Raw genomic sequence first — 72,089 nt, forward strand, 5'->3', positions numbered from 1 at the left:
GACTTCGTGTAGAGGTTTATCCATTAGCAATGATTTGTACACCCACGCAGGAACAATAGTTTGTCGTAGGCCACCAACGATACTGGGCTGTTGTGTGCAATGAGTTGAGATGAGATAATACAAAAGTTTATATCTTACAGACCCGGAGGCTCGAGAAAAAGCTCAATTATTTCGCTTGAACTAGTCTGAGCCTAGGTTACAGACCGCCGTGGGCGTGACAGCGCACATATTTTAACATAAAATCGCTGTAATGGCATCATTACAGAGAGTTATTCGGGAATAACTCTTTTGTAAAATAAACGGTTTTCGACAAAACATTGTTTGCATGATCCGAAATAATGTCATTGGCGCCGACGTGGTTTAACAAGGGAGGCAACGTGTGTAGAATCGACTGGTGGCAAAAAGGTTGAACACGAGAGCTGTACAGACAATATGTGTCGTGAAGGTGTTGGGTATTTCTATAATTTTGCTGTGCACTTCGCGATTTGAATTTATGACATTGTCACGGTGATGTAAGTGACATTTGTATTTTTCGCTTGGTTAAAATTGAACTGCAATCCAATTCAGTTGTATGAACAGGGAATATTGGGCTTCCAGAAGCCCTAGGAATTAAGGGTATCAGAGAGGAAGGTAACTTCAAGGCTGCCGAGGGGACGAAAAGAAGATTAGAATGCTGGTTGACGAAAAGCAGAGAGGGGAATATTGCCTAGGACAGTCACCACCTGTAACAGGAAAAAAAAAAGTATTTCGGGCCTAATAAGCTTTAGTGCCTGCCCTAAGCAGCGCTAGTATTAAACCAAGGGTGTAAAACATGGTTATATAGTCCTTTTTGGTAAGATGACATGTCATCACCCCGCTTCAAAGGGGAAACCAATAGCAATCATCATCATCATCATCAGGTTTGTTTTAATGTGCACTTGGCTATACGCCAGCTATTTTTCATATTACCATTTTTGTAACACCTGCATTCCAATCAGAGCGGTTTTAGTTGTTTCCTCACTTAAGAAAGCCGTAATTGAGCTGATACCTAAACAAGGAGTTATAGATATGAAATTCAACAGCAGACGGAAAAAATACTTAAACTTTGGTTAGAACCTAAAAGTTTATTTTATTTATTTTGACATACTGCAGCCCACAGAACTACAATGCGCCGCGCTACGCGCGTATAGATAATTGGCGTAGTTCCGAAATTCCAACGGCCATCATAAATTCTTTCATTTAACCTTTTAACCCACGGATCAACAATATTGTAGACCCAAGAAAAAACCGCCCCTGTTCAATACGCGCGCCTAACGTGAGCTTATTTCGCTAAGTTTAGCGGCAACCGGACACATGTTATTCATTACAGTTGGTAACTAAGATGACAGAGGGCGCCAGTTGAAGCTTTGTTGACAAAAATCTAGAGGTTTTCGGTTAGCTGACGTTCCCCACCACGACGGAATTCTGCCTCGTGTTCCAAGAGCTCCTACGAGGTAAGCAAATCGAGATTTTTTAAACATGTAGAAGCCGGTATGAGGAACCCGCTATATCAATATCGTGGTGTTCTTTAGCCGAGACGCCAAGAAAACAGCCTCTTACCGCGGTCCACAAAATTGTTGAGCTGCCAGGCAAGAGTTGAGGAACGCCGCACATGCCGTATGAAGGCTTTGGCAGCTGCATGCCTCGGTTCGCGCGCTTCTAGCATTGTAATTATTGGCGGCTGTAATATTTTTATCGCAAATAAAGCCGGATAAGCTATTGCGCGTGCAGTCAGAGCCATAAATACTCAGCAGATTTTCATTGTCAAATCTTTATGCAGCGAATATTGTATGTTTGCAAGTGGAACGACGTGAGTGGTTTTCGTAACTCAGCAATCTTTTTCTTTGCAGGAAGGAACAGACATCATTTATGGAGAGCGGGGAATGGAGAAGGGTGCTGCTCTTGTTCGGCTGCATTTAAGTCACACTGTTCTTGACTAGTGATGATGACACAAGTCATGACACCGTTCACGCTGATACCTCAGAAGCACCACCAAGACAGGACGATGGCGTGATCAGTAGCCCTGATTGCTCGACGAGAACCAGTCTAGAGCGCTTCAGCCTATCATTATCGGCTAGTAGCTCGTCCTCTCCATCAAAGATCATGCCTGTCAAGGATTTTTATCGCTGTAGGCAAATGGCTGAAATCAGCGAACCAAGTTCTCGTGCCGCACCCAGTTGGAAGACCCCACCATAGAAGCCCTGCAGCTTCCCCTCCCCGACAGGAAACACGCAATGCCTTCTGATGATGCCCGTTAAGGCGTCAGCCACTGGCCAGCTGCAGCTCTAGAACATGCCTTTGGTTCTAAGCAGCACGAAGGAAACCAGACAAGAGGTCGCTAGGCCTTGCGCCACTAGGGCGTCTCTAGATACAGGTGCGCTAAATGCGGCATTTCCCATTGCCTGAAGAGCAGAAACAACTGCTTTCTGACTTGTCACACCCGCTAACATTTTTGGAAAAGTGATAAGCGAATCACCAGTGTAAACGCATTAGAAAGGTCCATCAATAAAAAAAGTTGTTTGAGCACCGCCTTTTTACCGTTAACTGGCAGATCAACAAAATTTTTGACCTCCGCCATCTTGTTCAGTTTTTAATGAAACATCATGAAGCTTGTTTTGGTGCTTCTGCGGTTGTTCTAAAGAACAAATAAACCAGGAAAAACATTTTTCCGACGTTTTTTTCTTATCATGCCAGTTAAAGGGTTAACGTTTTTTAGCACAACGAACGCCTCCACTTTGGGATACAAAGACATCACGAAGTCTTTGACCTACGTCACTTGCAGAAACGTCTGTTTGATGAATAAAAATACAATAAAAATCGGGAAAACGAACCAACTGCGTAACGCTCTGCATTTTCTGTAAAATAGATAACTGGCGAACTTAACACACTTAAACGTTGCAATAGTCGAATTCCGCGTTATTAGAAAAATCAAACAGAGGAATACTATAAAACCAAAACAACCACATATGTCGGGGTACTAAATGCCAGATCTGTCTACACCAACTCACCATGAAGACGAGCGGGCGCCAAATGGATAAGCTAGACAACAACTCTAAGAATTTCTGCATATATGTCTCGGCCAATTCCCAACTTGGCTGAACGTGCTATTCTGTGGCTAGTTAACGCTTTTTTATATTAACAGTAGCAAACGTAGGGTATGCACCGGCCATACCTAATGGTTAGCATTCATATCTTAACCCGCAGACCACCATCCGCAGCTTGACGTACACTGAGTGCAATAAGTGCTCTTCTGAACATGGACAGCATAATGGCGTTATTCCCAAAGGTGTGCACATGACGTTAAGCCAAACTTTCTACGTCTTAGCGCAACCTTAGGTAGCGGATGAGTTAAGCTATAGAAAGCACCAAGCAATGCTATCCTATTTGTATGTGGAGCTGCGCGCAACAATTGATGACGTTGACCACAGACCTCACTTCACGCCAAACGTCCAGCCGTTACTTCAGAGCAGGCGAGTTATAAACCTAATAATATCTTGGGGGGCCCAATGAGTGAGGGCCAATTAAACAGAATTTAAAAATTTCCCGCGAAACTGGCAGAGGTTGTGTAATAGCATTTTCGCACCTAAATTTCCCAGAAATCCAATCACATATTGCATATTTGGCCATACTTTGTGACACTTTATTGTTGGCCACGGTGGACAGTGAGAGAATTTAGGAGCTAATAAATCAGCAGTATGTGCAAAAGACTAATCGAAAACCACTGTCCGAGAGCATAAGCGGAATATTCTGCGTGCAAACTGACAAAGCAAGGGCCTCGCGACATGTGAAGGCGAATTATGAATGGAAGCGAGTGGGATATGATAGTCAGAACTTGGCGTCCATTGCACAAACTGTGTCTCAATATCAGGTCATGCGTTCATTTTGCAACTTCACAACGACCTATAGTGTTACCGTGGTCATCATGCTTGCAGATATAAAGAAACCCCTAGCGATACTTTTTGCTTGCCAAGGGTAAAAAAGCCGATGAATATTTGAAGTTGAAAGCGTTTCATTCCAGTGAATACTGTTCCCGAGTTCTCTCCTGGGTGTTCTGATAACCGCGAATGCGCTCGTATACAGTACGGTCATTTCCTGTCACGAATGGCACCAACGTAATACTTTTTTCATCCGTCATACTAGTGCGCGCCATGAGCAAATCAGACAGAAAAACAAAGCCTGCTTGTCCTTGTAACTTCCCGGCAGAAATATTTGGAAATACGAGTAACGGAGAAGGTTCGTTTAAAACATCACTCCGAGCTTTAGCGAGAAAACATGCGGAAAAAAATGTTTGCACGGTGTTTTTGCCGTCTCTAGTGTGTTTTTCTGGCAGGTACATGTCCCCTCTTTAAAGTTCAGATTACACGTGGCATACTCTCTTGGTGTATTCGCTATTGTCCTTGTTTCCGGCTACAATGCTTATTAAGAGCAAAGCGAAATGGTAGTTTTCAGTATCCGCCGTTAAAAATACCAAGAAATTGCCGAGCGGACGCAAGTAAGCGCGGGCCTCGCAGCGACCGCCCGGCAGTTAACAAAACCAAGAAAATTCCGAGTGTTTGTGTTTGCGTGACTTGCGACGACCGGCCAGCGTGGCCGCCGCAAGTTTGCTTGTAGTGTTTGCACGCTTGCTTGAAGCAGCACTACAACATACCAAACATACCGTTGAGGGAGATTGGCCCAGAATTAGTCGACCGCACGGCAGTTAAGAAACCAAGAAAAGGCCGAGGGCTCATAAGTGCGTGCCTCGAAGGGACCGCCCAGCGGTCCCGCTGCACGTTTGTCAAGGAAAGAATTCCCACGCAGTGAGATTGGCCAAGATTGGTGCAAAAATACTCCAGCGTAGGCCGTAATCCTGCTAACACTTGCTCGGACGAGAAAGGCTTCAGAATTTGCCCTAACCGTGACAGCAATTGCTGGGAACGAGAAAGACATGCCATACCATGCGCCCCCCCCCCCCCCCCACCCACACCCACGGTGATGTTCAATGATTATCACTTCCAAAAAATGAAGGAAGCTCACACTTATAGCGACACTGATGGAGGAAATATCATTGCGTCAGCGTAGAAGAAGAAAATCGGGTGCAATCGTGGACTTCCTCCCCCGCGATGGTCGCGAAGGTTGCGTACATCTTCGCTGCCTTCAAGTCTTACTCCTTAGAGGGACCTTCTTTCATTTGTTTTTTTAAACACGCCTTATAAATAACACACATTCGCCTGGGCTTGATATCTGCGCCACAGGAACGTCACCTTGGATGAATTTGGTTGCGTAGTGAGGCAGGCACAAAGCAACAGTGTTCCAAGTGTTCTTTTCAATAAAACGTTCAATGACTTCCTTTATGCCACATTGCGGCAAATTTCGGAGTCCTCTGATATTTCATTGCGAATACCCTAACACAATGTTTGTAAACATTGGTCATTGTTTCTACTACAATTCCAGAACCAAGCATATATAGCATTTGCGTATACCCAAAATTGTAACTGCCGTAAACAATTCGTTCAGACAACGTTTCACAGCCCCACGAACGCCTGCACTTTCGGATAAAAAAACATCGCCTAGCTCTTGTCTAACGCCTTAGAGAAACGTTTCCTTTCAGCGGTACGTAAAACAAAAAAATAGCCGCAGCTTGCCCTAGAGACACTAGGCTGAAGAAATGACAGAGCTAACGGCCCCTCTCCCTTCGTCGGAGAATGGTTTTGCGCGCCACATGCATTTCCGAAGTGGCAGCTGAAAGTTCTCTTGATTGACAGGCCAAAATCGTTTTGCAAAGTCCGCAGGTTTTTATGTTTCACATTTTCCACATTTTCACGCACTGATAGGACCCAATGAACCGGCGTGGCGAAGTCGGCGTCTTTGGCGCGAACGCTGTGCCTGTGCTTCCCACTTCAAGCGCGCACATAAGTGAACTCGCGAGGACAACGGCACGCGATGGATCACGCCACAAACGCTGAACAGAGCTGGCCGACGCCGGGCGCTCCTCGGGCCGCGCACGCTCACTTGCACTCGGTATTTTCTGTGTTTTGGGGGAATTCTTCACGTGGAGGAAGCCCACGTGGAAGCCTTGCCGACGGCGCTCCTCACCTGCGCGCGTATGTGCTCTCGGACACAGCTCTGCCGTTAAACGCGTCGTTTTACTTCCTATATTGACCAGGAATGGAGAGCATTGAGGGGTTTATGTGTCTGCTGCAGGAAATGACTTGAAGGTAATAGTAACCTCCGTGCCGCTTAAATCCGAATGTGATGACACCTGAGTAAAACACGTCCCCACGAGCCACGCAGAACCTCCTGGGAGGCTCTGACGTGTGCCGGTCTGCTTGCTGACGTAATTCGTGGCTTCGAACAAAAAATAGAACGGGAATAAGGAGACCCACACGCAGTGTAGCAGAAAAGAAGCCTGCGAAACGATCCGCACTAAAAGACTAAGAAACGACACCGAAAAAACGACAGATATACTATAGAGCCGTAAATAAGTTGTTAATAAGTATCGCAGCGTATTTTTTTTTTTTCATTTGAACGGAGCAAGCAAACATAAATGCGGTAACTAGACTTTTTATGAGGCTCTTTTAGGATAAGGAAAAGTAGTGTTTAGGGCCGCAAAGAAGTAAGGAAAACCGTAATGCAGCGCGCTTATGCGCGAAGCGTTTTAGAAGAGGATCTTCCCCAACAGCTCGCAGCCGGCTTGGCTTAAGGGGATGTTGGGAACTTTAGGTTTGGCGACGCGGAAGATATTTAACAGGAACTATCGTCGCAGTACGAACGGCAATCCCTAAACCAACTTTTAATCACACTATTATCCCCTTTTACGCTTGTGAAACTTGGTTTTCCCGGTGATTTTCATTTTTGCAGTCGGTGAAAAAGACACCGTGTGCATCCTGTGTTCATTGTTGGCCCAGGTATAGTGCCATTCGTCGGCCGCTTGCCGCACCGCGTATGCACAAGCACGCGCAGTGCAGCCATCCGGGTCGCTCGCTAGACACCGCGGCCGGACGGCGTAGAGCACTGTTGTCTTATGATTGCGTCAGATCGCCGCTTTCAAAATCAGCGCTGACGACAAGCCCTACAATTTTCACCAGACTAACATCCCCCTTTTTTTGTGACCACATTGAATTTTAGGAGCGGCAACAAGGTTTTGATTCAGCGCCTTGCGCCTGTTCCAGCCGCTTGGTGAGCCCTGTGGGCAGGCACGGACGGCATGTGTGCGGAGACTTTCCGCGTGCACAACAGACTTTCTCATTTCCTGCTTTATTCATTTCTTGCTGATGGCGCATGAAATCTACAAAAATGGCTCAGCGCTCGTCATAGTCTACAATGTTGATCCGGTAAGCGAGCCGCAGCTTTCGCTTCAGCCGTGGCCACGCGAATATTGCTTCGGCGGGAGCTACGCAAGAAACGCAAGCTCCTCTTGGGGGCCAGTTGCTCGGGCTCCCGCTATTTCGGCAAAATAGCGTGCGCGCTCAACGCTATCCCAACATCCCAAGATCGACGTGGACTCTGAGCGTGCGCAGAATGGCACCCCAAGCCGCTTGGGGAACCCAGAGCTTCGGGCCCCCTAATCTAAAATTTCCTATTTAGTCTTGGCATCAGCGTCCATGTTCTGTGCCGTTAGAAACCGCAACCACAGATATTCGCACGGTGAGGCATTTAAGGCTTTCGCCTTAACAATGATGAAGCGACCGAGCTCGCTGGGCAGCGGGCTGCTTTTCACTACATCCTAAAGCAGCCACCCACTAAATGGGCTTTTTTCAGTGATTCCCTGTCTGCTCTAGTATACTTAAGATCACTGCCGAAAGATCAGATGACATGGGAGATACATCATCTGCACCTCCAAGCAACACAACAGCGACACAGCGTCGAATTGCAACGGGTTCCTGCTCACTGCGGAGTCGCCGGAAATGTTGCAGCTGATACTGCAGCCTCTTCGGCCCACAGCCTCTGTGTTCCATCGCTGCCCGTTCCTTTTACAAGAAAGGATGCGGCAATCCTCGCTCATTCCATTGCCTGGAGATCACAGCCGTGCATTTGGACCGACAAGAATCGTCAGTACACGCCTCTGCATACCATTGACCCTAAATGCAGCTTCAAGATGCCTCTTGGGCTCAGCAAGCGTGAGGAAGTGGTAGTGCACCGCCTTCGTGTCAACGTGGCGTACACACGGCATTTCCTCTGCAAAATTCAACAGGACATTTCACCACTCTGTCCAACATGTCATGTAACAGAAGACATCAAACATGTCATCTGTACCTGTCCAAACTTAACAGTGCCAAGGCAGACTCTCCAAACATATCTGTGTATACCACACCACGCAGGCCTTGAACTAAGGGCAGTTATGGGCCCTTGGTCGGACCCACGCCAGGCCGTACGGGCTACCAAAGCTCTGGTGTTCTTGCGTAGTACTGGCCTGGAACAAGTGCTGATTTCAGTTCACAGGCTCTCATGTTTTCGTTCTCTCATATGGCGTAGCATGCTAAGCGATATGGCTCGGCTAACCTCGCTTTTACCATTAAATGCATTCTCTCTCTCTCTCTCTCCTCTCATTTGGAGAGTGCACCATTACACGATACCCTTTAACTAGCGTAAGTGGAAGGATGACCGGGGACTGCCAACACCGTAACCATCATGCTTTGCCCCCGTATGTTTTAAATGCAGAGCATTTCTTAGCCTCGCCTCTTCCTGCGTCGGACGGCGTCCACAGCTCTGCGTCCGCAGCAGGTGCGCCTCTCCTCCCCTCCTCTCTCTCAACAGCAGCTGGCGCGCGCATGCGTCGTAGTCAGCCCGTTCGCTCCGTCGCGGTCTCGGTGTAACAGGTGCGTGATAGCAGCGCGGTGGGGCGTGGAAGGGCGCGCGCTGCTTCCGCATGCGCGCTCTCCCCCCCCCCCCCCCCGTACTGCTCTCCCTCTACTGCGCGCGCTGCAAATATAAAGCGGCTAGCGGTCGCTCGTGCTTCAGTCACGGCGTTGCTCCTTCCTTCCTTGGTTAACGCTCGCTCCACCCTAACGCGACTTTACTGTCCTCTCTCTACCCGAAACCAACACCAACGCAACTACGACCCAACTACCCACCCTAACGCGACTTTACGCGGCGTTAACGACCCCCAATGCTCTGCATTTACTCGTGTTCCCCTCGCGGGAAGGCGCGGGAATTTTTTCTAGCATCGACACTACAACACTCGCACAGTCTAGCTATAACGGTTGAAGCCGGAAGTAAATAAAAAAAAAACAAGTTTCACCCAGTGTGAAATCTGGTGAAACAGCAAACTGTGGTTTTATTTTGTCTACTCAAAAGTCAAAAGAACTGCAGCGCAGTCGCCGCACATATTTGGGGTTTTAATCAGCAGCTAAATGTCAGCGGCGGGAAGCTCCCTCCTCTCTTCCCCCGTTAGCGGGAATGAGAGGATCCCGCGCCTGCGAGAGCACTACTTTCTATATTGGTAAGTCTGGGAACTCGCAAGCTTACTCTTTGAAACCGGTTGCCAGACACATCGCCAGAGAGCGCAGTGGTTCACCACCTGCAAGTGGGAACCTGCTCCTGCAACTGCGTTACGCACGATGGACAGCAGACTTACGAAAATTGCCCATCTACCACATCTGCGCTGTTAAAAATCAGTGTCATTCCCCTCGTGAAGGTGCATGTCCAGCACAGGATCGTCGGGCCGGCAAAGCGTTCGGTGTGATTGTAGCCCCATCGACCTACTGGTTTTCCGTCGGGCACGAAGCATTCACTCGGCCGCTGTGGCTGTATCGTCATCAGTGGTCTCCTTTTGCCGCCCTCGATTGCGTTGCCGCCCAATTTTTTATAAATAGGTTTTCGTTTGGATCACACTGTTGGAAATACAGCCCGAAAAGGCCAAGCTTACACCGACCTCCCTAAACTCGGCTTCGCCACTATGCACGAATCGATTTCTGGGGAGACACATTTTCACGGGGAATATACGCCAGCTTGCATCAAAATATGAAGCGTCACATGTGAACAGGTGGCCGAAGGAAGAAAGTGTGTTGAACCGCGGAGCAAGCAGATTTTCTCTGTCCTACGGTCGCTAAACGGCGGCGAAGTAAGACTAAACCACTCCCCTGAAATCTCCGAAGTTAACCTTTGCAATGTCAGTGCAACATAATAAATTAGAGACCCACGAAAGACAGGCAGTTGCAATTTCGGTGCAACATAATACATTATGGACCCAAGACAGGCAGTTGCAATTTCAGTGCAACTGATCAAATAATTGACCCACTAGAGACAGTTTAACCATAAGCACTCTTTATTGGATTCGGAACTGCAGAAGTCGGTCTACTGCTTCTCCGCAGCGCGCAACTTTTTTTCGCGCTCGAAGGCATCGTTACACACATCAGCCAACCAATCATAAGCAGCGGCGTCCTGGACTATGGCCAGCAACGCTGCTATAAAAACACGTTGAAGGCTCTTGCAAGTGGTGAACCATAGTTAATGAAGCGAGAGCTCAGTTTTAGCGTTAAGAGCGCGCAGTGAACGTGCACCAATTGCATCGCACGAGAAAACACACACAATGCTCAGCACAGTCGGCCCGGTAAACGCGACTGCGCAGGGACCTGGGATGCATCCAGCGCCTACTTGTATCACTTTAAGATGGCACGTATAAGGTGGCGTACGCCACCTTATACTTCCGCCGTGGCCCCCCCTTTACTCCAGTCCCATTTAAACAAACGACTGATTAGACGCTTTCATTGCGGAGTCGAATGAGGCACTGACTTGACCTTGGCTGAGCTTGAAGGTCACATTGAGAATACTAGGAATGAGCTGTTTTCTGAACCTAGATTATTAGAGCTTTTGCTCTAAAACAAGGCGTTAGAAGATTGTTTCTGCCCGTGTGGCACTGCTGAATCCTCTGCCCCGTTTCGCACAGAAATACAGAGCACGGGGCTGAAAATAAGCTGGCGGAACTTTCCCGTCAATTAGCATCAATTTTCTAAAAAGAGATTTCTTATGATTTTCAGCGACTGCGCACGCTTTCCGTGCCTATATTGTAGACGACATTGCCGTTCGCGCGGATGCTTTGTCCGAGAGTTTCTGAACTCCGGAAACATTGCAGAGTGCGGAGTACGATTTGTGAAACTGCAGTGGTTTTATTGGAACATTTGAGGCAGAGCTTGTATTGGTAGGGTTCCCTGCAATTTTCATTTTCGGCGAAAAAAGCCACGCGTTTTTGAAGTGCGATACCGTTTCTATGGCGGCAGGCGATAGAAAAGCACGTCCTGGCGTTGGAGTTTTTAGGGCGCGGTTACATGAAAGTCACGGATGGCTTAAAACACAATTCGTACCTCAAGCTTTCAAGTCTTATCACGTGTACAGGGGTCTTGCGGAGTTCAGTGGTAATACCCACCATTTGCAACGCCAAACATGAGTTATACCCCGTTTGATATTCGTGAGTACGTATATAATCATTTTGAGTATATTAGTTATTATTAACGAGAGCTTCCAGAGTCCTAGAGTGAAAACTAGAAAGTGTACTTGTATATATGTCTGTCTTTCGTGGGAATAAATGCTTTCAATGCTCATTGAACTAGAATTAACTCATAGCTTTCCTCTAATTAAGTGTAACCGTAATGTCTTGTGCTAAAAAGCGTGCACCTTTACAGTACCGAACGCCTGATGTTTTTTTTTTCGCTTTACAGAACCGTCATGCGTACTAGAACTAACTAAAACAAATTTTTCAAGTGTGTTACCCAAATAGATATTTATCGTAAGTATCAGTGATAAGGATGCAGTGTTTGCCTTAATCATGTGCCGCCATCGATAAAATTGCAAACCTGGATGGCAATCTTGAAGGAACTACTGCTGGCATCAGAAGTGGGTCATCAAAAAAATCGAAGTTATGTGACTAAAAATTTTGAAATCTCGAAGCTAGCCTATGCCGCCTTTCGTCGTGCAGCGGTGCCCATGATACATCGATCATCAGGCCCCGACCATAATGAGTGGTACGTCATAACCCTGACGAAGCTTTTTCTGGCGGTACTTCCACCTCTGTGAACTTATATAAATTCACTTGAAATTGATGCAATTAATTGTCTGCCATGCGGTTTCGAATTCGTAGCGCTAATGATATCTGCTTTAGACACAGCGTCTTGCATACATATACGCGTGTGGTGAATGGGCCCGACAGGCTGTCGGGTTTTTCCGGATGCCTGAACTACGCTTCCATACAGTGAGAAATGTGCTGCAACGACGGAGCTGTGGGTAGTCTTTACGAATATTTTGTTTTGGTTCAGCTCCTTTCTTGTGCGTATTTTTACAGTCGTGTTAGCGGCTAATTGTCATATAATTTGTTTCCAGGTAGCTGCGGTAAAACAACAGTTATAACCGTTTTCTGAAACCATACTCTCTGTAGATGACCATGTTGTCACAGGAGACATAATCCCGTAACTTCTCAACTTCACTGGGAAATAAGACAACTAAATAAAAACTCGGCGTAGTGGTAGAATCGTCTACGCGGCTAATTGTCGTATAAATATTTTCTATACTTTCGATACCACAAGAAGTGGAGCAGTTTTCTGTAGTCGAACTCTCTCTGTAAATGGTCGCGGGTCACTGTACAACAGATAATGTGGAAAATCCTGCTTTCAAAGGCCAAGCTTACACCGACCCTCGTAAAGTAAGTTTGACCTCAAAACGTGAATGTTTTGCTGGGAAAACACTTTTCCAGGGGCAATATAAGGCGTCTTGTATCAAAATATAAGGCCCTATGACCTTTTCTTAATTTATTTTACTACTGCAACTGGTGTATTCCGATTCCCGCCACTAAAATACACCAACGCTGGTAAACGTGTTTTATTTTGTGCTGTTTGTAAGCTCAATTGTTAGCTTTTAATCTTTTAGGGGCGAATCCCCTTAGGCGCCCAGGCTGTTGGAGTCTCATGCCGTCATTGTAACCGTCGTCTCAGGTAATCGCGGTTCTAAAACAATAGTACACTCGATTACGCCGCGCGCTAGACTGTAACGCATACTAAAAAAACTCAACACCGGCACACTCGTTTACGTCTCGAGCTGAAACGCTTCGTTACGCGGACTAAAAAAACACGGGGACACTCGTTTCCGCCTCGCGCTAGAACGCTTCATGCTGCAAAGACACCAGACCTTTCCAGCAAAGCTGCATACCTCTGTCCCTTAACGGTTTTTCTTCATTTGGCAAAAACGCCAAGTCGCCAAGAATACGGCATGCCTCACCCCTGCCCAGGTTTCACGTTAGTTTAGATGGCCAGAATTTTTTTTCCCTTCCTCCGTTGTTGCTTTGCAAACGTTTTCTTTGCATTCATTGCACCTTTACCACCGGCGTGGTTAGCAACTGGGTTGCGCAATCTCTTTTTAATCGAAGAGGTTTACCCATGTTTTCGACTCAGGACATAGTTATGCAGCCCTCAGACCTAAATCTGGAAATGCGTAATTGGTGTTTAAATTAACATAATTTATGCACTTTTTATCTGGCTGCTGCCCTTGGTGCCCAACTCTTATCTGCTTGCGTCGCAGCAAGTGTCATCGCCAGTCACCTCATTCACAGACATCAGGAGCCCCTGCCACGCACGTCATTCTCCACATTCCACTCCCCCACCCCGCGCTACTGCCTTTCCCTTTGGTTTACCTTATGATGAAATCACTCTAGGTTTGTGTAATGCAATTTACTCCCCACCTTTATACTACACGCGATCCATCTGTTTGTACAGCGCACGTCTTTGTCGTTACCATTTCTTTCTTTTCCTGCTGAAACAGCACCCGGTCGAGCTCGGTTCTTTTTGTGTGTATTTTTATATCGCAGTTGCGCGCCATTTCACAAGCGTTGTTTTTTATTTGCTAGCAAAAAAACAACTCAACGCGTATTTCCATTCAAAAACAGGTACAGTCGGTTATGCACTTACATTTTTCCTGAGGTTTTTTTGGGCGTAAATTGTATGTGTATGAACGATCCATGCTGTTTAAGCAATAGTGGAAGGCACTGCCTAAACATACTTCAAGTATCATTTCACTTGTGCCTGCGGGCTGGATGGAGTGACAGACAACATTTTCGCGTTTAGGTATCCCAAAATAGGTAATGGTCTTCGCAAACCGGAAACGCGGTTTGTGTGAGGAATGATAACTGTTCCCGTCTCGCTCTAGGTTTGCGGAAAGCAGAAAGCAAAGCGGAGGAGATCACCGTTAGCACGTAAGTTTTGTTTCGCGAAAACTTTTTATTTTTTGCGGGCTCTCGTAACAATGTTCGATACTCTGCGCGAATAATTAACCGTATTCAGGAAAACGTTTTCATCAAAATCATGGCGTGCTTCTTAAACCAGACGGCACACAAATTTCGAATTTCTGCATGCGTGTTTTCTTAAAGGATCGTTAAGAACTTCTACTGATATTTCGATAATGTGTAAATGTTTGTTCCACAAATAGGTGCCGATGGGCCATTTTGGGTGACTACGGGAAAAATTCCGTAATAGTAGGCCTAAACCATCAAAGAGCCTGACCACTTCATTTTAAACGACCTGAACCCTTGGCCAGAACACAACAACATCGCTCTGTGATTACGGCGCAGATGCCACAGCTGTGTTCACATAAGTTCACTGTTTTGTTAAACCAGTGTTCACAGGACAAAAGTTCACAGTTCAAAGGATAAGTTCACAGGACAAAAAAAATTAGCACGATATGTGCACGAAACTAACAAAAGGTGCTTAAAAATTAACACGAAGGGATATTTAAAAAGGGCAGGTCATACCTAGGATGACAGCGGGAAAAGTAACAAACGGTATCGATCGGCAAAAACCATGGCAAAATTTTGTGTAAAAAAAAACAAAAGTAATACGCGCGTGAGTAATTGATCAAGTAAATGTTTCGTGAAATCTGGTGATAAAGAAATTCGCGGAAAGAACTCTTAGATAGGTGAATTGTAATGGCATTTAAGGCATTGCCAATGAAAAAATTGGCCGCGTATCTGCTCTCTTTGGTGCATATGTCGTCGAAAGACGATACTCTTTTGGCGCCCTTGGCAGATAAATACCTCCAGTCTCTCCTCCACACACCTCTCACGCTCGTGAAACCGCGTCTCCCTCCTCCCACGATAAACATGGTGGAGGTTTGCTGAAGTTAATTTACGTTTTCCGTGTTCCACGGCTCGCGCGCCATCTATTGATCCCTATCGTGCTGTTGGACGTGTAGTGCCGCCAGGAGTTGTAGGCACAGGAGAGCCCTTTTTCATGTTTTAAGCCAGCAACCTGTTTTCAATGCGTACTTCTTTCGCTCGCAAAAATCGAGCACACTTTCGTTTTAAATTGAAAGTAGACTGCAAGTAGCAGTTATGTATAATATTTTGCCCAATTGATGGATAATGTTTTTTTTTTTTTTGCTACATAATGTGAAATATGCCTCATGGTAAAAGATTTAGTAATTTCGAAACATTTTGCCTATTAAACTACTTGTTGAAGAATTCCTGTAGGTTTTCACCATGCGCCTGAACGGAGGGACAAGACAGACAGACAGACAGACAGACAGACAGACAGACAGACAGACAGACAGACAGACAGACAGACAGACAGACAGATTTACCAAAATATTCAGGTTTAAATCGCCCAAGAGTGACTACCTTCTTTTGTGGCTCCATGCTAGCTACACCGTGAGAGTTAAGCGTTATATCAGGCGTAACAGCTTATGTCTAGCCGCATGAACCATAGCAGTAACACCTCACACTGTAAGCGTAGTAATATACAGACGTATAGCGTTTAATGTGATTCAAATCTTCATGAAATGCGTGTTGTTTAGGTTGTAGACAACCGGATAAACTTCGCTGGCTTCGCTCTATAAATGTTTAATACCTCTGCTATCCAAAACCGGTCCTACACTCGCATTACACAGCGATTATATCGTACTTCATTCTTGTGCTGAATACTTGTGCCGGAATTGTTGTGCCGGAATTGGAAACACGCCACCATTTCACCAACAAACAGTCCCGGAAGAACATTACCGTGGCTGATTAGACGTTTCTTAGAAAGGGAAGGCGAATGCATGGTTGGACGTGTGTTTCAACTCAGTAGAACTTCAATTTCATTTCATTTATTTACTCTCAATGCCGTGAGGCGTCACAGAGGGGAGGGGTACAATATTGAATAACAAGTGAAAAGAAAACAGCAGGGTGGTTACAGAAAGTGATTGCTGACTGCGGATTTGAAGTGCGCAGTGTCACTGATGGAGACGATGGAGGCTGGAAGGTGATTCCACTGCAAGCTGGTCATTGGAACAAACGAGTTAGGTAGATGTTTGTTCGGGAGTATGGCACACGAACTTTTAACGGATGATCAATGCGTGATGACACGTATGGGGGAACTGAAAAAAGGGATTGCTTTAAGGTCTGATTGGTGTAAAATATTTTATGGAAAACACATAGGCGGGATATCATACGCGGGGTTGCAAGATCAGGCAGTTGTACTATTTGTTTCATGTTAGTGACACTGGATGACCGGGAATAATCAGAATGAATGAAACGAGTGGCCCGATTTTGGATAGCTTCAAGTGTGGAGACAAGATTGGCAGAATGTGGATCCCATACAGAAGAGGCGTATTCAATCTTTGGCCGTACAAGAGTTTTGTAAAGCAGCAGTTTTAATGAAGTTGGAGCTCGAGAGAAATTTCGTCGGAGGAAGCCGAGTATGCGGTTCGCATTATTGCTAATATATTCAATGTGCGGCTGCCACGAAAGGTTATCTGAAATCTGAACGCCAAGGTATTTGTAGGTGGTAACCGATGAAAGAGGGGAGCCGTTAAGGAAATATGTGTTTGCAGGGGCGTGCTTGATTGTTCGTGTTAACCTCATATATTTGCACTTGTCGACGTTTAGTTTCATTAGCCAGGTGTTGCACCAGGCAGAAATTGTGTTAAGGTCGGTTTGAAGTTTTGAGGGGTCAGAAGGTTCAGATATATTTCTATATATAACACAATCGTCAGCGAAAAAACGTATTGTTGAGGTTATGGCATCAGGGAGATCATTAATATAAATTAGGAAGAGAAGAGGCCCCAATACTGATCCCTGAGGGACACCAGATGTAACGGGACAGTGAGGAGATTCGTTATCATTGATAGTTACATATTGAAAGCGATTTTGCAAAAAAACATTCAATCCACCTTAAAATGTTAGCGTCAATGCTCAGTTTGCTAAGTTTATAAAGTAGTAGTGAATGGGAGACGCAGTCAAATGCCTTCGCGAAATCCATGAAAATGCAATCGACTACTGACTTAAGATCCAACAAAGAACATAGATCATTAGTAAAGGTGATCAGTTGAGTTTCACAAGAATGATTTTTGCGAAAACCGTGTTGGCAAACTGTAAAAAATGAATTAGATTCTAGAAAACTCATCAAGTTAGTGTAGATGATGTGTTCGAGTAGTTTGCATGGGATCGATGTAAGAGAAATGGGTCGATAGTTAAAAGGGGAGAACACTTCACCAGTCTTGTGTACTGGAATCACCTTTCCACCCTTCCAGTCGTCGGGTAGTAAGGAACACTGTAAAGACTGTGAAAATATATAAAAAAGGATCAATGATGAGTTCACATTGGTACTTTTCAAAAACTTATAATTAATCCCATCTATTCCAGAAGATGAAGACATTTTCGCCCCCTGTATCAGCTTAAAAATTCCAGCACAGTCAATAAAAATTGGTTCCATTGGCTCAAGATATAAGCTTTCTTTAACAGGAAACGAAGTAGGAATTGTTTTAGTAAAAGATAAAGAAAATATATTGTTGAGCAACACGCAGCACTGCTCTCGTGGAACAAGTGTCCCATCAGGTGTTTTTAATTTTAGATCTTTAGATCTGCTCATATTAACAGCGCTCCAGAACTTGCGGGGATCAGTTGATAAGAGGGATGGGAGCGTTCGCTGATAAAACTCGGTTTTTGCACGAGAAAGGGCTTTTTTATATTCTGATGCGACGCGCGCATAAGCCGACCACCTGTCAGCAGAACTTGATAGCCTAGAGCGGCGAAAAATACGCTTTTTTTTTTTTGTTAAGGAGCCGTTTTAGTGAGACGTTGTACCACGGTTGGCGTTTAGGACAGGATATTCGTCTGAGCGGTATGTACTTATCAGTCAGCCATTGAACCTTGTTTTGAAATAAACACCAATTAACATTGAGCGGACGCTCCCAAAATTCAGGAAGGAAATAATCTATAAAAGCTTCCAGTTCCCTATTTATGGCTTGGAAATCAGCTTTAACGTAGTCTCTAATTTGTCTAAACTGTTTGGCGGGGCGCGAAGAGGGTGACGGCATAGTGAAATGGGCAACCAAGTTGTCACTCAAAGCAGGCAAAAGCGTTAAAGATGAAACAGATTCGGGAACAGTGGTCAGTAAAAGATCAAGGGTGCTGGAAGACGACTGGGTAATGCGAGTAGGACCTTTAACAAGTTGACTTAAGTTAAATATAGAGCAAACGTCAATAAAACTTCGGCATTCTTTAGAAGCACTGGTTGTTACAGGAAAAGGCTCGTTCCACGAAATTGCCGGGAAGTTAAAATCACCTAAAACAAACAAGGGGGCTTTAGGAAATTTAACAACCACTTGGTTTAGGCAATCATGGAATTCAAAACAAAAAGTCGGTGAACTGTTCGGCGGACGGTAGCAGGCACAGAACAAGAAATCTGCGTGATTTATCTGGATACAAACACAAAGAAATTCTAGATGCGATACAATGCGGACGTCATAAGAAGCAATGTAATCGGATACCGCAATAAGAATGCCACCTCCTTTCCGCCCAATTCTGTCGTGCCTGAATATGGTGTAATCTGTTTTGCAATTCAGCAGTTCCTTATTGCCCACACCTTCATGCAGCCAAGTTTCGGTGAGTACAACAACATCGGCTGAGCACGCGTCAATCGCGGACGATGACTCATCACGTTTATTCATCAAACTTCTAATATTGGTGAATAGAAAAGAATCGTCGCGTTTGGGTTTCGCCTGCACGGCTGAGGATTGCTAGGTAGCGGTTGGGTGCGGTAACGGAGAGTTGGCTGGACTAATGCCTACTGTATCATCAGTGGAAAGAGGGGCACTGTACGTCCCAATTTCGTAGACGCTATCAGTTACACTGCAATAAGTATAACACTGTTTGCCGACGTACAGCTTGTTATAACGCAAGCTGTACTGTTTCCCTGTAGCCTTGCCGAAATCATGAAGCCTTTTGCGCGAGTAGCGAGTCGCTATACAAAGTCTTCCTGGATTGTGATACAGGTGCCCTTAAGTTGAGCCCTTTGAGATAAAATTCGGTCTTTCGTTTTGGCAGACGCAAACTTGACAATTATAGGTCGGCACTTCTTCTCGACAAAGGAGCCTAATCTGTGTGCCCGAGAAATGCCTTCAGCGGGCACTTGTTCAGAAAAGGTGGTGGTCAAAAGCTCCCGTACTTTCTCTTCAGCTGACGCCCATGTATCTGAATGACTATCGTCAATGCCGTAAAAAATCCAATTGTCCCGCCGAGCCCTGTCTTCTAAATCATCGAGCCGAGACAGCACAGCCGAATTTTCGCAGTTGACAATTTCAGCTACTGTGCCGCGAGTGTCAGCGTCGTCAGTAAGGCGTTCCAGGGTGGACATCTTGTTCTCAACCGTTGCTAATCTCTCGGTCACATCAGTTACTCTATCTTCGAGCAATTTCTGGCTGGCTCTTACTTCATTTACCGACGACATTACTTCGGCGTGGCGTGATTCCGTTGTACCTGCGAGGGATTTTATAGCTTCCAGCACTTCGCTATTGGTAATCTCGGTTGCCGGTTTAGGAGGCCCAGGGTTTAGCTCGATATCACCAGACAAAATAAGCAATTGCATAGCATGAACACAGTCAGTGCAAACCATCAAAAGTACATGGGGGCATGGGACAAGCAGCAGACAACGGTTGCTTGTTTTTTTACAATGCAAGGAAGGTGAGCAACTAACCTGTATGAAAAACAGGAAGGGCTTAAGCAACGCCATCTTCACTGCTGCTGTCACATGCCCACTGATGGCAGCGTGTTCACGCTGGCAGTTTATGCTGTCCGAATCACCTGGTGGCTGTGATGCAGTGGTTCCTCCGGTGTAGATGCGCAGTGGAGCCGCGTCCACGCATGGCCGCGCATAGTCCACGCGTTGAAGGTAGCAGCTGGTCACCGGGGTTGTCCAAGAACGCACGAAGTAGCTAGGCTGCGGCGTTGATTCCGGGGTCAGCCGTAGAACGGTTATCGGCCACGGAGACGAGACAGCCAGTATCTGTATGAAAAACAGGAAGGGCTTAAGCAACGCCATCTTCACTGCTGCTGTCACATGCCCACTGATGGCAGCGTGTTCACGCTGGCTGTTTATGCTGTCCGAATCCCCTGGTGGCTGTGATGCGGTGGTTCCTTCGGTGTAGATGCGCAGTGGAGCCGCGTCCACGCATGGCCGCGCATAGTCCACGTGTTGAAGATAGCAGCTGGTCACCGGGGTTGTCCAAGAACGCACGAAGTAGCCAGGCTGCGGCGTTGATTCCGGGGTCAGCCGTAGAACGGTTATCGGCCACGGAGACGAGACAGCCAGTATCTGTATGAAAAACAGGAAGGGCTTAAAGGAGCCATGAAGACAAAATACAAGTTGGGTTTATTAGAAAGACCGCTTAGTCCCGATAACAATGATACCAATATCATCGCAATCTTCGAACAAATAACAGAGATATGAAAGAAAACGTGTGAAGCAGTCGCGACCCCCTAGCCAATTTCTCGCAACTTTTCTATGACGTCACGGAACCTTGATTGTGCGATTGGCGGCCGCCTAGCTGACCTGCCGTGACGACACATGACTGGACGCCTGTAATGGGGCCTCTAGTTCCATTTGACCGCATCACTTGAATGCTAATGTGCATTGAACGCACTGAAAATTACGTTTTATTGTTGGCCCGTATGACGTCATTCTTGCTCATAACACGTCACTGTGGCGCAAAATTTGAAAGTTTTTAAGTACTTCTTGCTTTTTTCTCGTTAAAAAACATCTTTTGTGGCTGTAATGGAGCTGAGTGAGATACTAAATCCTAGTTCTTTCAAATTAAACGAAGTTGTATTTTCTCTTCATGGCTCCTTTAAGCAACGCCATCTTCACTGCTGCTGTCACATGCCCACTCCGTGGGCATGTGACTCCCTTTGAACTTCGTGGCCGCACCCGTCTCCAGTTGACCGGCCCTGTGGCCAGCACCAAACGAAGCTTGTTCCGCTCGCTAGCCATCTCCAGGGAGCTCCTGTTCCCCGTCCTTACGTTCTTTTCTCAAGGCGGCTGGTACTGCACGTGCAGCAGTGCCGGCCCGTTTCCAGGCGCTAGGGTTTCCCTTTCCCGCTTTTTCGCACTTCACTGCTCGCAGTGCTATTTTTTGCACCCCCTATTTTCTGTACATAACAACGATTTCATGAAACATGTAAACCTATGGCTTCCCTTTGAAACCTTTCTGGATGTGTCAAGACCTCCAAAAACGGTTGAAGTTTTTAAAGATAGTAGTGACTTCTTCTCCTTCAGAGAATTTCAGTATACTTATTATCATTACGGTACATTTCTTACGTGTTCAGAAGTATAAAGTGTTTTCATACCTTTATTTTCACACTTCGGTTTGGTTAGACTTGCCCTTTGGAAATTAGTCCTCGTTTGGCTTACGCTAACGGAAGTGAAATTGCTTCTTCTCGAAAGACGTTGTGTAATGCAGAGGTTTGCTGATAGCTTACTTTTATTATCTAAATCGAGATACTATGTCACAAGCTGCTCAGCACTGGATCTCCGAAGTCGGATTGGTTTGGGCCTCCAAAAATCTGGCAGTCCAATCGAGAGCTCGCTGACTGAGGTAAATCCTGGGCATAATAGACAGAATATGTTCCTGGTTGACATTGTCGAACGCTTTCTTTACGTCGACTGCCAGGATGTAGTCTGATGGTCCCTTTCTTGAGTTTTGGTTCAGGACTTTCCAAAGCAACCAGAGGTTCAAATGGGTTCCCATATTGGGTCTGAACCCGGCCTGAGATAGGTGTAAGCCTGGATTGCAGTATTCGATGTAGTGGGTTACCCTAGTGTGTATTTCTTTCCACGAGTTTGCATATGGTTCATGTCAGTGATATGGGTCGGACATTGGTGAATTTTTTCTGGTCCTATCCAGGTTTAGGTATTGGATTAATAATTGAAAGGCACGTGTGGTTCGGGGCTGTTCCCATGGTCCATTGCTGTTTTATGATTTTCAGGGTAGCTGTCTGAGTGTCATCGGTTATGTTTCGCAACATTTTCCGAGTGATACCGTAAGGTCCCAGTGCTGAGTCGCTCCTGCCATGCTTAAGGGCGGCATTAAGTTCTGCCAGCGTAAAGGGGTGTCCAATTCTGCGTCTGCGCACTAGACCACGCAACGCCAGCCCCAGCAGAACTTTTGGCTATCTGGACAGCTCTAAGGGACAACACTGGGCCTTCCGTCATATATACACACTCATTTGAAGCACTACGTAGCATTGAGGACCAAAAACAGAGGGCGCCGCTGCTCAACGCACCCGCAAGATACTCCAGCACAAGCAGAAGAGCGACGTTGACGCTAGAGTCACCTGGATGCCATACCACGTCGGCGATCTTGGGGGTTGTAACGAGTTTGCACATGGTCTTGCCCCTTCACAATCTGGAGTTCTACCTGTTCATTTCCAGCCTATCCTGCTCGGATCTCCCGTCCTCCGCGACCACCCCTACGAGCACTCACCGCCAGGCGGCCACTTCGAAATGGCGCGAAATGGTTTCTTCACCGCGAAAGATTAAAAAGCATCACCCCTCCCCAAATCTTTAGGGTTTTACCCATCATCCGTTCTCAAGAAATATGTATCAACAAAGTGCTTGCCAACACGGCCACTACACCTCATACCATCCATAAATGGCAGACACTTGCTGCCCGGAAGAAAGGCATTGGCATCGCTGCCCCCTGTATATGTATTTTTTTGTCACACTGCGTATCAAGGAAACAAGGAGCATCTGGTTCTGCAGTGCTCCGCTTTTGATCTTCATAGACTCAACCATAGTGTTTTTCTTAATTGAGATATAGAAGCATTGAATGGGACACCCTTGAACATCCTCAACACCTGGTGACCTTAGCCCAGTTTGGCGTTGCCAGTGGTTTAGCGAGCGTGATTTATTGGGCGTCTACATCTCTCCCTATTTCCCTCTTTCCCCTCCAGCGACCTTCGCTCCTCTACTTCATAATAAAAGAATTGATCATCACCATAATCTCAATTCTACTGCCAGCAAAAATATTTTGTTACTTTTACTGAGGTTTCAGTTGTTCATTCCAAATGCACACTTGCTAACATTGCTGCAATGGATAGGTTTTTATATCTTACGGTGACATCGCTTAAGCATAGTGTGAGAGCACGAGAGGACTCAGCGGAGACGTTTTTTATGGAGAGAGGGAGGGGGCGTACAACATGATTTCTGGAAGGTTTTCCTTACGAAATTTCAGGTTCGTATTGCACCAGATATGTTTGGTGAAGCTAATACTTTACGCCCTCAGCAACTCTCGATAGTTGGAGTGTTTTGTATCCTTGGGAATTAAAAATAATGCGCGCATTTTTGTGGTCTTCCCTTCAAGTATAAAATAACTATATTACATAAACAATAACGAGTGCGTGTATGATATGTGGTTTTCCTATAAATAAAACTCTTCCCAATGTAGAAAGGCGTACTTTTTAACAGGAAACTCCCAGTGCCGGCGCTGGTGGCTGCTAATCCAAAAGTTTAGAAGCTAACTAACGAAATCAAAGATATATCCTATACAGCGCCTTCACAAAACCAAACGACAAAGAGACCCAAAAAACCAAAGCGTAATACGAATAAAAAAATGTAAAAAATTGCGGAGTGCTTGACGCCACACATTTTCTCAAAAATGGATAATTGGCTAACTTAACACACGATACGTTAGATTAATATAAATGTCTACATTTCCAAAATTAAACAAAAAAACTATACAAAAATAAGATAATCGAGCATGTTAGGCTACTCATAGCCTATAAAAGCTCACCACGAAGACGAGAGGCATACAAATGCTTGAGTAGACGACAATTCTCTGAATTTTTTCATTCTTTTATGAAGCGTAGGCCAATTCCAAACTGCTACTACGGAGTTTATTCTCTTATTTAGATGAAATTGGCCTACTTTCAAAATTGTAAATTATGTTGTAAATTGTAAATTTTGTTCAGAACAAAAATCTGCATGTAAGTCCGCTACCGCGCCAAGTACACGACAGTTTTTTTTTCTTTTTCTTTCCTGCACAGCTCTTCCTTGGACCTTTTCTTCCCCCATCGCCAAGCCACAGCAGAGAGGCTTGTAGGCGTCTGTAAATGCCGGCAAACCTCTCTGCTTTTCCAATAAAGAGCCTTATCTCTCTCTCAGCCTTCTGGCCAAGATTTCAGCCAGAACCTGTCACGAATCGCCCGATATCAGGGAGGATTTCCACGACTATAACGTCTGGATTTTTCCAGCCCCGACAGCAAGCCCAGGGGCCGCTGAAGGAGAATCTTTAATAACCGATGTCACTTTTGTGATGCATTTTTTTCTGACATTCGGAATCAACAAAAATAAGGGAGAGTGTGTGGAGAGTTTTTATAAGAGATGAAAGGGTTTTTCTCTTTGTTGCACTTTGTTTTATAAACCTTTTCGATTAAAGTGGCTGTGTTTACTCCTTGGTCGCTGGTATCGAAACATGCTCATGTTCATGTTTTTCGGCATTTTCCTCTCTTTCGTCTTCTTTCTCTCCGTCTCTTTCGTCCGGAAATCGTAAACCTCAGGAGAAGCGAGTATCTACATTGGGAAAGTTGTAATTATTTTTCTGCTGATCACTTGGTTCTCCCGCAGCTCAGGATTGGGAAGGGATAAGAAAGAGGGGGGAGGTTGAGGTTGTGCTTGCATTCTGTCTGAAATGATATCAGGAATAGTGCGGGGTTTTAAACATAACTTGCATTCAGCAGGAGATTGCGTAGAGAACATACGATTGAGGCGGCCTGGTTGAGGGAAGGGTTGCTCTTAAGTCTGCGAAGTGGGGATTCTTCTTCTTTTGAGAGTTTAGGACGTGAAGGAGGGAAGTGCGGTCGTTCGGACCGGTAATATTGAGTGATATCTCGGAAAGTGACTAGACGGACGGACGGTGCCGTCTCCTCGTAGCCTTGAGGGACACCGGCTTCGCGAACTAGGCGTGTGTTGCCCGATCTCGGCCTCTGTGCTCCCGAGTTCAGGAGCAAACGCACCTGAACCGGTGAAGAGAGCATCACGACAGAGATCATGCAACAAAGTTCATTGCATAGAAGGCGGTTTCATAACACGAAGGACCCAGGTTAGATTCCGGCCACGGAAAGTGTTTCTTCTCCTGGTTCGTCTGTTTTTGTTTCATACAAAAAGAGACGCCGCCTCTTTTTTTTCATAAAAAAAGCGCCGACTAGTTTTGTTTTATACAAATACTTAAGGCTTACCATAACATACTTAAGGCTCACCATAACACATCATCTTAGGTGACGATCCCATATCAACAACATTACGTCATCCGCTCTGAAACATCTAAATTTTCTCAGGTGCCACATGCGTCTTGCGTCACCTGAGACAAAGCTGCTTGCGCACAACACATTCGTGAGAACAATCCTAGAATACGCAAAGTTCGTCTGGTCTCCCTCTGAAAGTGTGCATATTAGCAAAGTTGAAGCAATACAAAGGAAAGCGTTTAGGTTGATATTTAACGAACACAAAATAACTGAGTCACTTTCCCAGTTATTAAAAAAAGCTGGATTGTTGACCATGCGAAATAGGGTGAAATTAGCGCGTTTGATGTCTATGTTCCAATTACTTCATAATCAGATTAACATTACCACCACAACCCTTATCATGGTCATGCAGACACGACCTACGCGTAATAAGCACTCTTTTACACTAGCTAAATTCCCTTGCCGCACTGACTGTCTCAAGAACTCCTTTTTCCCTCTAGCGATAAGAGCATGGAACAAAATAAGCCCGTCAATCACGAGTGCCACTTCAATGACAACATTTTTAAAACTTGTGGAAAAACAAACTGTGGAAATTTAATTTTTATTTAGCTCTAACCTTCTGTCGCTACTCCAATAATAGGCTGTGGTCGTCGTCTGTTTTTATGTGTTATTCTGAATTATCAGTCTTGTACAGTACGATTCCTTTTATACTTGTATGCGTTGCTTACAGGATCAAACAAATGTAAACCTTTTCAGTCATGAATCTCTGTAACTTCGTTTTTCAGTGATGTCAAAGTGTAATATTTCCAGTAATATGCCATGTCAGGCTGTAATATGCACATAATGATTACTTAAACCGTTCTGTTATTATACCCCATTAATGCGTGCTGTATTACTTTGCTAGTAGTACTATCACATTCTGTGATGCTTTTTTTTACACTTCAAAGTACTTTTTCGCCCACCTGCTATTGTTTCACACGAGATTGGCAGTATTTTTAAATAAATAAATAATAATAAATATGCGGCAGTCCTTGTTTTCTGTTATGCTTAATTTGGGGGGGTTAGATTATCGCGTGTTCGTTCTTTCATTATTTATTTTCGGCCCTCAACACACGCGTGCATTTGCTTTCCCGCTCCGTAATGCGGCGGTCTGGCAAGGCAAGATGGATTGGTTTTTTGCCCTCCTACAGTCGCCTAATTTGTTGTTAGCTTTGTTCACTTTTTCCGCTTCGCAATTACCCTATTTGGCTTTAATACTTCTGAAAACTTCTACTTGGCCTTTTTCTTTTAGGTGTTACGCACTGCAAGCGAACACAACATTTTTAGTTGCGACTGCATCTCATTCACTCACCTTGTCCCTCCATGCGGCGTTGTTGTTGTCCGTCCACACCCCTCCCCCATTCTCCTCACCGCGCGAGCTGCGCTCTCCGTCGCTCATCCCCTTTCCTCTCCGATAACGAACACTCTCTCGCGAGGGGCATTGGATTGGATTCGATTGGGTTGGCTTGGCTTGGCTTGGCTTGGCTTGGCTTGGATTGGATTGGATTTGGATTAGATTGGATTAAAGTGGATTTTGTTGGACTGTGTTGTGTCATAGCCGCGGTCGTTCCAGCACCGGACAAAGTAATAAAGAACACATCATACGCGTTCCTCACACGTTTCACGCAATTAGAGAATCAACCCAACGGAAACACCAAGTGAACCCCCAAGATGCGTCGCATCTCCACAGGGTTCCCCTCGCGGGAAGGGGGGGTTATTTTTTCTTTCCAATTGGCTGCTCATGTTAATGTTCTGCGGCGCTGCTGACCCCGTACCCCTCGGTCTTTTGGGGCGCCCCAGCTGTGGTGGTGCCGGTTTTACGCCGTAAAAGTCTCAAGTTCGATTCCCGGGACTTTTCGAACCACTCGTTTTACTTTTCTTTCTTGAGGCGCGGACTCCCAACACCTGCTCGTGGGCTCCTTGACTCCTCGTCACTTTCCTTCACACTTCTAGGTTCTTGGTGCGACTGACGGACAAGGCTGGGGCGAAATAGCTCCGCTGTTAGAATTATTTGAACTCGTAATGAAAAAAGTGTCTAATCGTGAAATTTCGAGATGTAAGGCATATGCTTCCCCCTCTTGGCTCACGAAACGAGCTTGCAGTAGGTCCACTACATTTTATTTACCCCTAAATCACTATCACACACAAGATAAACATCACTTGAATCACCTGAAACCATGGTCACGAATAAAACATGCTCCAAGTATAATCAGGTTCGGAGACTTCGAAGAAATTCCAGGAAACACGCTTACTTCTTACTCACCGGCATGGCTCAGTGGCTAAAGCGTTGTGCGCCTGAGTCAAAGAAGCGGGATCGATCAATGCCGCTCCTGGTGGCTTCTCTTAAGAATGAGCAAAAAGAATTCACGCATCTCGACGAAATGAATCATCACGAGTGGGCGAAGCACTGGGGATCGGACTTACCGTAAATCACCCTTGGCATTGCCCACTCGCGCATGTAAATGAGTGACAACGCGTGTGTACAGTATATACAATTCCAATCCAATCCAATCCCAGACCATTCAATCCTATCCAATCCATTTCAATCCAATCCAATCCAATCCATTTCAATCCCATCCAATTCCAATTCAATCCAATTCAATCCTATCCAATGCTCCTCGCGCTTGCGCAGCACGGCTCTCCAGGAGCCACGCGAAACTGCTCAACCTTTCTCTCTCCCCCTCCCCTCTCTCTCTAACCTTTTGTGGGCCTTTTATTTTGTTCTTTTTCACCTTTTGTGAACATTTTGTTCTCAGATGTTTCCATTTACACGGTGCTGTGCGTCTCTGTCTCTCTGTCTCTCTATCTAACCTTTTGTGAAAGTTTTATTTTGTTCTTGTTAACCTTTTGTGACCGTTTTGTTCACAGATGTTTTGATTTACGCGGTGCTGTGCATCTCTCTCTCTCTTGCTCCGTTTCTCTCTCTAACCTTCTTTCCGTTTATTAGCGTTGATAGTTATTGTTTTTTGCTTTTTTGCCGTGTTTTTCAACCTTTTAGGCGGTTCGACATACAAATATTCTGTTTATACTGATGTGCGAATGGACGCCAACGGATGGACATTGCGAGGTCCTAAGGTGCTTCGCACCTAAAAAGCAAACGCCGTGCTCCGAGACTTCTACAAACGTTAGAGATCCGTAAGTGGTCAAAATAATCAGCAGGCCTCAGCCATGACGTGCATTATAGCCCCAGCGAACTTTCAGCACCAAAAATTTGAAACCGGCTTTTTTTCTTAGGCGCACCAGTAAACTGCCACCACATAATTTTTCGCCACGTTTCGGGCCAGGAGTTTCTGTTGGAAGAAAGTTAAAACAAATGCAGTCGAAATTTCTCCTTAAGATGTCTAACGGATCTCTCGGGACCGTCTCATATAGGAATTATTCAGGGTGGCTGTGTTACAGTGCACAATGCACATCAAAAGTGTTAAGCACGCCGAATTCGTCACACACATTATCATCCGGATATCAGAAATATGCATAACAAGGAAACAGGCGTCAAGTAGTTGACTGAATAACAAAGGTTCAATACATTTCCCGGATGCTGTACTGGACCTAGTTACACTTCAGCATCGAGCACACACTGGAAACCAATTAGACCGAATAGGTTTTTTTACTATTACCGTAAATTTACTCCCAAACTCTTAGCCTTTTCGCAACGTACAACGCAAAATTGGATTCCAAGTCCAAAAGCTTGCAATAACGCAAAATATTGACGATTACCACATCACACAAAGGCGACCGAGTCCAACATGCCAGTAAGTTTGCGTACTACTTCACCCAAGTTTTGCAGGTTCAGAGTGAAGCCAGAGTTCGAGGAATCGCGAAGGTTATTGCAGGCTAGTGGATACAGAATGACGCTGACCCTTGGTTGGTCCCATCTTTGTCCATGTCACAGCATCCGTACCGGGACACGTTAACGATGCGCACGTTCTCCGGTTTTCCGTCCTTCATCCGATCGACCGAGCCGCTGGTATTCTGGTTTTGCGGTGGGCAAAGAGGTCAAGAGGCCTTGACGCTCGTCTGCTGGAGACGGTGGCGACTTGAGGATAAACACAAATACCAAGGCGGTTATACCGGTGGTGGAGAGCAACCGAAAAAAGGACCATGCTACGCGTCCAGGTTCCTCGCAGAGATGCCACGGTTGGCGCGGACCTCTTGCCCCTCGATGTGGGCCTGTGTACAGCCATAATGATGAACTTCCACGCTCACGCACGTTTGCCACGCTGGGAGCGACGCTTGTTCTGTTGATGTGTCACCGAGGTCAGCGGGGAAGTGCATTGCCCTGTGCCAATGCTCAATATCTTTGGTTCGGTGATAGGAATCACGGCTGCCCCTATGTTTCTTCTTCGTGTTTATCTCGTCGTTTTCCTTTTTCTTCACACCACGCTCGGCCATTTAAAATACTTGAACACAGAGCTGCCCGTCTACTTGCATGTGGAGATAGCAATCATGGCCACCCTTGAAAAGCTGTGAGACAAGTTTTGGCCCGCGACCGGGACCATGCAGAATTAATTGGCCTTTTCTACACTTGCAGAAACCTCAAAACATGACATCATGGGCCCTATCTTGCACACTAAATGGGCCTTGTTGAAAACCGTTACAAGTCGCCTCCCTCGTGGCCATCATCATCATCAGGATCCCGTTTCGTTAGATTCACCAGAACGGGCCATGGCGGCTCGTCCCTTTTGTAGCGTGAGCTACACTCGCTGAGGTTGAGCAGTTTCGCGTGGCTCCTGGAGAGACGTGCTGCGCAAGCGCGGCACGGGGCAGCCTGGTCCACTTGATGATCATGCAAGGGTAGGCCGGGTGTGGAGCCGATGGGTCGTGCGTCGCAGCAACACCTTGGTGCGCCAGCGCGGCACGTGGCCGGCCCGGTCCACTTGATGATCACGCGAGGGGTGGCCGGGTGTGGAACCGATGGCTTATGCGCCGCAATAACACCAGCATGCGCCTGTGGAAACAGCTTAGCTTTGGGGCGATTGGTGGCGCTGTGCCGGAGCCGCTTGAGAAATATACGTGTCACATAATGCGTATACCGTGTGTGTGTCATTGAAGCAGCAGTAAGCATGATAATCAAGCTAATCCTAGACAACCAAGAAATCTCAGAATAAGCAGCTGAACCTTAAGTAACGCTACGTATATCCTGGCATAGCCGAGCTAAGCCACTTCTAATTTTTACTTCAAAGCAGTATAAGTCTAACCCCTCTGCCCCCCCCCCCCCGCCTCTGTTTTCATTCCGGTGTTATCGTTTCACTCGGCGCAGCTCCGGGCTCTTCCTCCCCACTGCTTACACCTCATTCACAACATTTTCCCCCTCGCCTACACCAATTCCCCCTTTTGTAAGTTGCGCAGCCGGCAGCTAACGGTGGTAGTGGGCTTATCAGATGATTGCGACAAATAAACAAGCGCGGATAGGCGTAAAAATGCACTGACGACTACTACACTCCCTACTATGACATTTGTGCGCAGCCCAAGCTGCAGTCTTCTCGGTCACGGCGCATTTCTGCTGCATCTCAGGAAGCGTTCGCGTGACCAGCGAGCGCACGGCGGCGTGGACTACGCTGCTACTACCACGCAGTGCGCCACCGCCGCCGGCCAGCATGTTGCGAATCGTGTTTGAACCTCCCACGCAAATTTCACGTAGTGCGGATGTGCCGCGCACAAGGGAGCAGCGAGCATGTTGCTGCATATCGGATTTGAACCTGCCGCGCAAACGTCACGTGGTTTGGATAGCGGAGAATGGAACAGCGTTTGGAAAAAGTCAGTTGGAGGGCGCTCCTTGGTGGCGACGCATGATACGTGTGAGGGAAAGGCAGTTACAGAGATGACACCGTATCCGCACGTGTCGTACTCCACCTCACCTACGAAGGAATAAGTTTGCGCAAAAGACGAGCCCGCCACCTCGTGATCAGCAGCGCAAAGCCTTAGCCACTGAGCCACCACGGCGGGTAAGAGAAAGAATTGAAGCGTTGGACGGAACACAAGCGCGAATGGGCGCCAAAACAACGGAAAGCTGCTGGCGGCACCGTTACCGCCTCAAGTTCAGCTGGTCGAGTAGCGGCAAATCCCTCCCGGATGAACAGCAACTTGCCCAATTGGAACGCCGACGTGAGCCATTATCACTTGTTTACAGGGCTTTCAGGGTATATATTTTTGACCGCTCTGTCACTTCTAAGCACGCGCGCATGACCGGTTGACGGTTTTGGCATGCGCAGGTTTGTAGTGGAGAATAGTTGGAGGAAGGAGTGGGGGCGTGCGCGAGCAGCTATAGCTTTTATGCCCGTAATGATGGATAGTCTGTGCGTTGTGCTGGTACGGTGTTTAAACGCGGACCTTAAACGGCCCAATGGGACCTGTCCGGAGTCCTTGGTGGTAGAGCGCATTGGATTTGTGTGTTAGGTTATGTTCCGACTACCGACGCAAAAGCCGTATCGTGATCTACGTATGTGAAAAAGACGGCACGTCACGCATTTCGGTTGGCTGAGACATGAAATGACGTTATTCTTTAAAGTTATTTCGACAGTTGCGGCAACAGTCTGAACCCGGCCTTACACAAAGACTCAGTTTCTTACGACGCGGGAGGGACACAGGCAGCTCCATGTTTATGAGAAAGAACAAAGCCTGAATCCTTCAGAGGTTCGTTCAGCTAATTGGCTAGGAAGTATGCTCCATCGCAAATTACGATAAACGTGTTTTTTTTCGTACAATCCGTGGACTAAGTCCAGCTTAGCAGGTAATCCTTTTTCACAGAGGGGAAGGGCACTACTATTTTTCCACATTTTTGGTGCGAGAAACCCGGAATCAAGGGACCACCAGAGGTGAGCCATATCGAGCGGATTTTGGTTCATCTTCGACCGCCTTCTCACCTCTGGGAAGCAAGAATGCAGCCGTCTTTTTAACGAACCCGTCGATAAAGCAAGGGGCCCGGTAAAGAAGAAGATGAGACGATACCGCACCACTCCGTGCTTGTCTTTCTTTCCCTAATCTCCTTACTTTTATTTCTCTACTTATCTACTGCTAATTCATCATAATATTTAAATATTTTTCTTTCCCTACAACAATTTTTTAATTTCTTTCGGTAAGGCGCCCATTTCCTGGCCAATCCCCCTGTGTGGGTACGCGCCTTTCACTGGAACCATCACCACCACCACCTTTGCCAACTTGCGGAAGGTTCCTTCGCGACTGCGTGACTCCCGTTACGATGCCGCCAACTTCTTCCCCGCCTTCAGGCGCCGACTTCTGGGATGGAATATGGAGGCCCTCATCAAAAAACGGCGCATCGTGCGGGAGCGATTAACACGTGTTATCGGCAAGGTTCAAGAATTTCTCTTAATCGAGCAACCACTTAAACGTGACTTGGCTGATGTTTTAAAGACTTTGACTGACCAAACGATCGCTTCGAAAATTTCAACCGAGGAGTAGAAAATACCGAGGGCATTGAAAAGGTAAAATCGGAGATGTTTGACGCGTTCGACTTTCGAGGCCCGGTAATATCTGCAAAAGTGCGACTGGAAATGAAAATAACTGGGACCAAAACAAACCGGCAAGCTCGTATTGCGTCCATTACAACTCGAGGAAGGTCAGAGCTACGACAGCAACGGGCGAATGGAGAGATAAATTCGGAGCAAATGGAAATAGGGAACAAGAATGATCTGGTAATCAGAGAACACGAGGGCCTGTACAGACCAGAAATAAATCAGAAAGACTCACGCCCAATAGAGAACAGCTGTCTGGATTTGTGTGACGAAGACACCATAGTCAATGATCATAGACATAGTCATAGACACCAGTCATAGTCATAGTCATAGACATAACATAGTCACCAGTCATAGTCATAACATAGTCATAGTCATAGTCACAGTCATAGTCACAGTCATAGTCACAGTCATTATATAGACATAGACACCAGTCATAGTCATAGACACCACCCGAAAGTCAATGAGCACCCTGAAGAAACAGCAATGGCCGTGGGGATAACGAGACAAGCACAATCAGAAATTACTGTTGACGAGTTGAACGTTGCCGGACCGCGAGAACCGGCATGAAGAAATCAATCGGACATCTAAAGAGAAAGCGGAAGAGGGAAGCAGGCTTCTGGATCTTCGGCACAAGTTTAGATTCCCTGAATTACCCGACCGCATGAAATCCTTCAAATGGCAACAGAAAGGCAGGGAAGGAATAACTACGCCGAAAAAGAAGAAAGTTGGGACAGGATGGTTTCGCAACGGGAGACATTCAAGATGCAAGCGGCAACATTGGACACGGACTCGCAAGTTGAAGTGGAAAGACCGAGTCGCGAGCAGCCTTCAGAGGACAGAGAAAGTAAAGCTAAAGAAAAGACGAAGGGAAATAGCGCCTATCGTTCTACAGAAGTCTGCAAGGCGTTTAAAGGTTATACTCGCAATGCGAGCTCGTGTGCTGGATAAAACGACCGCCGACGGGCGAACGAAATTTCCAACCAAAAGATGCAATGAAAAAATCTGTTCACTGATTCCTTTCCACAGTTCAGCGGCTTCTCAGCAAGGAAACAGGTCTACGCTTCGCCACGCTAACAAACGTCGTTTTCATCGGTGGAAGCAGGACCGGCGAGGTCCCCGACTCTGCTTGCTTCAACGGACATGAATTCTTGATGCTTGTCAACTGGACTGCGTTACGGCCACGGACGCTAGCACGGTGTGAAATTCGTAGCCATCTTCGGGCTGGGGAGGATGCTGACAAAGATGACGCTTCGTCTCCCTTATGCCCATCATCCTCACCGGGATCATGTTTCATTATAGAGTCGCCAGAACGGGTCACGGCGGCTCGTCCATTTTTCCACAGGCCTAAACGTTTCTGGAAAACGGTTATCTACGAAAAAAATGTGGAAATAACGTAGTAGAATATCTTTTATAGAAAGCTACAAGGCCATTCGGGCCATTTCGATTTGGATTAGTACGCAAAAAAAGTTTCGATTAGAAAAGTAAATTTGCCATACTCGGCCCCATGCCTTTAGTTCTGGAAAGGGATAATGTACCTCTGCAGAAAGCGTGTTCATGCGACCTCCAGCTTTAGTACGTTTAGCCCTCATTCGGCATGTTTTACCCGTTGCTGAACAGCAAGCGGTTGTTTTATGGAGAAAACTACTACTGGGCTCCCGATGCAAACTATCTCATTCTTCGGCCATACACTGTGCGACGCCGTAATAAAGGGAATTCAATCCTGCCTTTACTCTTTCACATCGGCCACCAGACGGCACCGTTTTCGACACTTGCACTATTCATCTTATCCTAGTTGCGTTGAGCGAATGTATTGGCCGGGTTTGTTTGTTTCCTTTTCTTATTTTATGCTGCTGTTAGTGGTGGTTTTAGTTGATAAGCCACTCTTTCCAGAATCGCGCCAACTACCAGCAGCGAAAAGCGACACTTCATCTTTTAAGTTACAGGACCAACACTTGTTTTACTGGCACCATTTCCTGATTAATTACGTGAATTACCAATATTCGCTTAAAAAAATGGCCCTCCCCTTTAGCTGAACGCAAAGCACTACTGGCGTTGTGTGATTACATGGAGGAAGAACTTGATGTTCATCAAACTGCTCACACAAACGTAACGCTGTTTTTTTTTTATTTTACATCTTTTCTCATCTTTATTCTGCCCCTTTATCTATAGGGCCTTTTCTTTCTTTACTTCCCCTTTCCCTCTGCGAGTAGCATGTTGGTGTTAAGGTTCCGACAAATCTGTCGGCTTTCCCTCTATCTCTCTAGCTGCCGAATAGATCTCGTCGTTCGGCTTTCGTGGCTTTGATGTCAAACGTCGGATTCAATGCGCCTAGGTCTAAGCGTTCGCTTTGCCATGTCAATAAACGTTAGCAGTGGGTGTAGCCTATCACGGCGTTGACTTGATGTTAACCATAACGCAGTGAGTGCGCTAGTCCATCAAACTTCGAAAGAAATTTTGATGGTGACGTGGTGGTGACCACAGCGACGACGACGACGATGACGACTACGACGATAATGATGACGGTGATGATGATGCTTATGATGATGATGATGATGGCGTCCTGCAGTATTTGACACGTATGCCCATGCGGGCACTCTCCAGGGTGCGTATACGCGTTTCCTAGTCAGTAAAGCAAGCCGTCACCTGAGCTTGCTAATGGGGGTTATATCACAGCATAAACGTACCTAAAGCATAGAAAACCACACAAAATGAAATAAATCACAGCCAAAACGGACCTGCAATGGTTAAAAACCACGGTGTAGAAAAATATGCAACAGAAATAGCCGAAACCGACCTTTAAGGCGAAAATCCGCAAAAACTTACCTGAAGCAGTTGCTGAAACTAACCAGAAGGCAACGAAAATACCCGAAATCCCATTTATAATGCCTAAAAATGTCCTGAATGGAATATATGCGGGATACAAAATGTCAATATTCAAATATGACAAACACTTGAAAATGAAAAAAAGAAGCGGTAACGGGATTTGAACCCGGGTAAGGATGTTCGCCTCGCACGAGCGGCACTACTACACTACGAGACCAAGCGGTTCTGAGCGATTAAATTGGGAGCCACCTGCACTTGGACATAGCTTCAAACATTCCCCTAAATGGCACCATGCGTTGCTTGGCTGTGCTGACTAGGAAAAGGCTATACGCATCCCGGACCTGTCTGGCAACGCAACCAGACGAGTGCCACCAGAACTATAACCAAGACAGACGGGTAAGTCGGCCCCGTGTACTGCTTCAGACCACTGGCCAAAGTTAGTATCAGAGACATCCCTAAAGGCTCCTTTGCACACCTAATCGGCATTACAGCCCCTCAGACCTACCTCTCTGAAATCGCATCTCCCAAATGGGATGTCGTCGGCAATTGCATACAAAGCAGTGTCCGATAAGAAACACGCCCAGCGTATCGTTCAGACCACCAATATGCAAAGCCGTCGCAACGGCAAAATCATCGCAATCCCCGTCTAGGTAAAGGAATCGTATCACCACCCGAACACGACACGCGGAGTCATCGAGGTCGAACCGAATGAGTCTAATGAAGACATGCTGAGGTGGCTTCAAAGGGAACAAGATAAGGTGCTTAGCGCACAAAGAATTGGCAAGACCAAGCCAGCAGTCGTCCCTTTTGACTCTGCAACCCTACCTAAATTTGTGAAGTACTACATGACAATTGTCAAGAGAACAGCCTACTCCCAGAAGCGTATGGTATGTTACAATTGCCACCGGATAGGGCACATGGCGAAACACTGCCGCCACCCTAGCGTCTGCCGCACATGTGGCAGGGATCATGGTGGAGACAGGAATGTGCCCCCACCGTTTACTGCACTGCATGCAAAGACGTCGGTCACATAGCAGTAAGCCCGAAATGTCCAAGCCGTATCCCAACTGCTTAGAACATACCAAGTAACGACGCAGCCCGTGGTATTCCATCGGGCAACTGAGTGGAGTGGCACAGTCCAGCAGCACTACGGCCTCTGATAGAGAGCTCCTTCGTATCCTCAGCTACAAGTCAGCTACCGCAACAAGACCCCAAAGAGGAACCATCTCACAAACTTCCACCACGTAAAAGCGCACAAGGTGTCACTGCACACATAGTATTACAAGGGAATTTTCGAAGCTTTTTTGCAAAATTCGCGAATACTACTGCAGAAGATTCAACAAAATAAACCACTCTTTATTCTCCTTCAAGAATCCCGAATCATTATTAAGGTCAATAAATATCTTACGTATTCATAGCCTGTAATAACATGCAACCTAACACGCCCCCGAAACTCTCATCCTCAAGCACCAGGGTGCTCCCTGATACCGGTTCGAAAACAAATTGCGTGTCATCAGGTCAAACTCTCTGGACTTACATCCCAACAGCACGAAACAGTATTAATCCGTGGCAGACTTCCTAATGGCAAAACAGTTCTTGTCGCCTCATCTTACTACAAGCCGATCACTGGATCTGCTCTACACACCTCTTTTCAATGGATCACCGAGCTCATGCACCAATTTTCCTGCCACGCTAAGCATAATGGTGGAGATTTTTGCACCAAAAACACAATGTGGGGCTACGCAGCTATGAATACTCGAGAAAAACTATTCGAAGAAACCATAGAGATGAACAATATGATGCTGTAAATGGCCCCTTCGAACCAACGAGAATAGGATTGCACGCTTCCCAGAAAGACATCTCTCCAGACCTCAGCATTTCGTCCCCGGAGCTAGTAACTACGTGGAAAACATTCGACATCACTTGGGGCAGTGATCACTTTCCAATATCAATTTCCCTTCGTGGTTAGCGAATACGGACGGTAAAAACTTTGGAATTGACGAATTGAACCTCCTTTCGTGAAATTCTCAACGAATCATTAGACCTAGCAACAGACTTTTCTGCCTTCATAAAGCGCATTCCAAATTCTGCCCAAACCTTGAGAGTCCATAACATGCTCTAAGGACACACCTGCCATGGACGGCCACCTCGCAAACTTGTGGAATCGAGCTAAGCACCTAACTCGTAAATACAGATGACTAGGCAAACGCTACGCGACCTAGTGAAACTAAGGTACCAATACAAACTGATTCAAGAATATCAAAACAGTTGGCTAATGGGCACTGCCAAGAGCTATGCTCAACTTTAGGCAAAGAGCGCAACCTCTTGAAGCTTTGAAGAATCTACAGAGGCATGGCAGGAAAGGGCAAACAACGTCTTCCCCTCTTCTCGACGCTCACGCTCCACAACACCCCGGAGATTGTCGGGCGGGAGATTATAGCAACGGTTTTCCCTTCAGCAAGTACGGAACGGCGCACGTACCTACCCACCATCGAACTACACTCGGACGACTCACCTTTAGACACCCATTTTACGATGGCAGAACTTCGCTGCGCCATCCGACAAAGCAAGGGGAAATCGTCCCCAGGACATGATGGAGTCACGTGGCAACACACTAGTAACCTCGACGAGCCTCAGCTAGAACAACGTCTTGGCCTTATAAATCATTCCTGGAACACAGGTGTAGTTCCTGACCTCCTTAAGCTTACCCTGGTTAACCTCATTCGAAAGCCTGGAAAAGACCCTTCTGTCATCTCCAACCTCAGACGCATATATCTTGCACCCACGTTATATAAACAGAACAACCGCCTGATTACCAACCGGCTAAAATACCATTTGGAATATGTGAACCCATGTTTTAACCCGTCCCAAACTGGCTTTCGCCTGTACCTAGGAACACACGATTGCCTCTGGGTCTTACGACGGCTAATCAACAAATCCCCGTACGACCGCCGACCTCTTGACTACGTCCTTACTGTAGACCTCCGGAAAGCATTCGGCAGAGTAGACAAAACGACGATTTTGATGAACTGGCCCCAGCCTTCCCCAGCACAAAAGCCCAAGTTTGGGTTCGTAACTTTTTTCCACAACCGGTCCGTTCAGCTCAGCAGCACCCTCACTTGATGGACACCCAATACCTACTACAATGACAGAGGTGTTCCATAAGGATCAATACTCGGGCCATTACTCTTCAACATCGTCATGACAAAGTTAGCCGAAACTCTACACAAGAAACCTCAGCCCGTTTCGCAATTTATGCTGACGATATTACAATATGGACGGAAGGTAGAGACTACTCGTCGACATCCGACATGCTGGTTGAGCTGCAGGCGGCGGTGGGCAGCCTCGAAGCATGCATACCAAAACTTGGCTTAGAACTTGCCCCAGAAAATACAGAACATCTAATGGTAGCAAGTGATATCAAAACGCACCCCATGAAAGCTGTACTGCTGTACATTGGAGACACAACTATGTAAGCGACACGTGGCCATGGTCGCTTCCTCGGTCTCCCACTTGGCAGTAATAATAGTGCTAAAATATGGTTAAAGTAACTACGACAAAAATGAAAACTCATACTCAAATTAATCTCGAACTGTCTAACAAATACGGTGGCGCAAGTCAACACGCATGCCGTTCTATGGCCCAGTCAGTTGCAATCGGCACTCTCGCATATGGAGCTCCAGTATACAACCTTAACAAAACTAACCCCAAACGCCTTCGGGTGCTCCATAGAGCCACATTGCGGAGCATCACAGCCCTCCCAAAATATACAAAAACAGAAGCTCTTGAGCGAGCAGTTGCGCTCCCTCCTATAGACATAATCATAAAAGAAGCTCGTGAACAGGCCGACTCCAAACGCTGCTCACCCGACAAGGCCTCCTTCTCACAGCATGGGACGAACAGAAGCCTATCCCGGTCACCGACCTTCCCATCCCTTTAGCACCATGGGAAATCTCGGTAGACACCACCAGCAATCTCACTAAACCTATCCCCCGCTCTAGAACGGCAACACGATCTAAACATAGCCATCACTTCGAGAAGTCCCAACTTCCCAATAAGGTCGACATCTATACCGACGCCAGCGTGGCAACTTCGCATATTAGCATAGCATGGACCTGCCCTGAAAACCCATCTTTTGGAGGTGAACTCTCCCTCAGACGCGATGTTGCAACTGCACTGGAGGGCGAACTCTATTTAAGCCAGAAAGTTGGGCTAGTTGGTTACCTGACTACATTTTACTAGCGAAAAAAGAGACGCGGACGAAGAAGTACACAGGACACTCGCAGCGAGTGTCCTGTGTACTTCTTCTTTGTCCGCGTCTCTTTTTTCGCTAGTAAAATGCAGGCGAACTCCATGCCATCAATGGTGCCCTTATTCATATTTGCTACGAGCTCAATACCCGACCACCAGCCAAAATACGGATTCTAACGGAGTCGTTCGGAGCAATTGAAGAACTTTGCAAGCCACTCTCCCTGAACACGCTCGGCAACTCTATACTCGTACACAAAGAACTCCCAGGGAACCAGTCCGCCCATGAGGCGGCACAGGAGTGTTTGAACTTTACGCCTCCACTCATACCCCTTTCAGCCTCCACACCCACTTTTCCAGCCCTCCTACTTCTCCGACTAAAGAAACGTAAAAGACAATGTTACCAACACGTTACATCCCATGGGTACCTTGCCAACATTGTCTCCTGCAGCAGATCCGACGAAGTATTCATCAACAAGCTATGCGCAGATGACGCCTACACTCCTCACATTAAACATAAATGGACAAAATGCCCCAACACACACCTACGACGCCCCTACTGCAACACTAACCCCAAATCAGATCTCCACCACCTAGTGTGGACGTGCCCACACTTTGCCAAACGTCGCCCAGAGAGTTAACAAACATCACCCTACAACATAATGCACATACTGGATTAGAAGCATCTCATTAGAAACAATTGCCGCTTTTGCAGTTAAGAGTCGTCTGGCCCGAGTAGTCTAACTAGGGCCGACCCCGGTGAAGACTTTCAGGCCCCCATGACAAGAATCCTCTCTTTGAATATGGACGTTGATTAGTAATACCCTTCCTTCCATCCCTCTTCCCACCGTACGGCACACTCCCTCCTTGCTCGAATAAAAAATTTAATCAATCAATCAATTCTCAACGAAAACAACGTTAGAAGACCATGAGCACATCGATGGGCGAATAACTTTCCGTTTGAGCATATCGGTGACATTATCTCGAATTATCTTGCGCTCAGGAGACGACACGCGGTATGGTCAGCGTCGAATTACGGCCGACCCGTTCTTTTCAATCCGGTGCTCTGTTGCAGCAGTCTGTGTGAGCCCAGGTGAATGAACTTCAAATGAATCAAGGTGCTTGGCCAAAACATCGAGCAGTAAGTTGGCCTGATTAGGTGTAAGGTCGGGACTGAGCGTGGCAGTAAGAAGTGTTATATCTGCTGGCACAGCCATCAATGGGCTAATTGAAGGGGACGTTCAACTGGAAACCACTGAAGCAGGGCTGCTATCAGCAACCGAAGCTATTGTAGTTCCTTCAGAACGCAGAATGGGTTAATTTGTAGTGTTGAAAGCAGCCAAGACTGCAAACCCACTCACAAACCGAAAGAGGCATGGTACGATGGCAATTCCTTGATGCCGAAATCGAGTGCACGGGACCGCCACATCACCACCTTCGGTGAATGTGTCCAAAGAAACTGATAGGATGCCTTCACAACCTGCTTCCAAAACGTGAACGGCATTCAACTTGAGGGTGGCGTATGGCGCGTCTGGACAACTGAGATATTATGTGTCAGCAACACGGATGGCCGGGTGACGAAAGGAGATAACGGCAGAGGCAAGAAAGTCCCATCCAAGAATGAGGTCATGGGCACACGGCAGAATAACTCCACACTAGATAGAATGGCGGAGTCCTCCTATCGAAACACGCACGGTACAATAGGCAGTAGGCTTGATGTCATTGTCATTGGCACCACATAAACAAGAACCTGAATCAGCAGTCTTGACTTTTCGGAGACGCGAACACAGATTAGCACAAATCACACAAATGCTAGCCCCAGTGTCAACTAATGCTTCCACTTGAATGTCTTCGACAAAAACAGACAGCACTTAGCCGGTAGTTCAGGAGAAATTGTGGTCGGTCCAAGTGATGCAGTTTTCCCTCCAAAAACTGCAGCACCTAGTTTTTCTGTTGTCGGTTGGGAGCATTGGTAACAGGTCGAAGTGATGACAAAGCACGCCGGAATGGCGAAGGATAACGACGTTTAATGGGGCGAGAATCGCGGGATAGTTCATGGCGTCAGGAGAGGTAGACGAGTGGGCTGGAGGTGCGAGCGCCCACGCTGACGGGGGGCGTAGCTGATTTGGTTGTCTCGTTTGAAGGGGGAATAGCCTCGTCGCTTATCTGGCTGGCATCTGCGGCAAAACGGGAAATGTGTCCTCTGATGCCGCAGTAGAAGCACACGGGCCGATCGCCTGGAGTACGCATTGGTCGCCACGTTGAGGAGTAAGGTACCGGTATCGAAGGCGCAGAGAGGGCGGTCAAGTGGGCGGGAGCAGTCGGGTACACGATGTGCTCCGCGGGTATGGGTGGTCAGGACGCAGCTTCTGAGTACGTGAGAATGTGAAAAGGAGCAGACTGACATGGCTGGGGAATGTTGATCATACACGCCAGCTCTTTCTTGATCACGTCCCGCAGTCCATGCGCGCAGACAGGGGCATTCTGTGGGCGGGGAGCTCACGCTGCTGTAGCTCCTCGTGTAGGATACCACGTATTAGAGCACGGAAGTTCACATTCCCAGAGGGGCTGGTAGGCCAGAAATCCTGCTGGAGGCGAAAAGCTTGCAGATTGTCAAGGCGCTGGCATATCGCCCGCTCTTCTGCAATGGTGGTGGGATTTTGAATCACTAGGGCATTGAAAGCGAAAGAGAAGTTTCCTTTCATGATGTGTCGTACCTTATCCCCCTCTGGCATGTCTTTGTTAACTCGACGACGCAGTCCCAGGACGTCTTCTATGTACGAAGCGTAGGTTTCCTCCGGGTGCTGTATTCAGGCGTGCAGAATCTTTGTAGCTCCAGCCGCGCTAGCAGAGGACGTGCCGAAAATCTGACGCAGTTGCTGAGTAAAGCTGCTCTAATCAGAGATTCCCTCGCCATTATTGTGGTAGAAGGTCTCTGCCCCCTTCTTTAAGGAGAAACCGACATTCTGTAGATCGAACGTGTCGCCCCAGTGGTTGAAGGAGCTTACCTTGTTGTACTTAACAAGCCATTCGTCAACGTCTTCACCACAGAGGCCACCGAAAAACTGAGGATCACGCAGGTGAGCGGTGATAGTAATGGCGGGCTGGACAGGAGCTGCTGCCTTGGTAGCCCTACGGCTGCTCTCGTTCTGCATGGTGCTAGTTGCTAGCGTCAAGTGCCGACCCGATCGTAGCTCCAGCGGTGCGGCCAAGAGAGGTACACGTCGGGATCAAGAGCCCCCTATACCACCCGAGAGAGCGAGGGACGAGGTCTCGGAGACGACGTTTATTGTCCTGCTCGGACAGAACGTTCCCGACAGCGCTAGTCCAATGATGATGGTGCTTGTTAAAATTATTTACAGATAGTAATGGCGATGGGGCGTGAGTACAAGAGATAGGGAAGCGTACCCCTCAGTATTCACAGTGCCATGATAGTGACGGTATCGCTTGCACTGCGTCTCACAATAATGGAACGCTGCGAATGCTCACAACACAAAAAAGCTCGGCCTGACCGTTGACCTTGTGAAAATTCAATTCGATAGTGAAAAAAGGTTCCAGTAGATGGCGGGAGCAGAGGATACAGGAAAATTTGAATTGACTTAAGCATACCTCGACCGTGTTTTTCGCGGAAAGAGCGAGATCGTAGAGGAAGAGCTTGAGAGGTGGATGAGGGAGAGAAGAGAGGCACTTACGTTGCAGGAGCGGGAAAGCACGGCCGCGTTAAGACAATATTTGCAGTAAAGTGAATAGATAAGAGGCCATTTTTTTATATGGCTGTGCTAAAAAAGAACGATATCCAAAGCAGAACACTGAAGGTCGACAGCAAGGCCGAAATTTGGAGGCCTGCCTGTTCCGGGAAGCCCCATCCTGTGAGAAACGTTTGTTGTTGTTTTTGTTTTCCTTTCCCGAAAACGGCAGCCGGTGTAAAAAATAAATAGAAACAAGTTCCTTCTTTGGGCGTGTACCTCTGTAATATTTGATTGGGAATCAGAAGCTTTGATGGACTAATATACTTGCTTCGCAAAATTACCAATACTATATTTCGCAAACGTAAAAGTTGTAGAATAGTGCGAGCCTCACGATCCTGGTCATGATGCACGGGGGTAGAACGTGACCCACACTACACGAGGAGAATCCTCGTTCCAAGGAAGTTGTTGCTTGTGTCAGTCTACTTTCTGGCGTAATTGACGCCGCAAAACTAACGAACACAAAAAAGAAGGCCCAAACATGGTCTTTAGAGCAGGACATGAAGCTGGGCCCCTGTCTTGCATTAACAAACTTGCCGTGCGACTAAATCTTTGCTGTCTTTCGTCAGTAATACCGCAATCGACCAGTGCTGGTATGATTCTCTAACCAAACACGCGAATTCATCATTCATCGTCGTCATTTCATCATTCCTTATCATTAGTATTTTGTAATTATCTGGAACAGCAAGTCGGGTGTTCATGCCAGCCTAACTTAGTTTCATTTAACAACAGTTTCTCTCTCTTCCTTTTGGTCGCGGTAATTAGCACAAAAAAGGTATGAAAACAAAAAAAAAGAGATGCAGTTACGATGTGGCAGTACAGAAAATGTTAAACAGTATCGCCAGGCTTGAGACTGCACAGCACGGACTGAGGTGCCTTGAGCAATTCTTGTGTACTCTTTAAACCACCGGCCACTTTTTGCACCGGACAACCGCATCAACTTGGACAACGTCTGTTTTTTCGCAGAATGAGACGCTTAATGCTTTCTACTTAACCGCCATAAAGCGCCCCTTACTGACCTGTGCAATCGCGCAACATGACGTGGGAACTAATAGTGAGAAGAACGAATACTGGGCGCCCTTAGAACTGCAACCGTTACAGTTCGCCCCCGCAGCGTATTTTAAGAGTCGACATCCTGACCGCCCTCAATTCTACGAATGGTGGCGAAATATGCGAAAATATAAAGCAAAACTTTCTAATGCGAAGTTACAAGTCTACTTCAAAATAATAAATTACTGAACCAATACACACAGTGGATCAAACATAAGGCGTCTTTTATTTCGTGAGGAACTGCATATGTAGGTCTACTTCTCCTCCGTTGAGTAAATGGCGCGGCCGCCGCCGCGCACATCTTCCGCAGGACCAATAACTGCATCGGCGTTCTGAACCATGGCCAGGAAGGCTGAAAGAAAAACATTGCGTTTTAACATTTATTTCGCCAGTGCGGCCATGATGAAGCCGCACTGGTTCCCGCGCGAATACGCAGTAGGAGACCTCAAAAGAGCTTGCGTAACTATCCCGGGAATAAACGTTATTTTTTAAAAGGGTATATTACAGCGAATTTCTATTTTCCTCCCTGGTGCCGCTGTACGACAATACGCCCTGCATAGAAGCCAACTTTCTATGACGATGATGATGAATGATCGTGGCTAGAGTAAACGAAAAAAAAAGCGCGTCCCGTGGCTGGAATCGAACCTGAGTCACTCGTGCTAGTAAGCCGCGTCTATCCAACTGCTCCATTTGGAGATGGCCGAAGCGAACACCTAGCAGCCGGTACCAATTCCCACCGTACACGACACCCCTCTCCACCCGTTCATTTTCTGAGCTGTGGGAGACACTGTTGACCAGATGTCAACCGGAGGACCAGACTCTCCCGGTGACACACGCCAAGACGGCTAGGAAAATGCGTGGTTTCCCGGACTAAGGTTCCACTCACTGTCACACTTAAGCCATTAAAATATTCTCGAGCTCCCTCTACGTATAATAGAGGTGCGTACCTCCAGAGTGGCACATACTCGCACTGTGGGATTGGCCAACCGAAGAATCCACCCCGAGGAAGCTTCGCGTTCAACCAGCGTCTTTGTTAGACGGAGGGGGACAGGATTTTAGGGGCGAAGCTCCTTAAGGCGTGGGTGTGTCCATCCTCGACGTATGTATGTAGCCACCTCTAGTTTAGTTCTTGGATTGTTCACTAGATGGCGTGGCTACCTCTAGTTTAGTTCTTGGATTGTTTACTAGATGGCGGTACTTGTATATGATGAAAAGATGCGCTTGGATTGTTTACTAGATGGCGTGGCTACCTCTAGTTTGGTTCTTGGATTGTTTACTAGATGGCGGGGAGCGTTGTAATAAAATCCGTTCGCTGTTGGCGCGCGCTCGGAGTCGCCCGATGGATAAGGCTGCAGATGTGCGAGCCCGCGAGGCAGAAGCGCTCCGTGAAGCTGCGCGACGCCGCCGCCAAGATCCTGCCGTACGAGAGCGGGAGGCCGAAGCGTGTCGTCTGGTTGCGCGACGACGCCGCCAAGATCCCAGCGTTCGAGAACGAGAGGCCCAAGCGTCACGGCAACGGCGCGAGGACCCTGCCGTACGCGAAGCGGCACGGCTGCGGCGCGAAGAGGATCTCCAAAACGTCAGAGAACGGGAAGCGGCGAGAAAGCGCGCGTATCGGCAGGCAGACCCCGATGCAGTGAGAGCTCGTGAGGCGTCTGCAAAACGCATCAGGCGAGCTCAGCCCCAAGGTGCCGACGTGCGGTTTAAGCGAGACTTTCTAGACGTTACGTTCGGACAACAGATGTAGCGGGCGAACTTTCACTGAAGAGTCACGGTTTTACCGATGATTTCCCCTCAGAAGCTTCGCCCACTCATCAGCATTCACCCCGTGGATATGCTGTGAATTTTTTTCTTTTAAAGGGGACATGAAGACAAAATACAATTTCAGTTCGATAAAAAGGCTGTCTGTCCAGATAACAGCAATGAAAATTTTATCGCAAACTTCAAACAAATAATTGCGGTATAAAAGAAAACATATTCAACAGTGCCCACTCCGCAGCTTATGTCCAGCAATTTTGCAAAGTCCTCAAGGAAAGTCGTTTGTATAGACCACCGGCCCCCCACCCAAGCCACCGCCAAAACACATCACAGTAAGATTGCGGTCGGGATCGTAGTTCCCCTAGACTGTATTACTTGAATGGTACCGCGCATTCAACACTGATATCAATGTTTTTCATGTCTTCCCACGCCACGCCAATTCTGCCCATATTAGGTCACTGTTGCGCGAAATTTAGAAGTTTTTCAACAATTATTTAGTTTGTTTTTCGTTTTAAAAAAGGTTTGTCGCGGCTAGAATGAAGCGTAGGGAGGTACAACAGTCGATTGTATTTAGAACTGAACGAAGTTTTATTTTGTCTTCATGCTCCTTCATTCTGCACGAGGGCTGAGTTATACACCGAGATTTTAATACCCAAAGAAACCTTTCTGAGTACCGTATACTATTAGGGAAATCGCTTTGGTTTGAGGCTACATTTCAAGCGAAGCTAGTATGGCGTGAATTCTATGTACTTTTTGTGTCGCACAATCAAATCCACTTCTCTTTGAAACGCGAGGCATTAGGAAAAAACTCCCGCTGTGTGTGCTGCTAGCGCGCGGTCATCACCAAACACACACGCCGCTCGAATTATTATTTCTATCTCGATCTTACATACTTGGGTAAGCATTCTGAAGGAATTTTTTGCCTATAAATGCAAGTTTCAAGATTAGTAGATTCATAACAAAAGAGTGTGCGAAGATGTATGCGTCCTCTTCGCATTGGCTTTTACTTTTGTCGCAAAATTAGAGGGCGATGCGAAGGCCATTGCCCTCCGACAGAGAGGGCAATGCCTCTCTATTCAGCTAAAATAGCTTGAAGAGTATGGTACAGTTCAGAAAAGTAAGCCTAGGAACACACATCAAAGCAGCGACGGGCAGCGGGACTTGGGTGGTCTCCGCTTTCTACCCCTCGGCGCTTATCGGCGCGGTTGTCGCGCTGCCACCGAACAACGCCACAAGGAGCTCCACAGGACAGACAACCATGGCCTTGAAACTTCCGGAACGTGGCGTTTTTCGCTGCCCGCATTAGTCGAGCGATGCGTCGTCATCGGAGAGAGTGGGGAGCGAGAAGCGGTCCCCCAGTTTTCTAAAAAATTACTCGGCGCTAAAAAAGGGACATACAAGAAACACGCCACACACAACGCAGTGCCAAAAAAATAAATAATTCGGCACTGTGTTGTGTGTTACGCGTTTCTTCTTCGTCCCACTTTTAGCGCCGAGTATTTTTTTTAGCATAATGTATCAACTCGCCCAAGTCAAGCTTTTGTTAGCCCAGTTTTCGAAAGAGAGAGAGAGAGCAACCTTCAATTTGCTTGTGCTTTTAGGTTTTAAAACGGAATAACTAACTCAATTTTGCACAGATCTTGATCACTTTTTTGCGTCTATCTTTGCATGACACAAAGAACAGATGTAAAGCGTGAAAAGTACTTAAAGAAAAATCGTTGCAGCGGTCCATTAATAAATCCGGAAACCCTGACTGTGTGACATTGGGCCGGCTTGATACCCGTTTCTCTCTTGCTCTAAGCTGGCGGTAAACTAAGCGGACGAATCAGCTGTTACCCTCTCAGTATCTTTTCGCGAAAGTATTTTCCTGGCGTGCCCTTGTTGCGGTATTGGCCACTTTGCGGTAGTAATTTAACGCATTCCTGAAAATATTTCCAACAGAATTGAGTGTTTTGAAAACCTAATAAATTATTGGGACACACTTCTCGACTTCCTGGGTGTACGTACTTCTGCTTCATCAATAGCCAAAAACGTCCACTGATCTCACAAAAATGTATAATTTCTACACTTCAGAAGCGGATTTCGGAAGAGGCCGTTCTCGGCGGTGTAGTCGGCAAAAATAACCATAAATAAAAGGCCTAAACACTCAAAAATGTACCTATCTCATTTAAGGCTAGCTGTGCAATTAACGAGCAGGATTTTAAGGACACGGCTTTGTGAATATGCGGCGTATTCTACAACTCAGTGCACGTTAGTTGGCTCATTTTTTAATTCACAAGGTAACGAAATCTATCAGGTCATTTACATAAAACTAACTTAGGTGTTTAAAACGACAAGTCAAGAGAATTTTCTGGAAGCACGTCATACCTAGAAGGACAGCCAAAAGAGCAAATAAGGGGTATCCGTCGGCGAAAATCATTCTGAAGTTCGCTGTAAAAGAACAAAAACACAGCAAATCCGTTCTTTAGTACTGAATGAATCAAAGTTTTTGAACTTTTGCAATCAATGAATTAGCGTTGACACTTTTAAAACTGGAAAGTTGCTGTGTTAATAAACTCCTAACGCATTCAGCAGAAAATGGCTTCATTCGAAGCAATGCGATTATCATTTTTATTTTTGCAAAGTTGGGTATTCAGCATAACAAAGATCATATATACATATACACACCTTCTCTAGGATGGAATCGGAAAATGGAGGCCGTGCTGGGGACCCTACATCCGCGTCATGTAAACTGGCGGACGTACATATCTTGGAGTTATTTCGTTATTTACGGATAACGACTGGCCACAGGAACGGCAGGAGTAATGCCTGATTGGGTAAGCGCTTGTATCTTCTCTATTATATCCCTCACTATACGCAAAATATTCATAAAATGCATGTGTTCTAGACTTTACGCTATTTAGCAACTGGGTGCTCTTGAAACGAACGTTCTGACGCACTTTTGACGCAGGTTTGATGTTATAGAGCTTTCACGCTTCTCCTGTCCTTCTTTAGGGACGGATAGTAATTTTTTTAGATGTTCACCCCTTCCAGCGCAAAACTTCCCTTGGCGAATTCGCAAGCGCGCAGTAGGACGACAAAAACTATTGAGCGATGTTGGTGTCCACTTACGGGTAACCTCTGGGATTTTTCTAACCAAGAGCTTGCAGCAATAGTTGACGGTGGACGAAACGACGGGTTCACGCCGATTATATAGGACGAAGAGTAGCCTTGGTTGCGTGACAGATGATTATTTGGTGTCAAACAGCCAAAGAAGCCAAAACAACATCGCACTAAATTGTAGAATATTTTTAAAGCGTGTCAGAGAAAAAGGAAAAGAATTTCACATAAATACGCTATTTTAAAACTGCAGCCTAGCAGATGTACAAACGTAAGTAGGTCACGCTATGACTGGCTGTGAGCCCGTTGTGCAAAACAACACGCGCCGCGTCACACTTAAAAAACGCGAGGCAAAAAAAGCGGAATGCACCCAATTTGGTCGCTTGAATGGGCTCCACCTGCAGCAATATTTTTTTTAACCGTCCTGCCTGAACAAAAAGTGAACAACACGTGATTTTACTTTCCGGCCAATGCGCAGTACCTTCGTTTCATCACGCAATGTCAGGTTTTGGTACTCACGTGGTATTGGTACGAATCGAGGGCCGCTACACAACTACGAAGGACAAAAAACCACTGCGCACAAATGACGCAGCGACAAATGAGTGTATTTTGTAAAGACGCAAACACACAATTAGTCACCCCTTTAACGGCTTTAGATATATATTGACCGTACAAAATATTTTGTAGTTCTTTTCAAAATTTCTTCTCCCTTTTTGACAAGACATTCCGAGTTTTATATGTTTCGTCATGAAATTTGTGTTTCCGTCGCCTTCATTATAACTTGGGTATGCAGGTTAACACCCCGGGCATTTCTAACAGTGAAGCTGTTTAGTAAATCGGAATTCTTTCTGTCAACGGTTAAAAATACCAAGAAATCACTGGGCGACCAGGCAAGCGACTCGCGGTGACCACTAGCAGTTAGCATTATCACTTAGGGAAATTGGCTATGTTGCGTCTACCGCTCGGCCAAAAGAAAACAGGAAAATGCCGAGCGCTCGTGCGTGCACGCCTCGCGGTGACCCCCCAGCGTCCCTGGCGCACGTTTGTAAAGCCAGCATGCTAACTTAAGAAAATGGACCAAGATTGGTCAAAAACAATTTCAGTGTTCGCCCTAATCGTGGAAACACTTGCTCGGAACAGGAAAGACACGGCATAGAATACGCACCTTCAATTGATGCCCAATAATATCACTTCAATAAAAATGAAAGAAGCTCGCCCTTATGAAAACAATGATGGAGTAAAGGTCGTTGCGGCAGCGAAGAAGATACAAATCAGCGGCAATCGTGAAATTAAACCTTCTTGATGGTCGTGAAGGTTGCGTAAAGCTTCGCTACCTTCAAGGCTTTCGCATTAAAGTGAGCTTCGTTCATTTCTTGACACAAAGAATGATGATTATAATGGTGATGCCTCGAGAGCTTTCGGCACGTACCACATACAAAGTTTGCATACCTCAACTCTTTACGCCCTCGTTTCCTTTACACTGTTGTTCGGTGTAAAACATTTTTGGTTTCAACTACACGATAAAAAGTTTTTGAAATTGTTGCTTCTGGTGCAGCAACACGTCGGCTGCCCTTCTAGACAACTTTTTCTTCCAACTTTCTTTTTTCTATGACTCTTCTGTGACATCCTCAGATATTTTTCCTCCTCCTTTTATCTGTCTTTCTTTTTTTTTCTAACTAAGACCGGGTCACACCATAATTTTTACAGGCAGCTTCTTTGCCGATCCCCGCGTAGGATGCGCCATGATCTGACGTTAACAACCAACCAAGCTATCAACGGCGTGCTCTAAAACAAAGATTTGCATCTACCTTTGTCCAATACAATTACATATACAGCCCATTATTGTGTTCTGGTTTTTTTTTTAGGTTTCAATCGGTTTCCAACTTTACATTAACAAACCGTCCCATAAAACATCAGTTTCTTGGTCTTCCGGTGACATCGTTTGGGCATAGCGTTAAAGCGCGATTTTTCTCTAGGGAGACAGGTTTTATTGGGGCGCACGTCAAGCACTGTGTGAAATGTGCTTTCGAAACTTTCTCGTTCCTTTCTTCGAAACAACTAGAGCCTACCTTTATGAGGTTTATTTGACATTATTATGAAATATGTTTACTAGACGACACGGAGTCCGTGTTTAATACGTTTTTTTTAGTAGAAAGCCGCTGTTTGCAGCGGAAAAATGGCTCCTTTTTAACCAACGTTGAGTGCCGATGTTCGTGGTTGCTACTTAAGGATTAAAAACTGGGTAAGCCATAACTTAAATAAATATCCTATACACCACCGTCGGGCAGAACATAGCCCGGAAAAAAAACCTTTATACGAATAAAAACGTGAAAGGAAACCGGGCGTGAAAAGCAATTCATTTCCCCAAAACTGCGTATTTGCTGGACTTAACAAACATATATGTCATTATTTTGTAAATGTACGACATTGGCAAAATTAAAAAGAGAAATAGTATAAAACCATAAAACTCCCAACATATTTTGCTGCTCATAGCCAAATCTGGCTGTAAAACTCACCGCGGACACAAGTGGCATAGGAATGCTTGAGCTGGTCGACAATTCACTGAATTTCTGCAAATTTGATTGTTGGCCAATTGCGCACTGCCTTGCCCGTGCTACTCTGTTGTTGTTTCACAGTTATCTAGAATAGCAGCAAAACGTAGGGGGTGGGTCGGCCGAGACCTAGCGGTTTGCTTTGAGTTCTTACGTCGTAAACCGGTATCGACAGCTTGACGTGCACTGAGCGCAATGAGTGCTTTTCCGAATAAATACAGAATTATGAGGTTCATCCTCAAAGGGTGACGTTAGGCTTAACGTCCTATATTTGGGCGTAACATTAGGTAAGGGTTCACTTCAGCTTAGAACGTGCCAAGCAAAGCCATTCTAATTGTCATGCCAAAGCCATGCGCGTTCCTATGTGTGCATCTTCTGCCTCGCCGTCCTTATTCTTCGTCAATGTCAACTTGGCGCAGGTTTTTATAAGTAGTAATGTACCAACTAGCTCAGATACAGGCTCTCATTGTCTAATTGTACGCCGAGTTGCCAGCACCAACTAATGAGGTTGCCTCAGGGATTGGCGATAGGCCAAACGACAAGCCGTTGCGTGCCGATTTCGACCCTTCCATATATCTGGCATGCCACTGTACGCGCAGGCGAGCTTAAAACGTAAAAATACGCCAGCTGTAAGTAAATAGCTTCAGGAATGACGCTCAAAACAGACTTTCAAGTTTTTAGCGAAGCCTGCAGAGGTAAGTCAATTCTGTTGTTGCACTTCAGCCTTCCAGAAATCTCCTCACATGTTGGATTCTTCGGCATACCTTCTTGACATTTTGTGGGGGGCCGCACTGGACACTGAGAGAATTTATGACCTAATAAATCCCAAGCGTGTGTAAAAGAACTGATTGTAAACTGCTGCGAGAGATCCTAAGCGGAGTGATCGGCGTGCAAACAGACAATACGCACACTTCGTGACATTTAAAAACCCAATCAGAATCGAAAGGAATAAGTTATGTTAGTGACAATTCGAAGTCCATTGCAAACAGTGGTTTTATATAGCAGGGTATGTGTTTACCTGGCAACTTGAAACAGTTTTAAAGGCAGGGTGGCCATCACGGTTGATGATAAGGGCATGCCTCGCCGTAATTTTTGATTGCAAAGCAAAAACAGACGCCGAGATTTATTTGAGTTTTAAAAGATTCTTTCCTCTTCCAGTATTTTTCTCGAGTTCTGTTGTACGCTTCCTAATAGTCGCAAAGGCCGTTATATACAAAATTGTTATTTCCGATCAGGAATGGCGATAAGGAAACCTTTTCGAGCGTGGACCGAAGTGCGCTTCATGCGTCACCAACTCACGAACAAAACACAAAGCCTGGGCAGCTTATGGAACTCCTTTAAGAAGTATTTGAAAGGGAAATAATGAAAAGGGTCCGTTGAAACATCACCCTCAGCTTTAGCAAGTTAGCACGCGAGAAAAGTGTTTGCATGGCATTTAGTCGTTAACGGTGACTTTTTCTGACAAACACACGTGCCTTTTTCTTACAAACACACGTTAAGCCCATTACTCCGGCTGTAGCGTTTATGTTTTAAAACACACTGTTTTTACTTTTGTCTAGTTTATAAAAAATACCTAGGGCACAAGAACATCAGCTTGCAGGAATCTGGCTGCGGATGACGGCATGTGCAGAAAGCAATAATTTTGCATGTGTTCTTGCCAATAAACCGCGAAACCGTTTGGTTCAGGTCAAAGTGAGCCAGATTCGAGTGTCATCTGTGATTTCAGTTCGAATGCACTATACAACCACAATTTTTTGATACATTGGTAACTGCTTGCCCTGGGATGCACAGGACTACGGTGCAGGTTTATTCACAAGCAACGATTTGTACAACTACGCAGGAACAATAAGGTTCGTCATAGGCCACCAGCGATATGGCTCTGTTACTTGTGTGCAACGAGATACGGTGAGAAAAGATAAAAGTCTATTTCTAACAGACCGGGAGGCTCGGGAAAAAGCTCAATTATTTCACTTTAAGGAGTCTGAGCTTCGGTTACAGACCGCAACGGCCGTGGCAGCGCACATATTTTAACAAAATATCACCGTTAAGGTATCACTATACATAGTTCTTCGGGACTCACTCTTTTGTAACGTGTACATTTTTCAACGCAACATTGTTTGTGTGCTCACTAATAATTCCATTGGCGTAGAGGAAATTTAACAAGGAAGTCAAGGTGTGTCGAATCGTCTGGTGGCAAAAAGATTGAATACAAAAATTCTACAGTTCATATTTGTCGTGAAGGTGTTGGGTATTTCTATAACTTTGCGGTTCACTTCGCCATTGCATTTAGGACATTGTCACGATGACGTAAGGGAGATTGGTATTTTTGCTGGTTTAAATTGAACTGCAACTCAGTTCAGTTGAATGAACAGGTTTGTTGGATCTGAACTGCCAGCTATGGGCCAGGTATATATCATACTACCTTTTTTGTAACACCTGCCTTACATTTAGATTGGTTTTAGTTGTTTCCTCACTCAAGAAAACCGCAATTGAGCTGAGACCTAAAGAACGAGTTATAGATATGTAATTTACCAGCAGATGGCAAAAATACCAAATTTTAATTAGCATGCTAACAGCTTTTGACATGCGCATGATTACATGGTTTACATGGTCATTTCAAGACATATTTGTGTTGAAAATAACACCAAGAGGTTTTTTTTCCAGAATACACTACATCAATAGGTTGATGGCCAAGTGTAATATTTGCGTTTCAGGATGCTCTTGACTGTCCAGGGGAAAAACAGTCTTTTGTTTTTTTTTAGAATTAATTACTAGGGCATTCAACACTCCAACCTTTCATCTCTAACAGGGCTTTGTTTACCTCAGACGAAAGGGTCTGGCAATTCGAGCTGCATAATAAATGTGTAGTGTGATCAGTGGTCTGCGTATATGACATACTGTGGAGTTCAGCTAGGTTTAGTAATATCGCCTAAATAAACGTTTGGTAGTAGGGGTCCAAAAATACTATTTTGAGAAACGCGCGCATGCAACGGCGTAGAATCCGATGAACATTCACCAACAAAAACTACTTGTGTACTGTTTTACAAACAAGGTTTTATTAGCGACAACAGAACTCTTCGCACTATATACAGTTCTAATTTTGCTTGTGGAGTAGTATGATTTAAGCGATCGAACTGTTTTGAAAGATCTAGATATACTCCAACGACGCCTTTTTCCTTCAAATGCCTTAAACAAGAAGGGCTAGCCTTCTAGCCCTTCTTACTTGAGTTCGAAGTACTTGAGTTTCAAACGATTTTACTCTTTCGTATTATTCCTTTTGAATTCTACTCTGCGCTTCCTAATAGTCGTGAATGCAGTTGTATACAGAATTGTTATTTCTTATAAGGAAATACGCGAAGGTGACACTTTTTTATCGTGGATTGGAGTTAGCCTCATGCATCAATCACACTAAAAAACACAGCCTGTGCAGCCTAATAATTTCCTGGAAGAAATATTTGAAAGGGAAGTAACATAAAATGTTCGCTTCATACATCACCCTCAGCCTTAGCGATAGAGCACGCGAGAAAATGTTTGCACGGAGTTTTTGTTGTTCTCACTGCCTTTTTCTGACAGGTACGTTCTTCATAGACCGCAATGCAAATATATCTGGCATACCTCTTTGGTAATTTCGCTTTAATATGCTGCTCTCGCTATCGAGCTTATTTTTAAAACGTGCTGTTCTTACTTTTGTCTCGTTTATCAGAAATATCTAGGCCACGAGGACATCATCTTGCTGTAATCTGGGTGTGTAGTATGGGATGTGCAGAAAGCAATAATTTTGCATGTGTTTTTACCAATAAAACGAGAAACCTTTTGCTTGAGGCCAACAGTGCCACACATTTGAACGCCATCTGAGGTTCAAATAAGAGTGCGTTATATAACCACAATGTTTGGTTGCGTTGGTTACTGGTTGCACTACAATGCAGATGACTAGGCGTATGAGTTTATCAATTCGAAACACTTTGTGTATCTATGCACGAAGAATAGCAGTCGTCATACACCACCATCGATATGGTGGTGGTAGTTGTATGGAACGAGATAAAATAAGATAAGAATTAAGTATACTTTCGACTTAGTGGGAGGCTTTCAGTTCTTAGCTTTCAGGTCTTAAGACGTCGAACGCTTTAGGCCGCCATTTGCTTTAGGTTATGTTGCGCCGAATTTGGGAGTCATCTGAGATTTCAATGCGAAGAACCTAACCACAATGTTTGGACACACTCATCATTGTTTATGCTACAATGGACAGAACTAGGCATATAGATCATTGGTGTAGTCCCGAAATTCTAGTGGCCATCAACACTTGTTTTATATAGCGTTTTAGAGCACAATAAACGTCTCCACTTTGAGATACAAAGAAATCGCGGAGCTATTTTACTTACCCCAATTGCAGAAACGTTTGTTTTATGAATTAAAACACCATAAAAATATCATGAAAACGAACTGCGTAGCACCCAGAATTTTTTTTCTTTTCAAAAATGGATAATTGCGACCTTAACACACTTCTTTGTTTTGGCCAATTCCCCACTGGGCTGAACGTGCTATTATGTGGCAATTTAACACTTTTTGGACTAACAGCAGCAAACGTAGGGCATGCGCCGGCAAGACCTAATATCTTAACACGTACACTGCTATCCGTTGCTTCACGTACACTGAGTGCAATGAGTACTGTTCTGAAAATGTACAGGATAATGGCGTTAAACCCCAAAGTGTGCGCCTGACGTCCTTCTTAACGTTCTATGTCAAGGTGCAACGTTAGGTAACGGATGAGTTAAGCTATATAACATGCCCAGCAATGCCATCCTATTTTAATGCTGAGCTTCGAGCAACAATTGACGACGTTGACCTCAGACATCACTTTAGGCCAAACGTCCAGCCGTTGCTTTCCCGTGTCGCCACCTCCCTCCTTGTCGCACCATCATTAGCGCAGGCGAGTTATAAACCTAATAATACGGGAGGCCTGAATACCGAAGCGTAATGAATGAGGCTCAAGCAAACAAAATTTTAGAATTTTCCGCGAAACTGGCCGAGGTAATGTAATAGTGTTTTCGCGCTTAAATTTCCCAGAAACACCTTAACCTATTGCCTTCTTGGCCATACCTTCGTGACACTTTGTTATTGGCCACAGTGGACAGGAAGAGAATTGATGACCTGACCTATTATATCAGCCGCATGTGCAAAAGACTGATAGAAAATTACTCTCCGAGAGCATAAGCACAATACTGCGCGTGGAAATTGACCTAGCGAAGACTTAGCGACATGTGAAGGCAAATTTAGGATAGAAGCGAGCGGGATGTGTTAGTCACAACTTTATGTCAATTGCACAAAGTGGTTTTTAATATCAGGTTGTCCGTTCATTTTGCAACTTCAAACGAGTTGTTACCGTGGTCAACATGCTTGCAGATATAAAGGCATGCCTAGCTCTACTTTTTGATTGCAAATGGAAAAATCCGATATATATTTCAGTTTTAAATTATTTTATTTAGGTCAATATTCTTCGTGAGTTCTCTCCTGTATGTTCTAATAGCCTTGAATGCGCTGGTATACAGTTTTGTTATTTTCTGTCACAAATGGCACCAACGGAACACTTTTCTCTCCGTCACTCTAGTGCACGTCATGCGCCAATTGGACAGAAAAAGAAAGCCCGCTTGTCCTCATAATTTGCCGGCAGAAATATTTGGAAAGAGGAGTAACGGAAACGGTTCGTTTGAAACATGACTCCGAGCTTTAGCGTAAACACATGCGGTAAAAAATATTTTCACTGTGTCTTTTTCACGGTGTCTTTTTCTGACGAGTACATGTGCCCTCTTTAAAGTCCGGAATGGAAATATACGTGACAAACCCTCGTGGTGATTTCGCTATTGTTCTTTACTCGCGAAATGAAGCTTTTTAAGAGCGCAGCTGTTTACCAAATCGTAATTTTTGGTGTCCGCAGTTAAAAATCCAAGAAGTTGCCAAGCGCGCACACGTAAGCACGGGCCTCGCGGCGATCGCCCGGCAGATAACAAAAGCAAGAAAATGCCGAGCGTTCGAGTGTGCGTACCTCGCGACGACCACACAGCGTCCACAGTGCACATGCCGCATGAAAGTTAGCCTTTGAAATTCCTGGCCTCAACATAAGCACTTGTTTATGAAGCATGAATGCAGAAAAAAAAAACAGCCTGACCTCGCCGCGACAGCATTGACCGTCGGGCCCTCATTTGCAGCTTATTAATGGCGACAAGGCAGTTCTAAGACAACTGGCAATCAATCGCTGTTACGCTGCGTTCTCAGAGCTGTACATGGGTTAACATTATTTTACAGACAGACCAACAAACGTTGCTTCGGAGGTCCCACTTTTTCCAAGTTTCCTGTCATGTGCTGAAGCAAGAAGCCTCACTAGAGGCCAGTCCCTTGTAAATTATACATTCAAAGGTTGAGGATACCTAGCCGGTCTAATATTGGGTTGAGCCAGGTGCGATTTTGTGCGGCCTTTTGTTCTGTTGAAAAACGTGGGATATTGGCACAGCTTTATTAGCAAGGGTCGTGATGTTCTAAAAAAGAATCACAAATATGACCGAAAACGTAGGTTTTCAAAATACGCAGTTTCCGCAAGTTCGATTACAAATCTTTTGGCTTTTCTGATTCCATACACTCGGTACAATTTTTTAGAAGCGAAGGGAAATTTCACAGTATGTCTGGTGGCTCTATCTTTTCGTAATCCAGGGCGGATTCTCAGGTTGTCTGCGATTTAAAGATGTCCCCTTTCGCATACACTTCACCGGCGCCGTTCGGACGGAACGCAATTTTATTTCACACGTAAAATGCTGAACATGCTGGGCGCGCTCCTGCGAGTGTCCAAGGCAGGGCGCCATATACTGCGGCATCATTCTGAACTGCATAAGCGGCTCGAAGCGGTGGCCGTATCTACAATACCGAATAATGATTGTATTAAGATACCTGACTACAGCAACATTCAGTTTACACATTTCTCTGCCAGCGCAGCTCGATAATTATTTGGTAAAAAATTCCCCCGCATTTCCCCGAGGGGGAGAATGTGAAAGTGCGAATGCACGGTTGTCGGCCCGCTTGCGGCGCTTGCGCTCGGCCCCCGCAGCCCACCGCCTCGCCGCCTTCTCTTCCATCTCTTCCGTCGGGTTTGTAGTATCACGTGTACACCATGGTTATCAAGCCGCTATAACGCCGCTGAGTCGCCAACGCACGCCGCTGACGACGTAGTTTGAATGCGTTAAAGATATAAGGCGCGTTACTGACAATATCAGTGTCGCGTCCGTGGCTTGTTCGGTAGAGCGTCGGGCTGCGGCCCGCAAAGTCCTCGGATCGAAACCTGGCGCCGGATGCTGTTTCTTCTTTAAAAAGCGCTGCGGACGCCGCCGACGCCGCCGACGCCGGCGGTGGATGGTTTGGGGTCGCTTATAAAGTGCATCGCACATAAAAATTATGTCCTCCTAACTATGGAAACATTTAGCTCTGACAGAGTTCTAAACATTCATAGTATTTCCTAGTGGGCGGCCGTATATATCACACAAACATGCCGAATATTTATTATGTAACGAGATACGAACCATATAACCTTCCCTTCATGTTTTGCAATTGTTTTTGCTGCTTTCTTAGACGTCTATGAAACGCGTGATGTCTCTGTACGTCCCCTCCAGACACAGATACAGACATAACGTCACAGAAGTAAGCGCAGCCAAGTAACGGGGTCAAGCGAGCGTCGCGAACAAGGGCCGTGAAACCAGAACGCGCACCGCCGCTTCCCTTTAACCCCACATTCTCCATTTATGATTCAACGCTCCGGAAAGGCACGCACACACAAGTAAATTGGCTCCGAATCTACTCGCGTCACTGCAAATGTCATCGGAACCCTATAGCCTTCCGAATCTTCTGCCCAACTCTAAAGTTGCTCCTCTCCAGTCTCGGTCCATCCATTGGAGTATTGCGGCGTTCACTTTTGCCGCTTTGGCACTGCTGCGTCGTCTGTTGGGACTGTTGGTACTTAGCGCTCGAGATGCGAGCGCGACGTTTGGGCGGCAGCCTTATTTATATATCGTGGTTATAACATAATTTTAACACGGTTTTCTCAATTTTCTCTCGCAAGAACGCCCTCTCGTCTAATTTCAATTAAAATAACACTGCAGACACCAGTTACGTATTGACGTTCTTCTTTAAACGACCAGAATAGTACCTTTTTGTGGAACAATCTTGACCAATATGAAAAATCTTTCTGCCTTAATTGTATTGAAAATGTTTTACCTAGATACATGTCTCATTCAACAATTATTTTAACTTTTATCCGGGTGGCTCCAACCAGGAAAAGACACAGACAAATTTTCTACGGCGATTGTGTGTAATTTGTTCTTAGTATGCACTCTTGTATGTGATGCAAGTGAAACACTGCTCACACACGAACGTGCAAAAGTTGCATCGAGTGCTGACTATTTTTGTGTGGGCCTCGAACTTGGAGAGGTTCCGTCGTAACAACCTTTTTAGGCGCGTGGAAGATGGAGGAGTGGGGATAGCCCATTTATTTGTGCGACAACTAGTAAATATATTTCTTTTTTTGAGAGAAGTAAGTGACCCTTTTTTTCGTACAGTGTGTCAATTAAGGTTGGGCAGGGTTCGCCCTGGTTTTGTTATTACGACTGAATACATGGCATAGGGTATTTTGTGGATATTTTAAGGACGGTTTGGCCACCGTGAAGTTTTAAAAGCAAAATTTTCAAGAGTATTTAAGTACGGTTCCGCGTAAGAAATTGTACCATGATATTGTCTATGTTGTGTTCCTTGTGCCCATCTACAGAAGCCCGGTAGCGATGTGCTTAAGAGGGTTAGATGAATGCAGATTCAACCAGGGGTCCCGTTGTTTGTCTTTAGGTTACATACAGGAACATTATTAGTACAAACGTTTGTGGACGAAAGGGGTTCATTTGCACCGTGGGGGACAGATTGTGTTAGTTGTAAATCACCCGAGACGATAGATAATGTGTTTTTGCATTGTTGGGAGTGAGTATATTTTTGGGATTTGCTGCACAGGACATTACAGAAAGATTTTCCACTAGATACTCACGGTATCAGTTTCCTTGCAATGGAAAATGAGGATGGAGTGCCTTATCATTTAGTCATGCCACTGGGTCGTCATAGTATATGGCGCTCAAGTACCGCAAGGTTGTACGATGATGTTGATGCGCGATGTACAAGGGAGTATTTCAAAGAGAGCATTGGCTGATTTGTTGAAGTCATTTAATTCCACCAGGAACTGCCTGATTGGCTGCCACAAATAGAGCAACTAATCGATATGAGCTAGGTAATTTTAAATTGCCAAAGTCAGCCTTTAGTGGCTGGTAACTCCGCCTCTCGTATTGTACATATTTAGAATGCTAAGATTTAATCTGTTGAAAATTGTCAAAGACAGCAATAAATACAAAAAAACAATTTTCCCGTTGGATTAACCTAACAAAGACTACGCTCTTTTAAAATGCGTCTGTTTTGGAATCCGGGCTAATACAAAGACGAGGCAACATATTGACTGTTCCGGTGACGACCGTAGCTTTCCCGCAGGAGTATGAGGATAAAACGTCACTCAACAGTGAGATGGAGATGGAGGTCCGAGCCAGCAAATTCACTCAATGCTTCAAGCTTTACATCAATACTTGCCCTTCAAACATTTCAGGAGCCTAATGCAACCAATCAGGGTGCAAGTGCAACCTGCCCTTGCAGAAACTTCTGCTGCCAGCAGTGAAAGAAAACTCGTTCTCATTTTACTTCCTAACTCGAATCTTAGTGGCAGATACCCAAGTGAACGATTGGCCAGGAATTGGTTCCGTTGAGGGGCTAATGTGTATTCTTCACAAAATTCACCAAACTACAATTTGGAAGCGTTAAATTTGTAGATTACGCACCCCCCTTGAGAGCTGATAATGATGGCACGGGAGTATAACAGGTATACACCAGCCACACCGAACTATTTTTCCTAAACAGGCTGTGACGTGTTCCAGTGTGCTTGCTGACGCATTTCGCGCCTTCCAAGGAAGAAACGAACGCAAAAAAGGAGACGCAAATGCAGTGTAGTAGGAAAGAAACCAGTGAAGTGATCGGCGCCAAAAGGCAAACAAACGAAACCGAAAAAACCAGTCCAATACTATGTAGCAGTTAAAATTACCTAATGAGTCGTGCGACGTTTTCGCATTCAATCCAAGTCAGCAGACATAAGAGCACCAAGGAGTATTTTTATTGGCAGTCCTAAAATAGAGGAGCCCAACGTGGTGGTTGGGGGGGGGGGGGGGCGGAAGGAGGCAAGAAGTTAGCGGAACATAAACGAAACAGTTCGGCCGCGACGGATTTTACAAGATGGTCTTCCCCAGCTGCTCGCCGCCGGCTTGGCTTGCTAGGATGCTGGGATGTTTATGCTTAGCGTTGCGGCAGATATTTTATTGCCATAGCGTTACAATCGGGATTGACAATCCCTAATACAACTTTTTATCACACTATTATCCCCTTTCCAGCATGTGGAACTTTGCTTTCGCGGTGATTTACATTTTAGGAACTGGCAATTGAGACATTGGCGCCAACGTGGAAGTAACGACTGGGATTGTTCCGGTCGAAAGCATACAGCAATGAGTACCGGTGGAGTTACATTTTGTCGCACGCACCTTGTAGTGCCAAAAAGCAGCCCTGAATGTACGAGAGATCAAGCTTTGCTGTCCAGTAGTGAAAGAAATCATAACAACGTCACCTAAATTTCAGAATGTCTCTTACAGCCTGTCAGAAAATAGAAACAACTTTCACATAAATACTTCATTTCCAAACACCAGCGCATAGGAGGTTAGACCCAAAATAGGCAGGCTGTCACTGGGAGCGAGCCGACTGAAAGAAATCAAGTGTTCCTGCCACACAATCCAAAAACACAACATGTAAAAACAGAAATTCATTCAATTTAGCCGCTTCAATTTGCCCCAATGCTGCAAGAATGTTGTTGTTCCATCCTGTATGACCTGAACGGTGAGCAATAGGTTATTTTAGTGTTTAGCCAGTGCGAAGCACCGTGACCTTCTCCCAACCTGTCATGTTTCAGTGCTCTGTACGGTATTTGTAAGAATACATGGGCGCGCCAATAATAGAGTAGACGACAAAATATGACTGCGGCTAGACGACGTCGCGACAAAAGAGCACTTATTGAAAAGGCGAAAACACACAATTAGCCAATATTTTAACCATCGTAGAAATAATTTTCACTATGTAAAAACCTTTCGTCCGTTTATTACCAGTAATTTTTTTTTTTTCCAAAATGTCTTCTTGCGGCTGTCTTATTGGTTTTTGTAAGACGTTGTGAGTTCGTCGGCTTCACTGTGGCAGCAGTGGTCGCCGCATTGACACAATTCTGATCTGGAGGCGCTAGCCACTCAGGTTTGTCAGCGGCCTGAGCGAGTTTGCCCCTGAAAAACACCACCTTCTGCGTCACACACGTGCGCCGGTGATTGACTCGGCTGCTGCCTTGTAATTTTGCCTGGCTACGTACGGTGCCTCGGTGCCAACGCCATGGAGATGTTCATGCATCGAGGCACCCTACGCTTGGCTGCATGCGAGTCCCATCGAGCGGGCAAGACCTTCAAATTATCTCCGACCAACAACGCTAAAGACGACACGACAGGAAAAAAAGGCAAACCATGCGCTGAACTGCCAACTAAGTTTCGTTTAGATAAACAACGAATATATTCTAAAGCATAAAAAATCTAAGAAAAAAGTTATGATAAAAACAGACAAAAAGGAAGGTGGTTGTGCAAAAATATCTTCAAAAAATGTTTTTAATGTAGTGATAATGAGAACTATTTTTCATTCACACGAAGAGTACGGGCTGGACTGCTGGACTTGGGAGTTTTTCCTGCAGAAACCTGCTGTTCCCAAAAACGAATTCCGTCCTTTTTAGGTAAAGCCTGAGTTGCGATGGTCGTGGTTGCTGACCAAGGAATTATAAATGGGGACTGACGAAATCAGAACTTTGTATCCTATACACCGCCATCATAAAACGAAGACAAAGAAGAGCCCCGAAAGGACAAACCGAAATACGAATAAGAAATTATGAATACGTACCAACCCTGTAACACCCTGCATTTGAACAAAAATGCATAATTGGTGATCTTAACGCATTCATATGTTACAAAAGTGTAAACGTGCGTTATTGACAAAATCAAACCGAAGAAAACTGTAAAACAGAAATGTCCTCTATGTTAGCTACCCATCACAACTTCTAGCTATAAAAACTAACCTCGGAGACGCGCGCCATGTGAATGCTTAAGCTAGTCTACAATTCTCAAAATTTTCTGCATATTTACATGAACTGTTAGCCGATTCCCAATGCCGCGTGCTTGCAAGAGTGTGATAGATAACGCTCCGCTAAACTAACAGAAGCAAGTGTGGGCATCTGCGCTTAGACCTAACGCTTCGTTTTGGAATTTAACACGCCAAGCGGTACCCACAGCTCGACGTCCATTGAGTGCGATGACTGCTTTTCCAAGTATGTAGAGGATGATGACGCTAAACCTTACGTTAAGCCTAACGCTTTAGGCTTAGGCTTAACGTTCGGTAACTTCTAAGTTAAGCCTCCGAGCGTGCCAAGCAACGCCGTACTTGTTGTACGTGGGGCTACGAGTACCATTTCAGGACGTTGACCTCAGACATGACGTTACAGCAAATGCAGTGCCGCTACCTCCCGGCATCGCCCCCTCCCTCTTCGCCTCACCAACCTTACCGCAAACGCGCATTAAACCTGACAATAAGGAAGGCTTGGCGAAAGTAACTTTGAATGAGGCTTCACAAAACATGCTTTAAGAATTTACCCTGTAGAGAAAAGGAAATAATGCTCTTGAATTAAAGCGCCCATTGTCACATTGTCGGGAATACCTTCTTGACGTTTTGTTGAAGTCCAAGTCATTGTCGTAATCATAAATTTTTTTGGAAGGGTGTTATATGCCGCCGGTACAAAATACTAAAAAACAAAGAGGTCCTGCGCCCCCAAAAAGTTTTTGCGTATTTCGGCTTTACAAAAACGACGCTGTCAATATTGCTTACTTTATAATATATCAATGCGGTGTGAAAATAGCATAGACAAAAAAGGACTAAAGCACAAATTTCGATGGGTATCTGCATGAGACGAATGACGATTACGGCGCCTACGAGAGGAGACGCCAACATCCCTAACCTCTTAGGGGCTTCGCCCCTAAAACGCCCGTGTGTACGAGATTTCGGCGCAGGTTAAAGATCCCCAAGGGGTGAAAATTAATCCGGAGCGCTCCACTACGGCGCACCGCATCGCCTGCGTTGCGTCAGCGCATTAGACCCTACAATCAATCAACCAAATTAACATTTTGCTGATGCAAACCTCAAGGTGTTATGTTCAGACGTGATATGTTATGTTTTGTTATGTTATGTTATCTTATGTTATAAGGTGTTATGTTCAGACGTTCAATGTGTTATGTTCAGAGACATGAAAAGCGAAGCTTTTGATGTCTCTTTGATGGCGTACATGCGCAGCGCTAAATGCACAGGGGGAAGGCGAACTTTCGCCGACGGTGATGATGATCGCGGAAGAAGTGCAAGAAAAGAACGCTTCCAGTGCTCGGAATTAAACCTAGGTCCCTCGCGTTATAAATATTACGTCTTTTCTGTTCCGTCATTCCGACACTGTAGAAGCAGTTTGCATTTGATGAGGGCTGCATCAACGTGCAAAATTGAAAAGAAATATTTGCACCCGTGCTTCTGACGACGACGATGGGTGAACGCGAAGCTTCCGTTCAAGCGAAATCAAATGGCAAAGGGCCAAAGTCAAAGCCGTCTGCGAGTCAAAGTCCAAACTAAGACGAGAAACAGGAAATCCCTCCCGAGCATTCAACCATCGTTGTTGTTAGACGGTGGGGGGCATGATGTTTTTCGTGGAGCTGACAGTTTTTTCAGCGGGTATCATAGGGCAATCCACGCGTCAATCACTGAAAGAGAGCACAGCCTGCATGGGTTATCTCCGCAGGAATTATTGGAACACCTAATGAAATAGCCCTTCTTCAGACTTCATCACTACCCGTCTTTGCAACAGAACAGCTTACTGATGTACGTTTTTCTTCCCGTTCGTAGTACGTTTGTTTTCCCCAAGTACACTTGGCCATTTTGATCTCCGGAATGCGATTATATGTGACATACTCCTTGTGCGATTTCACTGTCGTCCGTTACTCTGCCTTCTAGAGCTTAATAGCTACACGCCGCTTTAACTTTGTTATCTGGCAGATACATTTTGGCCTCGAAAACGTTCAGCTTGAAAAAACCTGGCGTGTGAGAGGGGATATGCCGAAAGTAACAATTATGCAAACGTTCTTTGACTTTGCAACCTTTGTTTCCCAGCAAGCAGGAAAAGATTTCAGCGTCATATAAGATTTCAATGCGAATAACCTAAACACAATGTTGTGCTATATCGTTCACTGTTTGAACTAAAATGTAGAGGCCTACGCGAATAGGGTAATCCATCTGCAAAGTTATGTACAACTAGGAGTGAAATACAGCACTCGTCGTACGTCGCCAAGAAATGATGTTGTGTAACGAGACCCGCCCCCGTATCTTCAAAAATTTAAATCAAATCAAATCTAGTATGTCATTTGGACATGGTTACATATGCCCATGAGGCAAGGCAGAGGGAGATTCCAACGTCTCCTGACGGGGCCGAGGCCTCGCGTTTACGCTTAAGCGAGCAGCGTACAAATCTACTGTCAATCAACGCGATTGATAGTGCACTCAATAGAACTCGCGCACCATGCCTCCGAACCGGGATACTTGCACAACCATACTGCAAGAGTTCCTGCAATGCTGTAAGAGTGTTAGGTGTGAACAGTCGTATATTCGAGTTTAATGAGTGGTAATGAATATCCGGAGGTGGCATAGTCACCATCGAGGTTCAAGATCTTACTTGAAATATAAATTCTTCCTGGCAGCGTTTTGTTTATTTTAGGCGCTGTCTGTGTGAGAATCAAGGGAAGCCTTATTTCTATACCTTTCTTTGAACGTCTCGCGTTCGTCCCATTTTATGATAGTGGCCATGTATTTTGTCTCTCCAGGAGGAATGAGTTCTGCTTGGAAAAGTAAATCGCTGTTTCGTGTATTATCAGCGCAATTACGTCTCGGAAAAGCAAGAATTGTAAACTGTTACAAAATAATTCCCGCTGATTTCAAGTATTTAAACACTAATTGGCCGGAAATGGGAAGGGGCAGAAGAGATTATGTCGCTGATGGAGAATCATTTCAAAACCAATCGTTGATTTTAGACCAGATTGCTTGCAATGCTTTGTGGCTTCGATGCTATAAAAATCACAGCGGTTGGCGTGCTTAAGGGGGATCGTTGTTTGTGTCCACCTGGTGCACTTACTCTAAGGCACGTAGCATCAACACTGCAAAGAAGAAACTCCCTTACCGTAAAGGTATTGTCCAATCATGTTAGGTCGCAAAAGAATTTATTTAGAGTAAGAGAGCGATGTTTTTCTAGTGAACGCCGGTGTTTTTCAGATATGTTCATCAGGGGTAGTTGAGCCCGATAAGCTGACAAGGGCGTTCTACTGCGTCTCATGTAATACAATACGTGCTGAAGATGTTCTCCAGCGAACTGAATTTCAGATTCCTCAGAGTCACGAATCTTAATTTCTTTGAGATAATATTTTCTTCTTCATCATCAAACCCTTCTCATTGTGACCTGTTCCAAATATTTTTTTATAAAATTCCTCACGTTTTCCCACAAGACTAATTTACACGAAGGCACACATATCGCCGTCTCACAAGATGCAACTGTAGCCTGTCGCTTTTCGACGCTGCACTGAAATCACACGTAAAGTTCCCGTATTTGCTTCGCCAGAGTCGCTCGTCCGATTTCCACGAGCCGTCGATACGCCGTTTAAATCATGAATGGAAAGATCGCTTTCATGGCGGCTCAGCGATCTGCTATATACAGGAACTCTCGGCAGACCTTCTCCCGCTCAGCTAACCCACTAGCATGGAAAAATGACCCCCAGGCAAATGAGAACCTAGAATTCCCATTTTGCCCCTGTTTTGTTTGGCCAGTCGACTATTGCGCTCAGGTTTGATTTAGTGCGTTTTGTGTACTCTTGGCCGCAACCGAAACCCGGAGGGTGTAAACGTTCTCACTGAACAAAGAGTGTAACGAAGCTGTCGTGCCTCTGTGGTGTTGTTTCCGTGCCAAGTCCGCGGCTTCTGGCAGCCATCCGCACCATACGCGATTTCTTTTCTCGAGCGATGAATCACTCATCCAGTAGTTGACGAATCACTCTTCGTGATTTCAACCGTATCCAACCTTGTGATAGACGCCTGGCTATAGGAGATTCGCGATGCGGGAGACTAGGAGATTCCTTTCGTAGCCGTAAATATTTCTGCACCTTCATCGGACGCGCTCCACGACTGGCGCATATTGGAAGATGTTTCGGTACAGTAGAGCGAGGTTCAAGGCAGTCAATTTTCTGGGACACACGCTGGTTGCATTGCCGAAGAGCGTATTGCCCTTTGGTGCGTATGGGCAATACGCTCGTTGGCTATTGCTTATTTTTTTATCTCTGCCTTCTTATGTACGCTGCAACAAAAACGTACATTCATGTTCCAGTCACAGTAATCTGAATTTGATTTAGGAACCCTTTTTTTGCGGTGAAAAAGATTTCATACTTTGGTTTTAAGTTATCTGCTTTGTAGTACGTCAACTACGGTACATTTTTCTCTTCAGGTGAGGTGGAAAATTTCAAATAAACAGTCTAACGTGGATGCCATTTCAACGCCAACATACTTAGTTCGTTAGTAAGCTTAGCCCGAAAAAGAATTGGCTGTGGCTTAACTCAGTTATGCCTGGGTGTGCGTAGCGAGAGGTGCGGTTAATGTCTTGTTTAGCTTGGTTCTCTGTACGGTTACAACGCGGCTCGTTCTTCCTCCGTCTCATCGGCTCGCGGCCTCCTCGTGGTTTTGGTCCGACGACGAAGCCTGGCTTCCTTCAGTCTATCCTACTCACTTTCCATATCTTACGACGAATCCCATGAGCCGCCCCTCCTATAGATACCATTTTTACTTTTTTATATATTTTTATTTCATTTTATTTTTGATTATGTATTTCTTACATTTTTTTTTAATTTTATTCTGTTTTTGGCGAAGCGAGTTTCACTGCCAGCTGCTGCGGCTAGCGAATTGCTAGGTTCCCTAGCCGCCACAGGTTCCTAGGAACCGCTTCCAGCTACCGAACCCCTCATCTCGCGGGGCGGCCACCGGCCACACCGAAAGGGCGAGAATAGGGCCATTGTAGCTCTCGCTGAAAATGCGAAAGCACTCTCGGATAGCACTCTAGCCAGAAATTGTAAAACCACCTTAGAAGATAATTTTTTTGCGGGGGGGAGGTATGTTTTTTCTGTCACGGTCATCAAAATATTTGTGTCGACTACAGGACGAAGGACTCTCCCAGTGAATTTGGTGAACGCGATGAACGCGATATTTGATGAACCGTTCTTTGCACAGAATTTTTTTTAAATTTCATCCATCCACCGAGCGCGCTTTGTTCTCCTCTTTTTATTTTACCCTCCCTTTGTAGTGATTCTCTTACTTAAGCGGTAGGCCCTCCTGCTGCCTTCACCCGCTCTAAAAGCCCTGCCCTTTCCCCGCTTCATTGCCATAAAATCAAACAGAGTAACGTGCAGCCTATCTCGTGTACTTTATTTTGGGGCTCTGTTGTTTGTTCATAAATGTAACCTCTAGCAATTTTGTTCCCATTGGTCGTTCGGAGGACAGGAATTCTGTTTCAACGCGTAGAGCAAGACCCCAAGTTTCCGTTTCCTATATCATTACTGGAAGTACTGCTGCCGCCATAAATATTTTGAACAAGGACTTGTGAATATCACAAAATATTTGTCTTACTGGCGTTATGACCGGCATTACGGGATTACAGGAAGATTTTCCGATTACGAAGAAATCCTTTGAACGCGCACCAATGCAGCCGGGCAGTTTCCGGAAGAAATTCCTTAAATGCATTAAACCGTGTACCAATTACTTTTGATGGAACCTGTACACATTGATTGTATACCGCTGTTCTCAACGACAACTCTAGCTTAGAGCCCAATACTTAGAAGCACTCTCAGAATGCAGCTCAGCGAACACCTGTTCTGTCATTAATTTTCTTCTCCAGATTTTATTCAGCCTTCCCAGCATGTCCAACACAGTTCTAATCCTTCACACTTCAAGTATTTTTTTCTACCCATGGGTGTTTCTCTGCATTATTTTCGTCATTACTATCACTTTTCTCGAGTTGATTTGTAACCCTGCTTCTAATTCTTTTTAGTAGATTTCTTGAAAGATATTTCATAAGTCCTGACTAGACTGACTAAATAAGAAGATGGTATCTTCAAATCTCGAGCGGCACATTTATTTCTCGTGTATTCGTTAGAAACGTTTCTGAAATTATGCTTCCTGGATAGTTCTGCTATAACTGTAAATAATTTATAATGCATTGTATACAGCAGTATACCACCTTTCCACATAGGGAGCTTCACGAATCTCCCTTATAGGACTACATGAAGTCTCAATGATTCAATCCCCGCGCCGTGTACATTGACCCAACTGCATTTCATTATCTATAAATGGCATATCCAGGGGTGTATATATCCCGAAGATTTTTTATTACCTGTTTGAAGAGATGAATATGACCTATTGTACAATTTATAAAGTCGGCCTGTTCTCTCTTTGGTTGAAGATATAGCGTGTTGCTTATGTGTGGATGTATCATTGTTGTAAGATACCTTGAGAGAATAACAAACTTTGTGTAGTCGTACTAATATAGAGGATGGTGAAGTACCCACATTTAGCCAAAGAGTAGGTGAGTGCTTGTGAACGATCTCCACTGCATTTATCAAATAGATATTATGCAGTGAGTTTTTTTTAATAATGCATAGCCCTCGGAAATGCCGCTTCAGACATGTTAGGCTTCTCAACGAAGTATTTTGCGTGCTTAAGCACCAGTCCAACACATGTTATATAAGATAAGCCGTGCTTGCTCATTCGGCGCTCGGCCGCCACTCTGCCGATGTGTTTGCCCAGATTTAAGATAGATGAGAAAAATTCGCCGTAGGATAGCTGAGATAAAGCACCCGCAGTAATCCGAACAGCGCAGATAAAACTACGATTGGGGGTAATGCAGTATCCTTGTCAGATGTTTGTCTCGCTCGACCTTCATTTATAGTCAGCATCATGAATGAATTTATACTGCTACCGCTCTGTGCCCCTCACATGGAGTGCAAGAAGCGCTCAAGACGGAAATGGGTCACGTGAAAGTTAGGCAAAGTCAAGATGTAAACTCGGCCCTCTTTTGTAAGCCCTGTTTGCTCTCGTTAGAGAAGATGGGCGAGAATGATGTGGGAATACCTCTTGCATAAATAATGACCACACGCGCACCACCGCTCTCCTTTAAAGTGGGCGCAGGTGTTTTTCCTCTAAGGGTCATCAGTTCCCCTTTGACGTGGAACTCCGTGGGAGATGGCAACATTCGAATTCTCGGAGACTAAACTATACTCAGTTACAACTTAAGAATAGCACCACCTCATGTAGTGTATCACTCCGCCGAAGAACCGGACCCGTGACATCAGTGCGCGCGCGTTTTGAAAGAGGATCGCGGTAAGTGCGTGACATCATCTGCTTTTTTCACCGAGTTTGTTTGTCGTAACTGCAGTAATTTATAGGCAGATTAAGTTCGAAAAGTCATGGAAACGACTCGTGTCCGGTGTGGTTATTGTGTGTGTGCGCTGGCGGGGATTGCTATCGGTTG

At 45.6% G+C, this 72,089-nt stretch overlaps 1 protein-coding gene and 1 long non-coding RNA gene across 2 annotated transcripts; both read right to left on the reverse strand.

The window, feature by feature from the left end:
- Positions 1-16,234: 16,234 nt before the first annotated feature.
- Positions 16,235-20,273, reverse strand: LOC144139278 (uncharacterized). Its single transcript, XM_077671680.1, has 3 exons — positions 19,929-20,273; positions 17,447-17,513; positions 16,235-16,329 (listed from the first exon to the last, which is right to left on the reverse strand). The coding sequence occupies exons 1-3, from the start codon at positions 20,271-20,273 to the stop codon at positions 16,235-16,237; spliced, it is 507 nt and encodes a 168-aa protein (XP_077527806.1).
- Positions 20,274-45,055: 24,782 nt separating this feature from the next.
- LOC144139279 (uncharacterized) lies at positions 45,056-49,813 on the reverse strand. Its single transcript, XR_013316127.1, has 3 exons — positions 49,722-49,813; positions 48,978-49,040; positions 45,056-45,204 (listed from the first exon to the last, which is right to left on the reverse strand). It is a non-coding gene; the product is annotated as an uncharacterized LOC144139279 (long non-coding RNA).
- Between the last annotated feature and the right edge of the window lie 22,276 nt (positions 49,814-72,089).

The sequence above is a fragment of the Haemaphysalis longicornis genome, unplaced genomic scaffold (genome assembly GCF_048455015.1).
Source record: "Haemaphysalis longicornis isolate Haplotype H1 unplaced genomic scaffold, Haemaphysalis longicornis Haplotype H1 scaffold_5, whole genome shotgun sequence".
Classification (NCBI taxonomy): Eukaryota; Metazoa; Arthropoda; class Arachnida; order Ixodida; family Ixodidae; genus Haemaphysalis; species Haemaphysalis longicornis.

Coding starts and splice junctions, on each gene's coding strand:
- LOC144139278 (XM_077671680.1), bottom strand. CDS start 20,273: ATGGCGTTGCTTAAGCCCTTCCTGTTTTTCATACAGATACTGGCTGTC. Junction 17,514..19,928: donor CCTTCCTGTTTTTCATACAG/GTTAGTTGCTCA, acceptor ATATTTTCACAG/TCTTTACAGTGTTCCTTACT. Junction 16,330..17,446: donor GATTCCAGTACACAAGACTG/GTGAAGTGTTCT, acceptor CCCTTTTTTCAG/TTCCCCCATACGTGTCATCA.